General features: G+C 34.7%; 2 protein-coding genes across 2 annotated transcripts; one reads left to right on the forward strand and one right to left on the reverse strand.

Moving 5' to 3' along the window:
* Positions 1–28,359: 28,359 nt before the first annotated feature.
* On the forward strand, positions 28,360–33,430 carry LOC122585065. The gene is made up of 2 exons (XM_043757164.1): positions 28,360–28,833; positions 32,479–33,430. The coding sequence occupies exons 1-2, from the start codon at positions 28,510–28,512 to the stop codon at positions 33,301–33,303; spliced, it is 1,149 nt and encodes a 382-aa protein (XP_043613099.1). The 5' UTR covers positions 28,360–28,509; the 3' UTR covers positions 33,304–33,430.
* Positions 33,431–43,789: 10,359 nt separating this feature from the next.
* Positions 43,790–45,182, reverse strand: LOC122585479 (probable BOI-related E3 ubiquitin-protein ligase 2). The gene is made up of 2 exons (XM_043757607.1): positions 44,734–45,182; positions 43,790–44,290 (listed from the first exon to the last, which is right to left on the reverse strand). Exons 1-2 carry the CDS (start codon positions 45,031–45,033, stop codon positions 43,802–43,804), a joined length of 789 nt encoding a protein of 262 aa, XP_043613542.1. The 5' UTR covers positions 45,034–45,182; the 3' UTR covers positions 43,790–43,801.
* Positions 45,183–72,089: the final 26,907 nt, after the last annotated feature.

Raw genomic sequence — 72,089 nt, forward strand, 5'->3', positions numbered from 1 at the left:
TTATGAAGCTCTGAAGTGTCACATTCAGGCTTTAATCAGATATTATGAGTTTAATGATTTCCAGATTGGTCTAGAAAGGAGAACAAGAAGAATTAATCTCACGAGACCAGATCAGAGAGCAGGAGGTTATGAGTTGAATTCTTATCAGATTGGAGATCCAATAGAAGAATTGGATGGATTTGTTTTCATTAACAGCTTCAGAGGAAAAATCTTTGTCCGTGCATCTGATTTTCCCAAGTATTCAGATGGCACTTTGAAGTATTGCTTATTCTTCCTCAGAGCCATACATGATAATCCTGATCCTAGTGAAAATGAAAACATCCAGATTCAAAGAGAAAGACACATAAGAAGGATTCAAGAAACAATTGATATGCGTCAAAGAGTTAGAGATCTTATAGCTGCCAGAACTATTAGACCAAGAGAAGGAATCATTCATACTGAGACAGGTTCATAGGTTCTTTGGAATCCAAGTCATGAACGAGGTCCTCATAATATTCCTCCAGTTAACTTTCAAGATAATATCAGATTGCCCGATGAACGTCCAGAAGGTGCTAACTGGCATTTCATTCCCAAGAGGTATTGGAATGACTCTTGGAATAGTTACAAGAAAAGAGCTTTTTGGAATTCTATGAAAGATAAACCATCTACATCAAAAGCAGCTCAAGATTACAAAAAAAGAAAGAACAAGAAAAGACGAGCTGAGAAAAGAAGGAGGAGGAACAGGAGGAACAGATAAAAGACAACCAAGCACTAAGGGGGAGAATGTTAGAAATTCAAAATAGTGCTTAGTTGTATTTCTTTATCTTTGTTATTTTGTATATGTAATATAAGGTTGAGGGGGAGCTTATGTATTTACTTAGAGTATAAATACCCCTCAAGCCTTAACCTTTTAAAAACCTTTGATCATATTTTGATAATAATATTTTCAAGCTATCCACACACACTGCTCATCTCTCTCAATACACACACTAACACACACACATCCACCATTGTTATTCACCTTACTTCCGCACCCTAACACGAACGATTTCTGCAATATTACACACAAGTTTATCGACTCTCTTCCCCTTAAATGGCAGAATTTAAGACAAATCCTCCGTACCACTAAAAAGATTCAAGAACTGGATCTTGAGGAATTGTTTAGCACTCTTCAATTTGAAGAGAAAGCCTTGGCTCAAAATATTAGAGCCTCTGCAGAATCTAGGAGACATGCTGGCTCCTTTTCCGCAACTAGCACTTCTGCAAATCCTTTAACTGACCCTCTTGCTCTCATCTCTACTGAGCCCATCTACCCCAATGATGGTGCCAGCACCTCTACTCTTCCAGCATCCGTTCAAGCTCTTGTTGATGAGCTTGATGCTGAAGAGAAACAAGGAATGTTCAGTGATTTTGTGGAATTTGCCTTAATCGCTGGAAAGAAATACTCCAAAAAATGGAACAACCGTAAGTCGGTTGCTCCATATAAGCCTCCTGTGGATAAATCACAGGAAGAATGCTGGAAATGTGGCAGAAAAGGCCATTATCAAAAGGAGTGCAGGGTTTCTATCCCAACTCCTGCTGCTCCAAAAACTAATTCATCTAAATCTGCTGATGAATACAGGAACAAGTATTATCAGCTCAAAGCCAAAATGGCTGAAACTGAAGAAGCCAAAACACCAGGCAAAGGTCTGGTTGCTGAAGAGCATGATTGGGCAGATTCAGATGACTCTGATGACGAGGAGTATGTTGACACCATATGTCTCATGGCTCTGGCTGATAGTGATGCGCTGACAAAAGACCAAGTCTCAACAAGTCAGTGGGTCAACGTCACTGTCAAAAAGGTACATGCTCTTCTCTCATCTGCTGACGAGGACAAGACCAAAATTCTTGAATCCTTGTCATGTGATCTTCAGTCCGTAGAAACTCTGCGCGCTGAAGCTCACTCAAAACTCCTTTCAGTGAGTTCTGAATTGAGTGAAAAATCTGAAAAACTCAACAGACTAAAGAATGTTCATGTAGAACTTCAGTCACATGAGTTGCTGACACAAAAGCTTCAGCTTGAGAATGAAAAACTTAAGCTTGAAGTCCTCAATCTCAAGAAGATTGTGACCTCTTGGTCAAAAGCTTCTAAGTTTCACCATCAATGTCTCAGAGAACAAGTCCCTGCACAAGTTCAGGCAGTGATAGGTGGAGATTTTGAATCTGCTACCTGTCTCGCTGACATGTTTAAAGATGATGTGAAACCTGAAATCTCAATTCCCCCATCTGGTATTAATTCTCCTGAGGAAATGAATAAGTGGTATTTCGTTAAAGGAAATGATTATCACACTGAAATGGACGCTGGATCCTCCTCATCTCTATCCAGCGACCCTTCAAATTCTTCTGAAGCTAAAAGCGCTAGATCATCTTCATCCTCTAACAATATGTTTTCCCATCTACCTATTGTTGGCATGATGCCACATGAAGGTAAAATCCAATACTCTCCTAATGAAACATTTCATGGAGACATCTCAAGTGATGGGTACAAATCCATTGCTCCTCAGAAACTTACCTTGAAAAGGGCTGAGACTTTCAAGAGAAGTACCGTTGCTGTGCCTTATGATTATAGCACGCCTCAGCGAGCTGATCATCCTAAACAACAACCTCAGTCCATCTTGTCTGATCCTTTTCCTTCTAAAGTCTCAAATGCTGAGGAACCTCAGCATGAACGTCTTATGGTGAGACGTGTAAAGTTTGGAGATGCTAGGATTCAACATGGAAGCTCATCTCAAGCTAAACCTGTTATCCATCAGCAGGGTGCTCAATCATCTCCACCTCGATCAATTCTGAGACACTCAACTCCTCAAAGAGGTAAGATGCCTCAGTCAGTTAATAGACCAACCACTCCTCATCGAGGGTGCATTCCTCAGCAACAAATGAGGAATGTAACTCCTCAGCGAGGAAACATTCCTCAGCAACGAATGAGGAGTGTAACTCCTCAGCAAGGAAATGTTCCTCAGCAACAAATAAGGAGTGTGACTCCCCAAAAAGGACATTTGCCTCATCAGCAAGTAAGATCCTCCACTCCTAACAAAGGACAACTGTCCTCTCAACAAGTACAATCTTCTGTTCCTATTGGAGAATACCTCCCTCACAGACAAGGGAGGTCTGCTACTCCAAATCGTCAATCTAGGTCCACCACTCCCAGCAGAGTGCATCAACCTAGGACTTCCTCCTCTCAATCAAATTTGAAACAAGCCTGGAGTCTTTTAAGAGGATCACAAGTTGCTTCCTCTTCCACTCCTCGTCTAAATGACCCCACTGGACAATCTCTCTTGGGTCCTCCTCCACTTTCAAGGAATTTTCGCAAGCAGAAATCAAAGCAATCAACAAGTCCAAAGCAAAGACCAAGGCTTCAACCTCTTCAGACCCTAAAATTGTTGAACTTGCTCAACAAGTCAATGACTTGTCTTCTCAACTCAAGGAATTCCTTCTTAACAATCAACAAAACAACTCCTCAAATAGAAAATGCTATCTATGTGGCATTAGATGACATGTTGCAATTGACTGCAGTGGCTCAAGAGATGCTCCTGAAGTGGTTGTGCAAACAAGTGCTTCCACTTCAGCATGTGTCCCATCACCTGACCCTGTCAATGAAACCATCTCATCTACTAGGATAAGCGAAAGCCCTCCTGATGAATCTATCATCATTGACACTGGCTCTGTCACTGGCCCATATGGCACTCATCAAACTAACCTAGCTGATTATGTTGCCTCTCAACGTATTGAGATTCCTCATTCTCAGAGTGTAATCTCCAATTCTTGGGGATGACCAGCGATGCTGGTTGAATTTAGTGCTCCCAGTGTTGTCAGCAACTTTGTTGTTCTTCAAGAAAACGGGAATAACACTATGCCCACTGATGAGAATGATAGAACTCATATGCTTGCTGACTTGGGAAACCATCCCACTCTCGAGGAAGCTCTTTCAACTGAGCCAACCACTACCTCTGATGCACCCATCCTTAATCCTGCTGACATGCCAGTCAGCGAATTTGAAAGTGGACCAATCTAAAACCTTCTATTTTATCCTTGCAGGGTTCACTGGGAAAAGGAGTATGGTATTTGGACAGTGGATGTTCAAAACACATGACTGGCTCAAAGACCTTGCTGGATAACTACGTAGACCCTGCTGGCCCTACTGTAGTGTTTGGTGATAATTCCACCGGACAAACTGAAGGTTATGGTCTCCTCTCAAATGGGTTAATCAAATTCTCAAAAGTTACCTATGTAAACGGATTAAAACACAATCTTATAAGCATTAGTCAACTTTGTGACGCTGACTACAAAGTCATTCTTGATAAACATCAAGGGACTGTTGTAAATATTAACAAGGAAGTCGTATTGGTAGCTCCCAAAAAACGAGATGTATATCTCGTTGACTTCACTCCTATCAAAATTGATAGCGAGACTTGTTTCTTTGCCAAGTCAGCAGCTGAACTAAATTGGTTATGGCACAAGCGTATGTCGCATGTGAACTTCAAAACCATAAATTCACTAGCTAAGAAAAACTTGGTTCGTGGTCTTCCTCATCTATCCTTTGAAAAAGACAGACTTTGCAGCACCTGTGAAAAAGGTAAAGGCTATAGAGCTATCTTTAAAACTAAGCAAGCCAACTCTGTCAAAGGATGCTTTCATCTTCTTCTCATGGACTCTTTGGTCCTGTGAATGTCCAAAGCCTAAGAGGTAGCAAGTACACCCTACTTATTGTGGATGAATATTCACGATACACTTGGACTATCTTCCTTCACTCCAAGAGTGATGCTGCTGATGAGATCATAAATTTTATTAAAAAAATGGAAAATCTCAATGGCATAAGGGTTAAAGATCTCAGAAGCGATCATGGCACTGAGTTCAGAAACCACACTCTTAAATCCTTTTGTGATGATCAAGGGATCTCACAAAATTTCTCGTCTGTTAGAACTCCTGAGCAAAATGGTGTCGCTGAAAGAAGAAATAGAACACTTATCGAGACAGCGAGAACAATGCTCAGTAAGTCCTCCCTTCCAAACAAATTTTGGGCTGAAGCTGTCAACACAGCTTGTCACACCCAGAATCGCTGTCTAATTGTCAAGAGACATGATAAGACAGCATATGAAATTTTAAGAGGTAAGAAACCTCAAATTAAATACTTTCATGTGTTTGGATGCCCTGTATTCATTCTGAATAATAGGGATCACCTAGGCAAATTTGATCCCAAAGCTGATGATGGTTACTTTGTAGGATATTCATCTATAAGCAAAGCATTTAGGGTATTTAATATTCGCCTTCAAAAAGTAGATGAATCCATTCATGTCACTTTTGATGAAAGCTCATTTGCTTTAAAAGACATACAATCCTCTTCTTATGAAGAAGTATTTATTGAGTTCACTAATCCTTCAAATGAGGAAGCTGACACATTTTCTGATGCACCTTGTACCTTACTTGAATCAGGATACATCAGTAAGTACTGATGAGGAACAAGTTGTTGCTCATATTTACTCTATTGAGCCAGTTGAGCCTATTTTGAGATCAATCCAGGCTGCCTCAGCCAACAATAGATCGTTGACTAAGGATGTTCATGATCTCGCTGAGGATGAGTTTCATGATGCCTCAGTAAATGCTGAGGATATGGAGTCTGCTGATGACTCTAACATCAATGATAACTCAGTTCAGTCAAATGACTCAACTGATCATCCGGTGGCTGAACCCACTGTCATCATTGACTTCTCTCCATACAATCCTCTCCCTGCTGTCCCCATCACTCAATCCTCCGCTGATACTCAATTAGGCTCTCCAAGTGTTCCTGCACTTAGGTGGACAGCGAGTCACCCCGCTCACCAAGTCATTGGTGATCCTCAGCAGGGTATTGTCACTCGATCAGCGACAAGAAACACATGTCTTTATGTAAACTTCTTGTCAATGATCACTCCCAAAAATATTGGTGAAGCAATGGTTGATCCCTCTTGGGTTGCTGCCATGCAAGAGGAATTAATCCAATTTCAACGACAACATGTCTGGTTTTTGGTTCCTTTAACACCTGGTAAGGAACCTATTGGTACCAAATGGGTGTATAGAAATAAAATGGACGAAGACGGTGTTGTTATACGTAATAAGGCTAGGCTGGTTGCACAAGGTTATCTTCAAGAAGAAGGAGTCGACTTTGATGAAACCTTTGCTCCAGTGGCCAGATTAGAAGCTATACGCTTATTCTTGGCACATGTTGCCTATCGAGACTTCAAAGTCTATCAAATGGATGTTAAGAGTGCCTTCCTCGATGGAAAACTCGATGAAGAAGTCTATGTCGAACAGCCACCTGGTTTTGAAGATCCAGCCAAGCCACATCATGTCTATCGTCTTCATAAGGCTTTATATGGTCTTAAACAAGCTCCTAGAGTTTGGTACAACACCCTCTCTGAATTTCTCCTCTCTAACAACTTTCAGCGAGGATCTATTGACAGCACTCTTTTCATCTTTCGAAAAGGCGCTCATATACTATATGTCCAAATTTATGTTGATGACATTATCTTTGGATCCTCAAGCACTAAACTATGCAAAAAGTTTAGCTCCCTTATGTCATCTCACTTTGAAATGAGTATGATGGGAGAATTAACCTTCTTTCTTGGTTTGCAAATACGTCAGCTTGCTGATGGTATTTTCATCAATCAAGAAAAGTATATTCGAGACATGTTGGCTAAATTTGATATGTCTGATATTTCTCCCAAGCCAACTCCCATGTCTCCTCCCAATAATCTCCATGTTGATCCTGACGGTAAGCATGTGAACCCCACTCACTATCGTGGGATGATTGGCTCGCTAATGTATCTCACAGCGAGTCGTCCTGATATCATGTTTGCCACTTGCCTATGTGCAAGATATCAAGCGTCTCCAAGAGAATCTCATCTTCTCGCTGTCAAGCGAATCTTCAAATACCTGAAAGGTACTATGACCTTAGGTCTTTGGTATCCCAAGGAGTCCAACTTTGATCTTGTTGCTTACTCCGATTCTGACTATGCTGGCTGCATGTTAGATCGAAAGAGTACCAGTGGAGGATGTCAACTGTTGGGGGGAGGTTAACTAGTTGGTCTAGTAAGAAACAGCATACAGTGTCCATCTCCACTGCTAAAGCAGAATATGTGTCGGCAGCGAGTTGTTGTGCACAAGTCCTCTGGATGAAACACCAACTCGCTGACTATGACTTAGATTACACTAAGATTCCCATTATGTGTGACAATACAAGTGCAATTGCTATCACACATAATCCCGTTCAACATTCCAAGACCAAACACATAGACATTAGGTATCATTTCATACGTGACCATGTCATGAAAGGGGATGTTGAAATTTATTTCATTCCCACTGAGGATCAACTCGCTGACATTTTCACAAAACCCTTAGATGAAAAGAGATTTAAAGATCTTGTTAGTAGGTTGGGAATGTTGAATGGTGACTCAGCTACTTAACTTACATATCATTTGTAAGCTAAGATTTTGTCAGCAAGTTTAAGTATGTCTTGCTTGCTAAACAAAATAAAGGCAATGGAAAGCCAAAAGTTTCCATCTAGTCCAATAGCAAACGGTTATTGGTAAAGACTTCTAAAATCCGTTAATCCCTGTTGCTTTGGGAAAAAGCAAAATAAAGGCAATGGAAAGCCAAAAGTTTTCATCTAGTCCAATAGCAAACGGTTATTGGTAAAGACTTCTAAAATCCGTTGATCCCTATTGCTTTGGGAAAAAGCAAAATAAAGGCAATGGAAAGCTAAAAGTTTCCATCTAGTCCATCAGCAAACGGCTAATGGTAAAGACTTATAAAATCCGTTGATGGCTGACAATTTGCCAAAAATTGTATCTCAGCGACCATATGTGTGTCATATGCTCGCTAACATCTAATAGAAAACGTGGCCTTATCAATGTGTTTGTAGAGACATGATCTATTAAAATAATAGTTATTGGATTTTAACATATTAAATAAAACATAGGATTAGATCTGAAACTAATTATTTCGGATGTAACTATGTTGGCAACGTGGCAGTCTTTTGAGCCATATGATATATATTTTACAAAAAGTTACCCACTTGTTTACTTGAGTACGTCACATGTCCACTTGAGACTGTAACTGTGCCTCTGACGGTCTGGCCATGTCAGAGGCATACGGCGCACACTCAAGTATTTGTAAATATTCTTTTTAAAACGTTACTCACAAAGTTTATATATATATATATAGTTTAACAGTTGTTAAAAACAACTGTACATGTTGAAAATGAGGAGAAAGAGAGAGAAAAAACTTCTTTGTCTTTTCATTTGACCAATCATGTTCCATCAACATACCCTATATATACAAACTCATACTCATATTTTCATTTTCACGCTTTCTTTCAACTATTCATCTTCTCTCTAATCTCTAAAAATCTCTCAAACTGTTCATCTTTGTCTAATCTCTAAATCATCCTACCTATTTCCTTTGATCTTTACATCTTCTAATCTTCTTCCAAACTTCATAAATGGCATCATCATCTGAAACTCCATCCGCTTCCGCCGCCACTCAACAAACTAAAAAATCCTATCTAAATTCCTCTTCTTTCTCTCCATCCTCTAATATTGTCAAATCTTCTAAGATCTCCTTTACTGCTTCTGAGATGGCTGTTAAACCTAATAACCATCTCGGCTCGTCTGACGTACCTAAAGGTACAAAAGGATATAAGCCTATGTTGGATTTCATCCATGCTTCCCCTGCCAGTCATTGTATAATGGCAGATCCGGAGAAGATTTATGTTCATCTTCTTCGTGAGTTCTGGTGGACATGTAACTATGAGGAGTCCACCCAGTCGATCGTTGGCACTGTTCGAGAAGGAACAAAGTCCATCACCATCACTCCAGCATCATTACGCCATACTCTTCGCTTCCCACAAGAAAACAATGACAATACTTTTGTAGAAGCTGCTGGAGATGATGAATGGAAGGCATGGTTGCCTTCCATCGGGTATAATCACAACCTGAGGAACCCTCCGGTGATCCCAAGCAATCCCCTGAAATAAAATCTCCCCGGGATCTGGAGAGTTCTATTCACTCATGTGATCCAGTGTATAGGTGGTAACTCTGGATCTTATAATCAGGCATCTTCAACTTCGATGCCTATTATCCACGCTCTGGCTGAAGGAAGATTCGTGGACTTCGCCTTGATGATCTTCAATGATATGAAGAACAGGGTCTCTCTGAACAACAGATCTCACACAGTGCCTTTTGTGAGAATTTTCTCTCTTATCTTCAAAGAGGCGCTGGGTGATGAATATGATCTACCAAATGCTGCCACAATTCAAGTTGCAAGGGTCGGCAGCAATATCTATAAGCAACCTGCTAAACATTTGGTTGCTCGCCTCACTGCACATATGAAAGAGGTACTCTTCTCTCTAAACTCTTCTTTATACCCTAAAGACAGCGACTGGGAGGTAGCACTTCTTTCTGATGAAGTGGCTGATACAGTCGTTGTGGACGCCGAAATGCCTTCTGAGGCTGGTTCGTTGATAAACCCCCCAGCGACCTCCAAAGCCTCTAAAAAGACCAAAATTAATCCTAAGGCAGCGTCCCTAACACAAAATTTACAATTTTCACCCTCCGCTGTCGTCCCAAAACGAAAGTGGAGTGATTCAAAGGGCAAACCAAAGGTTAGGAAGTCCTCTACGCCCAAGGACACTAGTACCCAAGCCACCCCATCAGCAGCCTCCCAACAGGCTGTTGACGAGTTAAATGGGAACAGCAGGCAGCCACCTCAAATTTCTGTAGGAAAAGTTGGTAAAGAAACTGGGTCACCCCAACCCACTAGAGGTCAAAGTCCAACTCCGCCCCAAATAAATATTCCCCCTTCTTCTTCTCAAATACCTTCTGAGTCGTTGATAGCAGCCAGATCACAGGTGATGCTAGAGTCAACTCCCTCTACGGCCGATGATACCTTAGTGCAACAACACACTGAGGTTGAGGCACCAGGTTCCCTTTCCCCAAATTCTATAAATGTCTCGGAAAGTGTTTGTGCAGGGACCGAGACTAACATTTTTGCAGATCTTGAGATGGAAGATGACAATGGCAGCGAGTTTGATCCACAAGATTCACATGCTGAAGTTACACTCGCTGCCGCTGAAGAAAGTGAAAAAGAAGTGGTTGTTGGTGAGTTTTTGGAAGGTGACATGGGCTACATCATGGTTGCTGAACCACAAAATGATGAAGAAATGCCTGAGATGTTAGCTGACATGCCCCCTCCTCCTTCTTATTCTCCAAGGCCCACAGCAATTTTTGAACCTGTGGGACACTTTGGAAAGTTTCAAACTGAGCTTAATAAAGAAAAATTGCATAGAAGAAGAAGCTATGCAAAAATAAACGCATCAGGCCAGGAGTGTATTTTGAAGTTGAAGAACTGGATGATGAAGTGATAATGGAAGTGCCCCCTACGCATCATCCAGATTTCTTTGGCACTCCCTGCTCCAAGTACCCAGTTTCACTAAGAACTTTAAGGATGCCAGAGCTTGACGATGCTGAAAGAATGTACACCGCAGTTGATTTGCCTAGGCTTGATTATGTTGAAACATATCAATTGCAAGAACTGTTGAGAAGAATACAGGTGTGTCAAAGTCAAGGGAATAGGCATGGGTACTTATTTGCATGGTTGGTTGATCAGGTTGCCCAAGTACACTTAGAAGCTCATACAAACTTTCAATACTTGGTGCATAGCAGTGACAACCTTAATGATGTGCTAGCTGAGCAAAAAGATGTTATTATCAGAATGATTAAGGCTCAGCAGCAACAGACTACCTCAAATGAAAGACTCTTCAAGCAACATCAAACTCTTCTTAATGCAAGCATGAATCGGGTTAGTGTCTCAAACTACTCTATCTCTGCCTCGCTGAACAAACTCAAAGAACAAATAGCCAAGTCAGCGACGGCCACTGAAAGCACTACCCTCCTCTCTTCTCTTCAACAACTCTCCCAATCCAACATTCTCTTCACTGCTCATCTTAACCATCTTCAAAATTCTATAAACTCCTTCTCTCGAAGTCAGAACAATTTCCTCTCCACTCTCACCAACGAGATAGCTTCTCTTAAATCTTCTCTGAACTTCTCCTCTTCGGCTGCTGATAAGCTAAGGATAGATGAATCCATCAGCAGCCAACGCAAGCTTGAAAAGGAGGTCTATGACCTTAAAGAAATGATGAAGGAAATGATGGGTCTCCTCAAAAAGGAAAAAGTGGAAGTAGCAAGTACTCCAACTACTTCCAAGGGGGAGAAAACTGTTGTCAATGAGGAGACCCCAATTGCTGAAAGTGTCCCCCTCGCTGAGAAGGTCAATGAACCGGCAGCAAGTGTTGAGGGGGAGCAAGCTGAGAAGGTTGTTAAACCGGCAGCTGAAAAAGAAATAGAGAAGCCCGCTGAAAATGTGCCAGCGAGGCCGATAAATGTGTCCACTTTCAAGCCAACTGCTGAGTTTCATGCTGCCCTTGTAAAGAAATATGCTGATAAGGGAAAAGCAGCAGCAGTGAGTCAAAGCAAACCTCCTAAGGTTCCCATCTCAGCAACAGGACAGAAAGACAAGCTCATGTCTGGTGCTCTTCCCAAGTCTTCTTCAAAAGCATCTGCTGAACTCACTCCCACTGAGATAGTCATTCAAGAAGAGTTGAAGAAAAAGCAAATTCAAGAAGAACTGTCTCAGAAACTGATAAGTGAATTGATTGTAAATGAGGAACTTGAGGATGCTGATGATGAGACCAAGAGGTTAGCCGAGCAGTCTGGTGGCTTGGAAGCTTTAAAAAAGAAAGAACTTGAATTCTTTGCGAATAAGGAGAAGAAGCTTGAAGAAGCACGCCAAGCCTATCTTACTTCAAGAGATGTAAGGCAGAGAAAAGAAGAGATTATGTGGATCAAGCCTGCTCTTACTCAGCAAGGAATGAACCTTCAAGTTCAGAGGAAAGGTGTGCCCAGGATGTTCACTCTTAAGAATGTCAAATCTGACACTCTTGGGCCCACCGAGTGGATCGAGATCTATAAGCTCATCAAAGACAACAAAACACTGGTCTTTGATCCACTTCTTAAGATGGCTGGTGACTCAATCAAGAATACAAGGAGGATGGAGAAAAAGTACAATGTCGAGGATTCGTTGCTCAGCAAAGCAAGACATCCATATCTTCCTCCTCCACCTCAACAACCCAGAAGTGGTGTCAAGAGGACAGCTTCTGGTCAGGCTACTTCCTCCTTCCCTACTATGCTTAAAGATCTACCAAAATCTGACATTGGGGAGGAATCATCGCTGAATCTTCGCATGCCTTCAAGAATGTTGTTTGTGGAAGGATTTTACAGTGAAGATCTAGGAGGTTTTTGCTTCTCAAATGTTCATGGTCATGAACTCTTCTTCAGGACCAGTGAAATTTCCATCGCTCCCTCTGGATTTCTTGTTAAATTAAGAAAGTATTGTTCAAGGACTTCAAACAATCCAAGATTCATCAAGCTAATTGATAAAGAACTAATGAAGTCCGAAAGACAAAAGGATAAGGCATTCATAGAAGCAAAACAAGAATCTGTGTGGGAGTAGATTAATACTTGTAATTTTTACTTTGTTGTATTTGTAAATTGTTCGTCATATATAAAATCAGCATTGTACCAAAGACCTCTTGTCAAATATCTGTTAATGCAAACCTTCTACTCAGCTAAGTCTCCTCAGCGAATAGGGGGAGATTGTTGAGTCATGGATTCGCTGAGAGACTCAGCGAGTGACTCGTTCAGCGAGCTCTCAGCGAGCGCATGCATCTGCAAGCATGATCTATCTTTAAAGTCTAAAGGATATGTTCGATGACTCATCGCCCAGTATTTGTAAGTCAAATATGAGCGGGAATTTGAAGAATAAGAGGATGGTCCCAAGGACACGTGTTGCAAGATCAAGATGAAGCCATGTGACCTTGTATTATTTCTTTGCAATGGAGTTTCTCTTTCATACCATTTTTGGAAACAAACAAGATGAAGGAAAGAGACCTCTGCAGATCTGAATGATCCACCAATAGATAGTTGACAACCTTCATGTGTCAACATCTACTAAGGTTGTCATGTGATTCCTTATCTGCCTATAAAGGGAATCACTTGACCTAGCCACCATCTTGTTGGTGTGTTCCACAGCCTTTACTTTATTCTCTTTGCTTATTTGTTAAGTTTTTGTGTGTTCAAAAACTTAATGAATCTTTTCTGTTTATTGTTGTTGTAAAACAACCATCCATGTTTTCATCGCTTAGTTTGAAATGTATATAACTAAACAAATTCTTTACTTCTCGTCTCTATTCTTGTTATTTCATATTTACTTTATAAGTTAGTAAATCAAACACAAGTAGTGCATTCGTGGACCAATAACTTCCTTATCCAGACTGCTTCCATTGCGGCTTCTGAGGCGGCAATGTACACAGACTCTGTTGCAGATATGGCAACTGTGGTTTTTAGCTCATAGCATTCCACCGTGCCTTCATTTAAATAATGAAGACATATCCCAACTGATAATTTGAATCATATTTATCAGTCTGAAATCCAACATCATAAATTCTATTACCATTTGAATTTTTGATCGAGATTTCAACCATACACCAAGAATAATTCTTTAGTAGCACACATGTACTTAAGAATGTTCTTTACAACAATTCAATGATCCTATCTAGGATTTTGCTGATAGTGGCTAACTATATTTTGCACGAACGCAATATCAGGTCTAGTGCATCTTTCTGTATACATAATAGATCCTACAGCCGAAGCATAAGGGATTTTTCGCATACGCTCCACCTCATTAGGTGTAGAAGCACTGTTCTTGCTAGATAAGTTAAGTCCTTGCATGAGTGTAAACCCACACTTAGAATTCTCTATCTTGAAACGCTTCAAGATTCTTATCAATATAAGCACTTTGACTTAAACTAAACAACCGCTTTAATATATCTCGGTAAATCTTGATTCCAAGAATAAATGCTGCTTCACCTAAATCTTTCATGGCAAAACACTTTCCAAGATGGGATTTAACATCTTGCAACATTGGAACGTGTTTTCCTATGATCAATATGTCATCGACATATAAGACAAGGAAAGTAACATTACTCCTACTAGCTTTGCGATATACACATGGCTCATCGGGATTTTGATCAAAACTAAACTTTTTTATTTCTTCATCAAACCGTTTATTCCAACTTCTTGATGCTTGCCTTAGTCCATAAATGGACCTTTGAAGCTTGCACACTTTTTTGGGATGTTTTGGATCAATAAAACCTTCTGGTTGATCCATATAGACTTCTTCATCCAAGTAACCATTTAAGAAGGCAGTCTTAACATCTATTTGCCATATCTCAAAGTCATAGTACGCTGCTATAGCTAAGAGAATCCTAATAGCTCTAATGTCCGCAATCGGAGAAAAGGTTTCATCAACACCGAAATGTTGAGTATAACCTTTCGCCACGAGACGAGCTTTATAGGTGTGTACATTTCCATCCATGTCCGTCTTCTTTTTGAAGATCCACTTACACCCAACAGTTTGAGCATTTTGTGGAAGATCAACCAAGCTCCAGGCTTGATTGTCTTTCATGGATTTCATTTCCACCTTTGTAGCTTCAAGCCATTTGTCAGATTCTGGATCTGATAATACAGCTTTGAAATTCGGAGGCTCATCGAGATCTCCAACAACGTCTTCTTCTACCATCAGACATAGTCTTTCGGTAGGACGTCTTGTCCTTTCGGACCTACGAAGTGGAATCGCTTCATTATCATTGACTTGAGGTTCATCACTTTGAACATTTTCCCCCCTAAGTTGATGATTGCTGGGAGTTTCAGAAGGTGACACATCTTCCTCTTGAGTCTCATCAAGTTCTACAACCCTCCCACTGTTCTCTTGAATTAATTTCTTTTCAAAGAATTCAGCATATCGAGCAACACGAACAGTGTTTTTGGCAGGATCATAGAAGTCAAATTACGGACATCACCATGCCATAATTCGTACGGCGTCTTGTCAACCTTCTTGGTTGGAACCATATTGAGAATGCGTACAGCAGTCTCTAGAGCATAATCCCAAAACGAAAATGGGAGAGTTGTACGGGTCATCATTGATCTTACCATGTCTAGCAAGCTTCGATTTCTCCTTTCAGACACTCCATTATGCTGAGGAGTATATGGAGGAGTAAGCTGTTGGACAATTCCACATACTTTAAGATAATCCTTAAACTCTTTGCTTAAGTATTCACCACCTCGATCCGAACGAAGAATCTTGATGGTTTTACCGAGTTGATTCTCTATTTCATTTTTAAACTCTTTGAATGTTTCAAAGACTTCATGTTTATGTTTAAGCAAGTAAACATAACTATAACGACTAAAATTACTCATAGAATAATAAAGTAACTAGCATTTTTCCTTGACATATGTCTAAAAGGGCTACATACATCAATATGTATTAGTCCAAGTAGTTCCTTAGCCCTCTCCGGTTTTATGCGGAAAGGGTATTCTTGTCATCTTGCAGAAAACACAAGACATGCATTTGTCAAATGATTAATCATAATCATTTGATTGTAAGATCCCCTTAAGTTGAAGTTTTTCAATGCTTTTCTTGCTAACGGTAATTCGAAAGACACACATTTATCAAACGATTCATCATTTGATTTGTAAGATCTCTTCACATTGAAGACTTTTAATGCGTTTCTTGCTAATGATAATGCCGAAGACACGCATTTATCAAATGATTAATCATTTGATTTGTATAATATCTTCACATGGAAGTCTTTAAATGCATTTCTTGACAAAAATTAAATAAGATGACAATGTCAAAGATAGAGTCCAAGTTAACCTGACTCTTTTGCTATTGAATTATCATTTGAATCTCATCAACACTTATAATTCAGTTAAGAAGATACTTGAAGAACTAGTTAAACTAACTTGCTTCTTCTTCTTGTTCAACTCAGCTAGATACTTAGGACAATTCCTCTTCCAGTGTCTCACCTTAGCATAGTGATGACAAGACTGGTCTTTAGCCGTATGCTTCTTTTTCCAAAGGGTCTTTTAAGGTTTTGAGACTAAACACTTTGTTTTCTCTTACCTAAGTTCTTGCCTTTAGCTTTACGGTTGTTTTGTTTTCTAAACCATTCCCCCCTTGATCATAAGAACTTGGGGTATCTCATATTTCTTGAAAGGTTTTCTTCATACTCAATCAACTTGATATGAAGTCCAACTATGCTATGCAAATTTGTAATTGTCTCTTATGTCCATAAGAATCGGCAGAAGAAATGCATAGTTTTAACCTTTCCATAATTGCTCAAAGTGACTCTTCATCTTGAGTACATGAGCACTTACCGATTTCCCATACTCGTCTTCAAGTTATGGAGTGACTCAATTAACTCAAGTAATTCAACTCCAACTTGTTTTCCGTACATAGACTTGAGTTATTTGATCATATCACACGGATTTTGCAATCCGAATTGCTTTTTGAAGCTCATGAGACATGCTTCTAGCATCAAATAAGCAACCTCAATATGTCTATTGTACCGAGTATTTTATGCTTCTAACTACAAAGCAGTGGCATTCGCATCAGGAATAGCGGTATCTAAGTTTCAATGACATCGGTTTTCTTTTCAACTCTTAGAACAATTCTTTATTGACAAAACAGTCATTGAAATTGGTTTCAGAAAGTTTTCTCTTTCTAGCATCGACCTGAAAGCCGATTGGTGTATGTTTTGTGAAGGATTTGTTGCCATTTACAAAACAGATTTAAGTTCAATTATCGGTATTTTCGATAATAAATCCTTAAGAAATTAATTACCCAATGTTTATAAAATAAACAATTAATTTCATTAAGGCTAGGATCCAATTGACATGCAACCATTTCATCAGTTGATCTGCTAGAAATGATTGAACTCAAAAGATAAATGACGATCAGTAATTGCATTACAAGTGCAATTCCTAGTAAATATGGGACCTACGTAAGACACTCGATTCATCAAGTGTTCTTTTGTAGTCATGTTTTGTCCCATCTTTTGCCACGGGTCAAGGTTTCACCGCTTAACTCGCTTTAAGTCGTCCAACTAAGAACGCGCAAAATTGACCTCCACTGTGTACCAGTGAATGGGTTTCGCCATGCAATCGCCATTTCACCACTGTGTACCAATGAGTTAAACAACGACCCCATGTGTCCTTAACAAATTGGATGGCAAATGACTTAAATTTATTGGGTCTTTCAATTTGATATGTGATCAAAAAGTTATATTTGAAGATTCATGCATATCTTCTAAACATAACATTTAATAAAATCATTTTTATAGTCTTAGCAACACAAGAGAGCTCGGTAGCTCCATTTGAACGCACAAAGAAGCGCAAGGGCAAAGGTTTGCGATAGACGCAATTAAAAACCCGCCCTTTTAGAAGGCTAGCGCACTCTCACTTATACCACTCTTAGAGTTTGTTCAAATGGGTGAGCCGGTGTATCTCAAGGTTGTAAGACTCCAATTTTATTAAAAAATCTTTTTATCGATATTGCTTAGTCAAGTTTATATTTTCTCAAAAACTTACATCACAATTTATATCACAATAAATATGCAAAATCATAAACTATTAACTATTGAGCATGCAACGAGTTATGGTAGGCCACCTAAACATGTCACTATGGTTTAATTATGTCTAAATCAGCTCCCCATTCAAAGAAGAGGACCACATACATCAAGTTGCCTTGATTGCGTAAGCCTTAAACATATACAAAACAATCAATTATCATATAAGCACATAGTTGTTTACTGGAAATTTCCAGTAGCTTCACGACCTGTTTAGACCTGTTTCTGGTCTGATTTAGACTTCGACCAGAACTACAAAGTTTTAGCCCTATGTGTTGAGCATCTACAGTTCAAAGCACGACCTCTAACTCATTACGGATTAAAAGATATGAATTTTTTAGTGAACTGTCGCAAAGCAGAAAAATCACACGAAAAATTCACATAGTCACAAATTTATTATCCAATTATCTAGCATAATTAACCCTAATGATCAAGATTTCATATCAATATATCTAAGTAATAATCATGAATGATTTGCATGAAAAATTCATGATTTTTACTTCTTTTTAACCATTTAAAATAAAGGTACACATATAAATACATGCAATTAATCAAAACTTGGATTAGGAACCCTAAAAAAAACTTTTTTTTTATATTTTCTGGAAAAATCGAACCACATATATATATATATTAAATAAAACATTTTTCTTATTTAAATAATGTAATTAAATTACAAAATCAATTTAAATATATATATAGCCGAAAATTTTGAAGATCAAGAACCCTAACCCCCCTTCAAGTTTTGATTTATTGGTAATGAAAAACATACATAGTAGGCTCGTGATATCACTGTTGGGTTATATAACTATTATCAAATCAAATCACAAAGCACGCAGCGGAATATAAAATTTATGTAGTTTATTAATTAACCAAGAGAGAATACGTGCACCTTAAATTAGGGAGAATAAAGCAAGAAACCTTTATAATAAGGTTTAAATTAAACCTCTCTACGATTGCACACTCAACATTGGAATGTATGTATGCTAGTACTTGATCACGAACCCACAAACCCGTTATGTATTTCCCTTAATTTGAAAACCCATGAACCAAAGCATATGTAGTCGACAAACTAGATCCATAATTAATGTGAACGCTAATTAATATATATATATATATATATATATATATATGTTGTTATGTGGTTTCGAACGGCACAAAACCAAGGGTTTTGGTCGAACCAAAATTAAGGAGAAGAGAGAGGAGAGAATTTTTTGTGTGTTGGAATGAAAAACCCTTGAATTAACCCTTCTATATATAGGGAATAATTAAGGTTTAATTACCTTGGAAAACAAGTCAAATCAAGGCTTAAAAGGCCCTTGATAGAACCGGCGCCCGATAGAAAAATTAGGGTCCAACACTAATTTCCTATTTTTACAATTAATCCTTCTCTTTAATTAATTAAATACAATTAACCCTTTAAGTTATTTAAATTAATCATTTAGTGATCAAACTAATTAATATATTACTTTAATATATTAATTAATAATATAAATTACATTCATATTGAGGTATGACCCCGTAGACTTAAATACTTCCCGGACATATGTTCATTTTACGTGATCATATTCTAACATATACAACGCATGAGTGTTGAAAGACGATAACTCAAGCTGCAGAACAATCCATCCATGCAAATACAGTCGGCCTAAATAATGCGTCCACACCTTTATTTTATCACCAGGAGGTTCCATTACACCACAACGTTATGCTTTTGGGTTTTGATATTGTTATCCTGCATGCTTGAATATGTTTCCAGGCGCTTGTACCCTTCTTTTGAAACTTGAAACTCTTTCAAATTACGTTGTGGTTTCCTTTGCTTTGAATTTCGTGACACTCCAGTTAAATTTAAGGGTTTAGTGCGTCGAAATGAAACAAACTATGCCTAAAAAGTTATAGCGTGCATGAACTAACATTTTTGTTTATTATATGCATAAACTTAGTAAAAATGTTTAAATTATGCAATGTACGTGAATACGTGGCAGCCGATATGAGCTGTCACGTGTAAAATTATTTTTTTTAAACCGGCCACGTGTAAAGTTTTGATTGGTCGGTCACAAAAAGTTACATAATATAAACATTTTTACTAAGTTTATGCATACAATAAACAAAAACGTTAGTTGTGCACACTATAACTTTTTGGGCATAGTTAATTGCATTCCGTGACACTAAACCCTAAATTTAAAGTTATAGGCATTGTGCTTCGGTAATTTGAGAACTTTTTAACCCCAACTCATGGTATCATATTTAAAACCCATACTACATGACCATTAATGTTTAACAACGCTTCATACTTTTTGCCTTAGAACTTCATAGTTTGAAATTGTAAAAGTTCTCTTTTATTTGAGTTTTCTGCAACTTTCAATCTTTCATAATCAAGATAGTTAAGTAATATTATCTAATATTATTGTATAGCTAAAAAACATTGCCAAATAAAGGATGGTTGATTCAATTTATTCACAAACACACCAATATTCAAGATATGCATAATTATTTGCTAGTAATTTTAATTAACTTATTTATATAGGTCATCTCCATATTCTTTATTCAAGTTATGTTTACCGTTGATTAGTTGAATTAAGCTAAATTTAACAAGTGGTTAATTTTTTGTTGTTTTATTCTATTTTTGTTATTGTTTGTGTATTTATCAAATTCTTCGTCAACACGCATTAGGTTAAAAACCCATTGCTCTACCACCTATATATATATATATATATATATTGGGGACTGAATTATTTTTGTGTTCATTTGTACATTTTTGATGTAGTGGCGTAGAGGTGGTGGATACCGGGCTGTTAATAATACAGGTTTGACCAAAGCTTGAGGCTATTTGACAACTCTTGAAATAGGGTCGCGAGAAGAAAAGAACATGAGGTGGCTCCCGTTTAACGCTATGAAACATTTTTCTCATTGATCTCAAGTGATCGTCACTATATTACGCCTCATTACTAAACAGGTGGTAGCGTTGAGAAACGAAAGAAAAATCATTAATGTCGAAACCAAAATTGTTTGAGCTTTACTTATACGGGTGACAAATGCAGAGAGCGTCTCTTGCCTAAACGGAACTTTAGGTGTGACGCCATGCAAACCGCCCCAAAATAATAATTATTATTTATTATAATAATTTTTTTAAATTTAATTATTATTTATTATTTTTAAAAAGATTAGAAAAAATATAAAAAAATCCAAAAACAAAAATAATAAAAACACATTCATGTCTCCGTCGGTCCGTCTATATATAGACCCAAACACTATTTTACCTTAACACAAACCCCGCCCTTTTCAGAATCAAATTTTAAAAAAACCCAATTGTCTGAAAAAACCCTAATTAATTGTTGTTGTTGTAGTTGTGGTGTCCAGAAATGGTTAAAGGGGTGCCTGGTTAAGGGTATTAGGGGGTAAGGAATGGTAAAAGAATGAAAAAAAGTGCTTGATTTTGTCAAGCAAAGGTAATCAATGTTTAGTACTGGGTAATGGGGAATTACCCAACAAATTAGGGACTAAGATAATCAATTCTCCAAAATATTACTCTTCCTTTCTTCTTCTCCTTTCCCTGTCAAGGATCATTAGAATTCAACACCGACATCCGAACATCACCTCTCACAGCGACCATCGGACATTACCTCAAACAACCACCACCGGACATCACCTCTAACAACCACCACCGGACATCACCTCCAACAACCACCACCGGACATCACCTCTAATAAGCACCACTGGACATCACCTCCAACGACAGCCATCCACCGCTACCACCAAGAACCACCATCCGACATCCTTCGGAAACAAGAACCACCGCTGCTCTTGGGGCGTGATTTATATATAATATATTCTACTATATATATATATACTAAAGAGACTGATAAAGAAAGGATGGAGATACAGTATAGTTGAGAGGATGGAGATAAAAATATGGGGGATAGTTATGTATTGTTGTCATTGAAGATGTCAGGATGAATTATTAAAGGAGGAATCATCGGTAGTTGTGTTTTTTTTATTATTTATTATTATATAATAATATTTTATAATGATAGTATTCCCTACCATTTCCCTTTCATTTACCCTTTCCCTTTCCCCTTTGTGAACCAAGCACCCCCTAAGATTGAATTGATAGACGACGGTGATACTTCTCCGGTTAGCTCCCTATTCACGAATCCAAGGAGTTCAATGTTGTCGCCGATTTTATCTGGCTTGGGTTCTGGTTTTCACAGATCTTCCACTTTCTCATTTCAGACTTCTTCAATGGTCTCAAGTTCATACCCACTATCTTCTAGTATCTCTAGTTGTACACCACGTGAGAGGGATTTTTATGTATCAGTGGAGATGGTTTCGTTCCCTTCTTCTGGCTCATTGGCGTATTCCGAAAATTCAGGAACTAATGGTGCTCCTGCTGCTGCTCAACAGTACACACACACACACATATATATATATTATAATTAGTAATATTATTATATTAATTAATTTTCCCTTTTCTTTTTTTCCCTTTTTTTTCCTTCCTATTTTTAGGGTGGCTAGTGTGCTAAAGTATGTTAGGTTGCATGCTTACTACTCCCCCTACGCTAACAGACATGTATTTTCTCCTTTGCTATCGTCAGCCGTCAGGTTCAGGTATGATAACTAAACTCTTTTCACTTTTCGACTTTCACCTTTTTGTGGTCGAAGGTCCTTATGGAAGCAGCCTCTCTACCTTTGGGTAGAGGTAAGATTGTCTATTGCTCACATCCCCCATTTAGGGATTGGGCCGTTGTTGTTTTATATTATATTAATTAATTAAGTATATTTTTTTTATTGATTAAGTAATTAATATGCTGCTGTACGTGATTATATTAATTATATGATGATTACTTGTACATTTTATATATTTTTTATTTTTATTTATATATTATTTAATAATTAATACATATTTAATTTGAGTTAATTAATTTTTTATTTTTTTGAAAATTAATTTGAGTTAATTAGTTACTTTTATATATCAATCCAAAACCTAGGATTTGAGAATGTATCAACCTGCTTGAATAGATATAATTCCTGAGTTTGTACACTAATATATAGAATGTTATAGACTTATAGGGAAATATCCAAACCAAATCAAATAAAATCAGATCAGATTATTCATAGCTAATAATTAGGTTTAAGTGTAACCTGGTGGTCTTCTTGTTTTTATTTAACTTGAGTTGATTAATTACTTGTACATTTTATATATTTTAATAAAAAACCCTAGAAGTTGATTATTTCCTTTAAAACAGTGCTAGATTGCCTCCCACTTATTACGCGATAGCAGGAAGTGTAGTAGTCATTGATTCCGTGCTGTGTGGAATCGGGGCATTGATTAAGTTTAAGAAGAATATTAATGACCTAATTCAGCTTTTTGGTTATCTTGGCGTCGCTGTCTCCCTGATCACTTTGCTATGCCGTCGCATGGCTGCTACATCTGCTCAGACCCCCACATCGCTTGGTCAAACTGTTGTTTTACTTTATGGGGACCAGTTCTGTTGTGCATCCGGCTCTTTGTGAGTGGAAATATTTCCCAAGTTGAAGCATATCTCATTACCTCTGCGATCCTGTTCATTGCGCTGCTATCGTGTTCTTGCTGCAAGATCACTAAAAGGAATTGAAGTGTTGCAAACCTAGAGGATTTCAAGATTTCTGCTTTTAGACACTTCTGATTATAACTGATAACATCTGTTTAGAATTTGTGTTAATAGTACGTGAAAATTTCTGTTTCGGTAGTGTGTTAATACTAGTGATGACGTACCATCCTATAGGCTCCGGACTCTCCGGCAATGACAGTTCGGAGACTGAAACGAGACTAGCAACAGGCTCCGAACCCTACGACAGCCTAGCCGACAAACAGTACGATGAATCACGTGCACTGGTACGCACGACTTGTGCTCGTGTCTCCAAGCCAACGATTTCCACACAGCTGTCTAACGATAACGACCTCCTATCGGAGGCTGCCGTTAAGTCGACTGTTAGGCCCAACTTCTTGACATTTCGGCCCATCTCATGAAACCCTTCGTGGGAGGCTTATAAATACCCCCTCACAACAACTTTAAGAGGGCAATGCATTCACACCCACACTTAGCATATTTACTCCAACACTTGGTGGCGTGAGGCTAATCCTTCACACCATTAGGGAACCGCCAGCAAGTACAAAACCCTCTATTTTCACCCTCCAACCACTTATTATCATTCTCTCACACAAGATTAACCCCTTATTAACTTAAGAGTAACATTACCCTTAAACAACTAGTATCGAGCCTTTGGTGATTGCTTTAAAACTTGTTGTTTTTCGTATTCATCTTCATTAGTTGAGAACTTGTTTAGACATTTGCAGCATCTCTTTATTTTGTCAAACTGTGTGTGTCTGTGTCTTGACCTTTTAGCTGAAAAGTTTGTAGTTGCAATGTTCACATTATGGGGAAATGATTTTGGTGGTTTGGTTTTAGCTTGTATAGTGGTTTTAATGAGTATTCCATATTTGCTTCCTCAATCTCATTTTAAGCATTCGTAATTAAGTGCTTCTCGCGCTTCTTTTGAGATAAGGGTATGTGTGGCAGCCTCTTCTCTGCTACAGATAAGGACACTTTGATGAAGTCTATGGAGAATCGTCATCTGAGGTATGCCTCTCTACATTCATGATGCACCAGTGTTATTAGTCTATTTCATGGTAGCTGTGGATAATTTTTCTTTGCCTTGCCGTGTATTTTTCCTTTTTTTTTGGCTATAAGATCCGGTAGATCACCATCCAGTTAAAGATAAATTATCATTTTAAACCACTTGACAACACCCTTGGGTGAGTTATGTGATCAATATACTATAACGTTTGTGGTTCAACTTACCAAAGTTCAAGACAATTACGTATTTTTTGTTGCACCAACTTCATAGTAGTTTTTAGTTTAGTATTAGTGCATTAATATATATTTAATTTCCCTACTGATGTTTCTATTGGTGTCATTGTTAATTCACATTGACTATTTCAGCCCTAGATTTAGATTATTATCTCAAAACAACTTTTTCTTTAATGATAAATTTCGCTAGAAATTTCGTATCGTCGACAACAGAAGGTCTAGCATATACGTTGTCTTAACCGGTCCGGACTAGAGAGCTCTCTTAAAGTAGAATTGTCTATTTCAAAAACCTAATAGGAAAAACCTCTTATTAATCTGTCCAAATACATGACAATTACATAGAGATGCAATACATATACACTCTATCCAACATTCTAAAACAAGTATATACATTTATACATTACTTTATATATTGTCGGCAATATATATTTTTTTTGGATTTGTACATTGTTAACGTTGTCGTAGTGATAAGATGTAGGAAAGGGTCAAGAAAATTCGAAGTTGTAAAGGTAGGAAAGTGACGTGGAAGATAGTTGTTCACAAATCACACCACGCACGATTAATAACATACTTGTGTTTTTAGAATTCAAAGTACTAAGTCACTACTAACTATAACAAGGTTGCGTTGAATAATGATGATGTAGCCATCATATTTGAAAATCCTTAATTGAAAGACAGACGGCTATGGATTTCAGTGTCTGGCTCGTTGATTGCCGGTTTATAATTATTGTGATGATATAAATACTGATTTGTTGGTAATGGACTAATGGTTTTGTTTCAATTATTCAATAAATAATGGTTGTTTTTTTTTTTTCTTGATAAGAATTTACCAAAATGATCAACCTTTCTATATATATCACAATGATGAAATTTTTTTATAGAGTTAAATTACACTTTTCGTCCTTAAAGTTGGCACGTTTTTCACTTTTGATCCCTAAACTTAAAAAATACAATTTTGACCCTAAAGTTGGCCAATTTTTTCAATAATCGTCTTTTGGCCTTACGGCGTTAAAAAATGGTCGTTAACGTATGCACGTGCTAGACACGTGAGGGCACCAATGTCATTTTACCTTACACCGAGGGACGAAAAGTGAAAAAATAGCTACATGAGGGACGAAAAGTGAAAAAATAGCTACTTGAGGGACGAAAAATGAAAATCATACAAATAAATTTATTCTTCCATTCTTTCTTTTCCGATCAACTTTTCAATCATCTTTTCCGATGAAATTTTCCGACTAGACATTTATTTCCCCTTTACCCCCCAAGCCTCTCTAATCACCATCACCTAATAACCACCAACAACAGCCGCCGCTACCAACCACCGCCATCTATAACCAACACCAGCCACCGTCGTCTATACCCACCACGAGCCACTGCCACCCACCGCCTCCTTCGGCCACCGCCACCTATAATTACCACCAGCCACCGCCACTACAATCAACACCGACCACCACCGCCTACAATCACCACCAGCCACGCTGCCTACAATTACCATCAAACACCGTCGTCTACAGTCATCTCCAACCACCGTTGTCTACATTCACCACCAACCAATCTACCGTCAGCGACTAGAATCACCACCACCCAACTGCCGCCACCTAGAATCACCACCATCCACCGTCCTCCTTTCAATTAAATTCAAAATTTAGAAAAGAAAAAAAAATGACTGACAATTTTGACCTATAATTTGTTTGATTGGTTGTGTTTTGAATTTCATGAATTTGAGTAAATGATTTTGTTTGTGGTTTAAATTTGGATTCAAAGTCGAGTTTTTATTAGGTATCATCGAAAAATAAAAGTCTAGTTGGAAAATTCCATTGGTAAAAATGATCGGAGAAGATGATCGGAAAAGAAAGAATGGAGAAATAAATTTATTTGTATGATTTTCATTTTTCGTCCCTCAAGTATCTATTTTTTCACTTTTCGTCCCTCAGTGTAAGGTGAAATGACATTAGTGTCCTCACGTGTCTAGCACATGTGTACGTTAACGGCCATTTTTTAACGCCGTAAGGCCAAAGGACAATTATTGAAAAAAAATTGACCAACTTTAGGGTCAAAATTGTAATATTTAAAGTTTAGGGATTAAAAGTGAAAAACGTGTCAACTTTATGGACGAAAAGTGTAATTTACTCTTTTCTATATTTGTAGAAGATATAATAGATTGGTCATATTTGAAATTGAAGTCAAATTAAGTTATAAGACGGCAGAGACTATGTGTATTGAAAACTTACGTGATCGGTAACAAAAAACCTTGGTAATCGTTAGTTACTGACTGAAGATATTTACTCCGTAAAAAATTTCCCAAATTGGCGGCCTTCTTGGTCTCTTTCGTAATAAGTTTAATTAAATCAATTGGAAACATCAAAGTAGACAGCCACCCAACCAATCACTTGATTTTGATATATAACTCGACTCGTGTATCACACAAAGAGCTTAAAAATAAGAACCGAATTTTGATCTTTGCTTTTATTATTAAAGATTTTTCAACCGAACTTAAGCTTGTTTGTTTTTGCTATAACAAGATTTATTTAGATTAGCAGTTTTGTTATAATTCTTGATAATACGATATATTATGTTCCATGAATTGAAAAGACGTTTCACAATAACATAGTTTATCACACATTATGTTTTATATTTGTATGCGTAAGAAAATGGAAACATATATATAAGTTTGAATGTATACAAGAAGCAAATTTGATATTTTTGTTGAAAAGTCGATACCGTACCAATGGCAAACAAAATGAAATATATAGCCATTTCGTTTGTTTGAAATCAAACCAGTTTTCTTAACATGGCCACATGATCATATCAAGCATGTTTTTTCTTTCATTGAAACCATGTCTTTCGCTTGTTAAGGAGATATATCGATGGTTTTGTCGTTGAAACAAACAAATAAATCATGCGGGAATAATTAAAGTAAGCATAAGCTCAATATTTAAATTAACAAACAAATACATCATTGTAACTGTAAGCTAGAGCAATTAGTCGTACACATTAAGCACAAACCCATTTAGCTATTAAACTCTGACATACACTTAGGGGATATACTAAGAATGGCTGGACAAAACCATTGTGGAAGTGGATTTGAGAGAGAAAATTGTAAGAAAACTAGTCGCATTTGTTTCACAGAATATGATGGAATTGGATGAAAAAAATGAATTTCGTTTCGTGAAGCAAATGCTGGAAGTAAAAATAATCGTGAATGAAAAACTTAATTGATGCATTTAATATGTTTGAAATAAGATGACTTATGAGAGATACAGAAAAAACAATCGTAAATCCGTAATAGAGCAATTAAAAAAATGATTCATGAAAATACAATGAAAAGTTTGAGGTTGCCGTGAACTAGATTTAATATTGTCGTGAATAATTATGAAATTGTTCAACTACTAAGCACAAATATTGCTATGAGCAATTTTTTCAAATCTCAATCTGGTTTTAATATCTTTATCAAAAAATAATATTTAATTTCAAGTAAGACCATAATCACTATCTATTTTTGATCATTTTTAACACCGTTATCGGTATGGTATCTGAAAAATACCGAAACAACATGAAATATTGATAGTGGCTCGTGTTAGTACCGGTTCATATGAAACCGAGATCGATACCAGAAGGACCGGTAACAACCCCCCCCCCCCCCCTCCTTCTAAAATTAGTGTGTTACCTTGAAATCGAATCCTGATATTGCCTTAAAGGGTTTATTTTCTCATGTTTTGCATTTGTATAACTTTATTGATGCATACTCTTTCAAATGTTTTTGATAAGATTTAAACCCCCGGATTTATAAAGTTTAATCAGTTTATAGTATAGATATGGTTAAAAAAAAATTAACCAAGTAAAGGTAGTGTAATGCAATCCACGTTGAGATAATTGATGGGGGACTAAAGTAGTTTAAGATTTATATTTCTATCAAAATCTATCCATCTATCCAATCCCCATAAACAAAAACAAAAAAAATCCACCCAACCCACTTCCCTCTGTTCCCACCCACCCCGGTGTCACATTTTGTATCTCTCACACAAACCCACCACCGAGGCGTCCGTCACCACCGGCAGCAGACACGACGGCGCCACCACCACCATGGATAAGCTTATCTACAATCCCACCAACCACCATCTCCACCTAAAACCACGCCCATTTCTCCCTCAACTCGTTCCACGATTCCAACCCACCACCTCCACCAAACTCATTAATCTAACTCACTTCAAAACCCTCCGAGTTAACTCATCCAAACAAAACCCCCCATCTTCTTTTCATAATTCTAATTATCCTGTTATCTTATCTTCTTCATCCACAGATTTAAATTTTAATAATAATAATAATGATAATAATTCTCCGGAAAACAAGGATTCTGTTACACCTAAAAATTCCAATTTTATCCATCAATTTTCTCACCAGCAAAAGGTAATTTAAATTCAAATTAATGAATTTTGAATCTGCTTTTTATAACTGTATATATATTTGTGCTTTTAGATTCAAATTCTGATTCCTTTTAATTATTTGTTTATTATTATTATTATGTTTTGTGGCTGAGGCAGTTAACTTTGTACGGAATTAATACATAAAAGTAGTATTAGAAATATAGAGTTTTATTGACATTGGGAGTATATTTACATCTGACTTTTGCAGTGTCAAATGAGTGATTTTTTTTTTACATATCAAGATATTATAAAAACAAAAAAGAAAATAAATATCAGTTTACTCGTTCTTTAAACGAAGAATGAAAAGTATTCGGGTGATTACTAATTAGTTTGAAAAGTATTCGGGTGATTACCAATTAGTTTGAAAAGTAGAAGCATATGCTCACAGTAATGTGAAGCATGAATGTGTGCTAAAATATTAACGATTACGCCAATTCTGATTGTCTTATGTATAGATTATTTGATGGTTTTAATTAAGAGCGACTCACACGATTCATGTGCCATTATCTCTTTTTCCCTCATTTGAATCTAGGTTGCGTAAAAAACTACAAATTCGATAAAATTAGTTAGGAAGCTTTTATGCGCGCGCACACACACACATATGTATGTAGGTATATCCGGATATATGTATATATATATCAGGCTTATACATGATATAACTAGAAATTTGGTTGTGGGTGCTAATTAATGACTGAATTATATGAATGAAAATAGTTTTGTTTATATGCTTTAGCAGATGTATTCCCAATTCTGTTAATAGGCTGCTATTAATTTGAGCAATTAAATATCTTGTTTTTTCTTATAAGGGTTATTTTTTATATCTTGTTTGGCGTCTGTACGTGTTGATATTTGTAAGTTTCTTTTATCTTTGAGGTATTGTTGTAACAAACATTTGTGTCATATTAGGGTCTATTCCTTCAAAGAGCTGACATTCACAACTGTTGCAGCTTTTAGTAATCAGCTACCAAATACGTTACAAACCCTGAGAGTTTTCTTTCCATCCGTTTCTTGTCTCATTTACTTCCGATGACATGCTATCGGTTTATCATGACTGATGTTGCAAACCTGGAATATCATTTGAAGTTTTTACTTGGCACATAGTATTAGTAAAAGATTCGACTGTATATGCTACATAGATGAAAATAACCATGGCTAACGGCAAAATTAGGGAATCTTATGTACCTAAAAAAAGTCAGCATCATTTTTTTCTATGATAAATTTCCAAAAAGGGGGACCAAAAATGGAGAAGATTATAATGTTACAAGGCTATTGTGGTTCAGTATCATCCCTACTGGATCATATGTTAGAATAATGCTACTATGTCAATCTATGTGTAGCACCCTCCTTATTTAATGATTTGGAATGTTTAATGAACAGAAGGTAGCTGGTATAACTGTAACGTTGACCTTGAACCTTTGCTTAGCTACATCAAACATTGCTTATCTCTGCTGAATCCTCATATTAGGTCCTTATGGGTGTAGTTAATTTTGTTATGGTTTTCTATGTAGTTGCCTAGTTGGACCGTATATCTAAATTGTTGACCTTTATGGAGGAGTAGTTTGATTATTTAATTAAAACTTGTGAATTATATTGATATTCAAACTTTGTACAATAAAATATAAAAAGACTTGGCCATAATCAAGTCTTATACAAACAGACATGCACCTTCCATCAAGTAATATTAAAACTAAACTGAGCAATCCTTCTCCAATGCAAAACATTCCTATATGCAGACCAAATACTCCAACTCAAGATACACAACAAACTCAAAATATGCTAGAAAAGGACCAAGTAGCTTCATCTTTCACAGCTCATTCCAATTCGCATGCATACTCAAAATTGCAATTGACCCATTTCATCGTCCACTGAGCACCTATAGTGATTATATTGCTGGTCTTCCTTACTCTTATTGAAAGAAGTTTGGTTCTTACACTATCTTTAATGATATTACAATAACCTCCTCATTCCTTTCCTTCTTTCTGAACACTCTCATATTTCTTTCTTGCCATATGTAATAGACTGCAGCAGCAAGAATGAGTTTATTCACCACATTTGCAATATTATTCTTTCCTTATCTCTAGCAATCTCCTGCAATATCTCTTGTAAAGACATTTCTGCTCCCATTCTCCATCTAACATTCCTTAATCTGTTCCAAATTTCCTCAGTATACTTGCATTTAAAAAATAAGTGTTCATGACTATCTCTTCTAGTTTTGCAAAAAACACAGTGTAAAGAATCATTATATGTCCACTTAGCAATCCTATTCTGTGTCATCAATTTACCCTGCACTGCAAGCCATCAAAAAAAAGGCATGCCTTGGGTTAAACTGCTTGAACCAGACCACATCTTTCCACCCAACTTTTGGCCATTCAGTCCTCATATCCTGCCAAGCTTGTTTAGTAGAAAAATCCACTTTCTGGTTATTTCTTGTAACCCATACTATTTTATCTTCCATATTCAACTGCAAAACAGGAGTATTAATACTTCCCAAAATATTAAATCTCTCCTCCCAGTCTTCAAGCCACATCCACTTTCTATCCTTAATCATACTATTCAATCTTGTGTCCACATCCATTCTGGCATCATATAATACTCTCTTAGTAATGAAATTGCTAAGTGGTCCTTCATGACACCATTTATCATACCACATAGAGATTTTCCTGCCATCACCAATCTGGTAGCTCACATTTTGTTTCACCATGTCTCTAATATTCAGCATAACTTTCCAACACCAGCTATCATTTTTATCTTATCCTTCTTCTTCACCTTTCCAAAAAACATAACACTCTTTCCTAGATTAGGTGCAAGACCAGAGACTTTAGCAAACTCTTCGAAAGTATCCTTTATCACTCTAATAGACCCCACATTCCCTTTACAAAACACCAATAATTCATCAGCAAAACACATATGTGAGAGCTTAAGTTCCTTGCACCCAAAATGATACCCATAATCTCTGGAGTTCTGAATATTCTTGCACACAATGAGTAGTTTGATTATTTCTTTTTACAGTTTCGAAGAATCTGTTATATTTCCATGTTGTACAACTTTGACCATCAATGTCAAATTTGTGCTTACAGTTTCGAAGAAGCTGTCATATTTCAATGCTGTACAAGTACAACTTTGACCGTCAATGTCAAATTTGTACTTCAAAAGTTATAAGTTTAATTTATATTATGTAGTCTGTCAATATTATTGCTTTTTTTTGTTGAGTCTTTAATTTTTTTCTAGAAACTAAATTTGCTGACAAAAGTTTTAAGTCAAAACTAGTTGGATGAACTTTTAAAGTGAAAATAAAACCAATCAAATGATCAATAGACTACAAAAGAGTTATATACAATGTTTTGTCCTTTGCTAACCGTGCAATGTAACTTGACGGTATAACATGGTTCCCAATGATGCAGGGATCAGATTTCATTATACTTTCTCTCATTTTAATATAGTTGATATGTTCATTTTCTCATCTCAGTTGTAGCGTTTGATAAATAACTTCTCTTGTTTGTGCTATTCACAATATTGGAGCACGTTTAAGTTTTGGCTCTATAAAATTTGTATATACTTGTTTATCAATTTTCTGTTTATATTGCTTGTGGCATTGAACGGTATCATATTGACATTGATAAATCTTCAGGCAGCTGCTGCTGGAACAGTAGTTCTTCTTTCAGCACTCCTTGTTTTTGTGCTCCAGCCAGTTTTCGTCGCACCAGCATTTGCTTCATTTCAAACCGCTACCAAAACAGGTTCAGCACCATTTGTCCGAAGTGAGCTGCTAAGTAGTGCATGGACGGGTTTCTTCGCTGGTTGCTTGCACACATTATCCGGACCTGACCACCTTGCTGCCTTGGCCCCGCTCTCAATTGGACGGTCTCGAGTAGAAAGTGCTCTCGTTGGAGCACTATGGGGATGTGGTCACGATGCCGGGCAGGTAATTTTTGGTTTACTTTTTTTACTTTTGAAAGACCGGCTCCATATCGAGATTATAAGGACATGGGGCACGCGAGTTGTTGGCTTTACACTCCTTGTAATTGGAGCCATGGGAATTCGTGAAGCCTCTGAAGTCCCAACTCCTTGTGTTGCGCTAGAGAACGGGGAGTGTGATGTCAGTGTTTATGAGGCTTCGTTAGCAGACCCTACTGTAGGAAAGAAGAAGAAAATTGGGTTCGCAACGTTTGCCACAGGTATAATCCATGGGTTACAGCCCGATGCACTTATGATGGTCCTGCCTGCACTTGCACTACCATCTCGCTTGGCTGGTGCAGCATTTTTAGGTATGTTTTTGGTTGGGACGGTTATTGCAATGGGGAGCTATACAGTTTTTATTGGCTCATGTAGCCAGGCATTGAAAGACCGGATCCCAAGAATTACTGAGAAGCTCACTTGGATCTCGTCAATGGTCGCAATCGCACTAGGGCTCGGGATTATCATTAGTCAGTTTTTTGGGTTTAGTTTGTATTGATTTTAAATTTTTTTTGAGCTTAGGGGGGGATTATATACCTATTTTATCAGCAGCAGAAAGTTATTGGAGTGTATTATTTGATATATTGCAATAGTACCTCGTGCATTGAAGTTTTTTACTTTGTTCATATGTGATTGTACATCGTGTAGCAACTATACTACTGCTTATTTGGTCATGTCTCTTTACGCCGTATTTGATCAACTATGGTTGGTACCTGGCTTCAACCTGTGGAACCCTTGGACTCCTGGAGAGTTGTGAAATGAAAGATTGTAATAAGGTACAGTTTTCAGAACTTGAGTCATGGTGTCCTTTTGGGCTAAATCAGATCGAATGACAACCTAACAGTAGCTAGAACCACAATCTAACAGAAACTAGAACCACAACCTTTTGGACATGCCAAATCCCGGCCCAATAGCCGATCATGATCCAAGTACATCTCATCTGATGAGTTAGGGATTGTATGAATAATGTGAATAAAAACATGTCCTTTTAATCTGACTGGTATGATTTAGATTCTGGACAGGACTAAACCAACTTATTAGCAACTTCTGAAAGAACTAACGGTATAACTGAATTCCACTTTTATTTTTTCTTTCTTGCTTTGTTGATCTGTCAAGGTAGACTTTTCACATCTTTTAGGTTCCTGCAACTGAAATTGGTTGCACAATGACATGTAATGTTTCATGTGTAGACATCGCAGCTAAAGGTCCATATGCGACTCGAGCGTTAACCAAGTCTTGGTAAATAGAGTATAGACTAGATTGTGATACTGGGAGAGATATCTTTTCTCTTGAAAGATCATTCATGTATCACTAGGGTGTTCAAGCCCGCAAAGGGTGTGCTAAACCAGGAATAGAGATGATTAGATTAGCACAAGGAAAGCCAACAATCTTTGGTTGTGGGATGGCACTAGAGCCATCCCCCCCAATCCTTAAAGTGTGTATCCAGTAAGCCTGTGGCTGCAACAATTTTCTGAGATTGATAAGAACTTTTTACAACTTTGTAACGAGAGTTTTATTTATTTATTTATTGTTTTAAATATACTAATACTAAATACTACTATACTGATAAATATAAGGGGAAGGGGAGTGTGTGATATATGTGTGTAGTATGTGCATATATTCTTAGGGGAAAAAAAAAGATTCATACCTTGAATTTTTTGTGGGGAATGATTAATTTTTTTTTTTCATAAGACGAAATTTTTTTTTCTCTATATAACTAAGACAGAATAATAAATTGATTATGTGTTTATGTTAATCTTGTGTCACATAAGCTTTTTCCTTAAGTTTTTCATGTATTTGTGTGATATATATCGCCATGTAGACGTAGTAACATGATTATCATTAAACCTCATGAACTAACATTTAGGAAATATAAAATATAATATATTCCAGTATGTTTTGAATGTTTCGATTTTTAAGGAATATATTTCATTTAATATAACGAAACAAAGTATTCGCGCATTGTGGCAGTTAGATGGTGGGGTGATAGGTCATATAGTGTGATAATCAAATGCCTTAGCTGTTTAGGCTCCGCCCTCGGATTTAAAAATTTGTTAAAAGTATATTGAATGACATTTCTAATGAAAAAATATAAAATGCTAAGAACACTCATATAATTATAATTTATCGATGTACGGTTTTTGAGATAAAATATTTTGAATGAATTAGAGGAATAAAGTGATTTATGCAAGAGAGAAAAAAAATAAGTGGTTGAGATTTGAATAGAGAAAAAAAAATAGTTGAGATTTAATATTAATGCTAAATGTTGAAAGTTCAAAAGTGGATTTAGTTTAGAATATAGTATAGAAATTTTGAATCAACGTAGTCATTTTGTTAATATTTATTAGGTCTTTCACTAAGCTAAACTCATCAACACCTCTTCTACACTGCCACATCAGCTTTTCACTCAATCCATCCACCTCTTCCACACTCATTTTCTATAACACCTCTTCCACAACTTTTATTTATTTTATTTTATATTTACATAAAAAATAAACTAAACTTAATTTAATTTATAATAAAACATTACAACTAAATTAAAAAAAAAACATTATAATTAAACAGTAACTAAAAAAGCACACACATAATACACTTAAAAATAAAACAGTACAATGAAAAATAAACATTACGATTATTAAAAAAAAATGTTGGGATGAGTTAATTTGATTGTAATAAGGTTGAGAAAATGGGTTAACGAGGCAAGAGGGCGAAGGACCCATTGGGGGCGGGTTGGATGAGGTTGAAGCGTGGCTTGTTTGGCCTTGTTAGTTGACGACATAGCCGACATTGGGTTTTCAAGAAAGGCATTCCAAATATCGTTAATTTGATTTTGGTTTTCGTTGTTTGACATGATTTAGAGATGGAGTTTGTGGAAGAAAATGGAATTAGTTGTGAAAAAAATGGAACGAATTATGAAGAAAATAGAATGAGTTGTGAAGAATGAAATGTGAAAGGTAGTATATATAGATGGAAAGTTAGAAAAAGTTAAATATATATATATATAGCCGTTTGTTTTAAAAAGATTTGAAAAAAAAGTTTTTTTTTTGGTTTACGTTGAAACTAGCCCCACACACGCTCCTTCTGCCTCGTCTTTACTCTTCGATGGACTGAAGCCAGTGGACGAATAACATGGTCAACGAGATGCTCCCTATTGCTTCTTCATCAATGAGTGGTCGAAGGATGGTCGACGAACTCCTTAATGACCGGCCTTACTCATTCTATGTTTTTCTTCATTTTCATTATTTCAAATTGCAAAAGAGGTTACAAAATAATTACATCTCGTCATAAGGAATAATTTTAAGCTTATACGATATATTTTTTATCTTTTGTCAAAAAAAGGTTTTTTTTCTCAGCTAAGAAAATAAAAGTCTTTACTAGTGCTTATGGAGTTATGTTTAGTGGTTGTTTTACATGTAAATGGAAGGGTTAGACAATGAAGTCTGTGTTTATTATTATTACCGCCCAACAGACGGGTTTAATCTAGTAATTTATAAAATGATAACATATGAAAATTTAACGATAAGATTAGGAAAGAGATTGAATGAAATCTTGTCATATTGAACTTTGAATTTTTTTATAAGCAGAATAATTAATCCTTTTAATTCATAAGACTAAAAATCCTTCTGATTTATAGAATGACAGAATATGGAAATTTAATGGGTAAAATTAACTAAGAGATTGAGTGGAATCTTGTCACATTATATATAACAATTCAAAAGGGGCGGTCATGTGAGGAGAGCTACAGTAACAGCTCCCCCAATCATGGCCAGCGACCCTCTGCTTTCTTAATATTTAGTTACATTTATCCTTCGGGTGCTACAGTAGCGGGTCGGGTCACCGGTACTGTAGCAACTCGCTACTGTTTCAACTCAAAGCTGGCTTTCTAGCAACTCGACCCGGTACTGTATCAACTCAATCCGGTACTCTAGCAACTCGACCCGGTACAGTGCGAGTCGCTACTGTTTCAACTCAAAGTTGGCACTGTAGCAAGTCGAATTTGTAGCAACAAACAAATATGCAGGATGAACAACAAGATATGTACTTACAAAAACAATACTTCCGTAACCACCACCGGTAAGAAAGGGAAAAAAAAAGGGATTCCGTGAAGCCTCCAATGTCCCAACTCCTTGTGTTGCTCTAGAGAACGGGGAGTGTCATGTCCGCGTTTATGAGGCTTCGTTAGCAGACCCTACTGTAGGAAAGAAGAAAATTGTGTTTGCAACTTTTGCCCAGGTATAATCCATGGGTTACAGCCCGATGCACTTATGATGGTCTTGCCTGCACTTGCATTACCATCTCGCTTGGCTGGTGCAGCATTTTTAGGTATGTTTTTGGTTGGAACTGTTATTGCAATGGGGAACTATACAGTTTTTATTGGCTGATGTAGCCATGCATTGAAAGACCGGATTCCAAGAATTACTGAGAAGCTCACTTGGATCACGTCAATGGTGGCAATCGCAGTAGGGCCCGGGATTATTATTAGGGTGGGATTATATACCTATTATCAGCAGCAGCAGAAAGTTATTGGAGTGTGATATCGGGATATATCTTTTCTCTCTCGTGGTCATTTAAATATGACCTGAGGGTTGAAGCCCACAGAGGGGTTACTAAACCAGGTATAGAGAGAGGTGATTAGATTAGCATGAGGAAGGGAAGATTTTTGTTTGTGGGATTAGCATGAGGAAGGGGTTACTAAGCTAGGTATATAGCCATAACCTCAAGTCTGTAACCACTAACCAGTAAGCCTGAGGCTGCAACAATTTTTTTGAGATTGATCAAGCCTTTCACAATTTACTTGGCTTTGTAACAAGAGGATTTTGTAAAATAATACATGTTTAGGCCTATCAATTTTACTAATATCCATTTTTAATCCATAGGCCAATCAATTTTACCAATATGGACCATCTTTAATCCATAATAGGTGTTGCAAAGAATTAAATTCACTATAGTGTTATATGACACTTCTCTTGTAACAAAGACCCAATCTCTCACCATTTTTATCGTTGACTCCAACTCTTTGCCAAAGGGCTCCCAAATGAGCCTAGAAATCGTCACTAGCTCTTGGTTTTGAATTTTGTCCCCCCTTCATTCTCCAACCACTTCCCTCATATGTGGGTTTGATTTTCTCTGTAAGAACCAAAAGATTGGCAGCCAAACCTGTTTTGTCCTCGCAGTTCCTCCCTTGAGGTCTTTCTCGTAGACTAATATCTTGTTCGTAGTTTTTTAATTTCTGGTTTGTGATTTGTTGTTCAAGGTTTGTACTTCTTTCTTCATAGTGCTTCAATTGGATTCTTGGTGCGTGGTTTTCGTTAACCCCATTTTAACACTTTGTCGAGGATGTTTTGGTGTAATTTGGTTGATTGGTTCTTCTTCATAGGCTTCTTCCCTCTATTCAAAGCTGGTTTGAGTGGAAAAATTGACATAAACAAGATTAGTTTGTGGTTCAGGTAGTCATGATGATACAGCCTATGGGTGGTTTGTGGTTCAGGTGATTCATGTTAGTTGGTTGTTAGTGGGTCGTTGGATTGTATTTCGTTCAGTCATGGAGCATATTTTTCATATTGATAAAGAATCAAGATGTGTGTTTTCTAATATGATGTATTGATGTCGAAGTATATCAACCAGAGTTTTTTTATTTAATTTTGTCATTATCACCTGAAAACTAAATAGCTTGTGCAGAGTAAAAATAAAGAACACTTCGAAATTTCGTGTTTCCACTGAAACATCAAATACCTGTTTTCAAGTGTTTTGTTTCATTAACTGTTAAATGATATTGTCAATGGAGATTAATTTTTGCGTACCTTGATACATTATGTTAGATCATGAAGTGGATCATGATCTTTAAGTTGGATCACTAATTGATGAAATCATGATCGAATCCCTCAACTGTTCAAATTATTTTAAATCTTTCGAACTCTTTGTAATTTTATGATCAACAATATCAACTTTTCGGTGAATTTAATCTCATCTGTTCACTAGTTTCAACATTTAAGTTGTATATATTCAATAAACAGTAATAATAAATATAATATATGTTTAGTTAGAGTATTAGATTTACCTTAAATTTTTAATCACACATCAAATCGGCACTTGTAACTTGTAAGCATAGTAGATGACGGCAAATAGCTTTGTAATTTCAGATCATAAACTTAAATTTTGAAGTCTTCATGTTAATAACTTATTATAAGTAATATAAGTAACAGAAGTTGAAGAATTGAGGGGGAAAAATGACAATTTATTAATGAGAAAACGATTAATCAAATAATGTTATAATGTCTGTTGTATTGACGAGCAATAGTATCCGCGCAATGCGGCGGTGAGATGGTGGGGGTAATGTGATAAGTCATATAGTGTGATAGCCAAATGCCTTAGTCGTACGGGCTACGTATTCGGATTTAAAAATTCGTCGAAAGTATATATCGAATGACATCTCTAATGAAAGAGCATGAAATTTTAAGAACACCCATACAATTTTTATAATTTACCGATATACGATTTTTGAGATAAAAGATTTTGAATAAATTAGATGAATAAAATGATTTATGGATGAGAGAAAAAAAAATGAGTGGTTGAGATTTGAGAATAGAGAAAAAAAATTAGTGGTTGGGATTCAAGGGTATTATAGGTATATTAGGTAGAGATGTTTAAATTAGTGAATAAAGGAGGATGGTAAAAAGGTAGTTCAAATCATCTTTTGAGATTTTAAAAATGAGCAAAATGCTTTATAAGATAGTATAAATAAGTCAAGAGTTAGAGTTTAATTTTTAATCTAATAAGAAAATTGAATCTATATACAATTAAAAATGTTAATTTAAAAAAATAAACTAGATTATTGTCCCGCGTAATATGCTAGAAAATATATTTTTATATTTATATATACAAAATACAAGTTTTCTAACTAATTATTAACTAATTAAAATATTCAATTTAATATTTACTTATGTCGTTAATTTTATTAAATTAAAAACGTATAACTTGACTTTTTTAATTGAATAATTTATTAACTATATGCTTTTTTATTAATAAATCTACATGTTGATATTTATATATTTTATGAAAAGATAAAATGTGCTATCTATCGTCAATAAGCTACGCATATAGTCTTAAAAATAATTTATGGTCTTGAAAGTTTATTCACATTAAAAGTTACTAACTGAGGAGTACAAGATAACTGATATCTAAATTTAAGTTTAAAAATTAATTAATTTAAATTTAATAATAAAAGACACATTAGAAAAAAATATTTAAAAATTAATTAATTCAAAAGTATTAGAAAAGTATTTAAAATTAATTTTTAATTAATTAATTTAACCTTAAAAAAATAATCTAAACTTAACGTTAAAAGTTAGTTAATTTAAATTAAATTTATTAATAAAAAACACATTAGAAATTTTCTAACCGAGATAGCTTTTAATTTAAAAATATCTTTTTCTCTTTAAACAAATAGTAAAAACACAGTAACAATATGATCCAAACCTAAGTCAAATATGGTTGGTGGGCATTGTTAAGGTCTTTGACCTTGTAGGATCCACTTCGGTATGAGTCTCAATACCCACAGTTATGGGGTAGATTAATAAGGTTTTTCAAAAGCCATGAATTTATCTCAAGAATTCGTGTAACTGTAATAGTAGAATAATATGCCGCTTAAAAATAAATAAATATATAATAATAATAGTAATAATAATAATAATAATAATAATACATATTTTAAAAATGTAAGCAAGTTATTATTATTGAAAATGTAGATATATTAAAAGGGTCAGAAATTGGAATTGTGTACGTAAGCAAGTTATTATTTTTTTCAAACTTCCTTTAACATATTTCTTAAAATCAACTATTTTCAAACTTATATGTAATTCTATTAAATACATATTGTTGTATTTGACTAATTATATAAAACAAAAGGACTAATGTTATATAAATTTAATAATACATTTAATAATGATATAATTATTTTAATCTAAAGGTTATAATTAAAAGTTGGTTAATAATAATATTAGATAAAATATAACTTGATTTTTATAAATAGTATTGATACATAATAATAAAAATATTAATAAAAAATAAAAGATATCACTTTGGTTAACATAATAAACCTAAGAAAACTAAAATTTAAAATATACAAATGGTAAAGCCAAAGACAATATTAATTCACGTAAGAAGTATCAAGATTATTTATGGTTTGTAATAAAAAGGGTTTTTTTTTTTTTTGTTTAATCATATAAAGTAAAAAATTTAATATTAATATTGTCATTTAACAAAGATAAAATAATTAAATTTGATCTAATGGTTTTAAATCATAGATGGAATTCATCCAAGGGTTCCTATTTATTTAAGAATGAATTCAGGACCTTGTTATATATATTGGTAGATAAATTAAAAGGACATGTGTCGATCAAGGATTACGTCACATATCGTTTCAATAATATCTCAATCCCGTTTTAGTTTATTGGTAGATTTATTGAAGGTTTGTATTTGTGAAAGTTTAACTAATCTTGTTGGTAGTGGTATTTTATCATATATGTTCTTTTAGTGTTTCTGATGGTAAGTAGTTCCTACCAAATTTTGTTCTTAAAATAATAATTCAAGGGAAGGTCAAATGCTTACGTGAATAAAAGTCAACTTTTAAAAAGAAAAAAGAAGAAAAAAAAAGTAGCTATGCATAATGTGTACATAAACTATATGGATAATCAGCTCATTGTTCATTGTTGGTCTTGGCAAGTGCGTTCGTATTAAGATCATTCTCAACAAGACAGCAACAAAATCCTTAATTACCAATCCCATCTCTTAAATCAATCATAATTCATATCTATATTCTAAAACTTATATTGTTGCCGAAAATATATACCCTATTATTACTTCACCGTCGAAATTCTACCCAAACAGATTATATCATGAATAATAATTAAAAGACAAGTTCTTGATGGTTCAACCTTGGACATTGTAGGTAATGGATATTTTGGATTGCAAACACACCATGAAAAAAGACAAATATTTGCATGGGCTAATTATAAATTGAGCCCCAACAACAATTGAACAAATCATCATAGATTTGGTCACAAGTGACCCGTGAATGTACAGAAACCCAGTTTACTATAAATATTTATTATATCCATTGTAAAGACTCTCCAACTTTAGCAACTAATTACAGTATTTGTAAGGAGATATGTCACATGAGTGTTGTCCATAAAACAATTTGTTTATTGTGTTGTAGTATAATACATATGAAATTTCTTTTTGGTAAGTAAACCCGAAAGTATATTTTGAAATTTCTTTTTGGGAAGTAAACCCGAAAGTATATTTTGAAATTTCTTTTTGGTAAGTAAACCCGAAAGTATATTTAATGGGAACAAAGGAAACAAAGGAAACAAAAGGAAAATTAGATCAAACCCATAAAAAAAATATCAAACAACTTTGGGCAAGTCCAAAATCATAAGCTCTTTTATTGGGTTTGCCCAGACATAATTCCATTGCTGGTCAGGCCCAAAATTATGAGTCCGTTACAATTCTTTGCATTCCTGGCTAGTCATAAAAACATGGATAAAGATCTTCTAAAGTTACTTCTAACTTTATAGGTAAAGTTAGAAGCATCTTGACTCTTGAATTAAAATCAAGGGTCAAGATCCAAAGATGCTCTTTGAATATTGACCCTTGATTTTAATTTAAGGTTAAGATTACTAACTTTACCAATATAGCATGTTACTATTCTTTAAATGCACAACGAGACCTTTGTTTTTATTATTTATACTAATTTCTCAATACTGTACACACCATGTTATTGTATTGCTAGTTGCTACTAAGCTTTTATTTAAGATAAAAATTGAATTTAATAAAATACATATTAGACAGAACATATGAGGAGAAAAAACAAAAAAAAATCATCACATATAAAAGCTTTATTTTGATGAAATTATTTTATTTTGTAACAAAAATATATAAATTAAACGCTAGTCTAGTTCTAAAACTTGTAAGAACTTTTAACATTAAAAATTACACAAGTATCCCTTTCCTAATGAAGTATAGGTTAAAAAGAAAGTTGTACACGAAGATACGCATCATGATTTATTTTGTACATATATTTTTTTTAATAAAAAGGTTAGCTAGATGTTTTTGGAAACTTATATTAAAGGAAATTACATTTTGGTAACAAATCAAATATGCTTAAAGATACTCCGTACTTGCACGATAATTCCTTGAAAATCTCACAATTATTTAGCGACAATATAAAAGGAAAAAGTGCAAATACCCCGTATATTTAATATTGTTACTATTTTATTGATACATACCCCGTTTATTTATCTCTTTTGAATGCATTTATTTGCTTGCTTCCCAAGGAAAAGAAAACCATATACTTTGGTAAATGTATAATTGAATCAAGACACTAAAAACGGCCACCAAGTTATGATCCACAATTTCAAACAAATTTAAACGTCTAATTGACTAATTTCTCGTAACACAGGAAGCCATAAATTAAATCAAAAGTTACACATGGAAATTTATATGTTTCATTTTGAAAGCCTACAACAATATTAATAGTCGTGGACCAAGAACCATTCTCCTTTCATAAACTTATCATCAAGAATATGTTAGTATAACTTTGATTTTCAGTAATTCATGTACATTTTAGCTAGTTTTTCCCTAATCTTTCTAACGAGATTTTGCCGTTTAAAATAATAGTATAAAAATCCTCTAATGTTATAGGTAAAATGAGAGTACCTTAACAATTGTATTAAAACTTAAAACTAATAGTCAAGATTCAAATTTAAATTTTTAATTTATAACCATTGATTTAATCCAATAAGTATCTTAATCAATCTGAAATAATATCAATAACCACAAAACATGAACTTTCATGCATCAAAATCAATATAATAAACAAATAATTTCCCAAAACTAAAAGAGTACGAATAAAAAATTTCATTTATTCTCATATATCCCAAAAATATAAATAAAAGAATGAATATTCCAAAAGGAAATATACTTGCAAAAATTAAAAATCAAGAAAAAGAAAGTTGTATGGTAGATTTTTTTACCATATTGCAGACTGGACATGTATTAAGAAAAGCATCACATGATTTACATGAACAAAGATGTCTACATGGAAGCATTACCACACATGAATCTTTTCTATAGCAGCTTTTGCATATATTTTTCTTCTTGTTTTCACCACCATTACTATTTGCATTGTTAGCATTTTCATTGCAACATGAACCTTCATCTTCAACTTGATCTCTAGTCAATTCTTCAATTTTGTTGTTTAAATTTATCACCATTGCTTCGGTTTGGTTTGCAACCATTTGCCATTGTTGTCGCTCTATATCGGTTTTTCTAAGAATTTCTTCTAGCTGGATTCTTCTGTTTGTTGCTTGTTTGATCTCTTCGTCTTTTTGTCTTAACAATAGCTCGGATTTTGATTCACAATTCTTCAAGATTGTTAAGAATTGTTGCTTTCTATGTGCTTGCAAAGCTAATTTTAATCTTTCATGCTGTAAAAAAATTATACACAGAAATTAGCTTAGATAACAATGCTAATTATCAACATATAAATTAGATAAAGATTTCAAGTCCAACGTTTTTTAACAAATAAAGATGTGTTTATCATAACTTGGCAATCTAGTTTCGGGTAGAGCTATGACTGTCTACATCTGACCTCTAGCATTCAGTATTGTTGTTATTTTTGTTTCTCATGACAAATTTTTTTCAAGTTAACTCACTAAATAATGTGTACACACAAACTTTTTTTATATATTTTGGATTACAAATCTTAGGTACAAACATGTGCATGCATATACTCTATAAAAACTTATACAATGTTGCTAGCTAAAAAAAAACTAGGAAAACAATTAGGGCTATTAACTACACGTTATTAAAAGATATGTAACGAAAATTAGAAATTGTAATGGTGACATGAGATGGATTAATTAATTACCTGTAAACTAATGAACCTTTCAGTTTCTTGATTTTCTTTTTGAATTTGAGCTGCAACAGATCGAGAATGTGTCAAACTTGGTTTGTTAAGCCCATTATCATCTAAACAAAAAACTTGATTCTTGACGAATGGTTGTGACGACTGTTGATCATATTGAAGATTGTATAGATATATATCATTGACGCCAAAACCATTTCCCATCAAATCATGTGACGAATTTTCACCAACAATACCATCTTGATCACCAGCGAACGGATACACAAGATTATTCTCCGAATATAATCGGGCTTGAATCGCCATTAAAAAACAATTAGCACTTTCTTTGGTGAATAAACAAGAACTAAATTTGTTTTTGTAACGAAAGAGAGATTGTTTTGTTATGTAAGGTGGTGTGTTTTTGGTTTTGTATATAGAAGAGGGTGACCTCTAGTTATCACCAAAACAAAAAAAAAAAAACAAACAAACAAATAATGGGAAGGAGAGGTGGTAGGGTTGTTATATATATACATGACACAATTGAATTTATATTTATATCAATTTATATAGGAAAAGAAAAATTTATGTTTGGATATATCAATATGCTTTTGCCAAGTTTCTTAATTCCTTGAACGATTTTCCAAATATTTTGTTCTTCTATAGAGATTGATTTATTTTTGGTTTATTCTTTCATATTAAGTCTCAAAATAATTGTAATTGTAGTTCTATACATATGGATATATATACATTGTGTATCATATATATCTTTCGACAAAAGTAGAATCAATAATTAAGGAGAGAAAAATGGAAATATAGTGGAATTGTTTGTTAAACTTGAAATGTATAAGGAAATGGTAAACTTGTTGAATAAGAAAATCCGAATCATAAAACATATAAAGTTACTTGTTTGTTTTAACAATAATAAATAATAATATTAATAACAATATTCCAAAAATATATAATGCATTAAATTTAGATAAAATTAAATATGTAACGTGGCCGGTGTGGGGACGTGTGTTGATTTTAAGCAAATGAAGTGGACGTGTACATGCAGATTTCGTGATGGCGTCTATAATTTTCAGGGAGTTGTTTTGAATGGAATAAATAAATTCAAATTTGGTGATTAATGTGTCATGTAATGGTCTCCTTTTTATTATTATTTTTCGTATTTTTTTATATATTTTTTTTCTTGAAATAAGTAGAAGAATTGGAAAAATACAAAAGTGTCATTTTCTTTGTCTTTTTCAAAGATTGGTGAGATTAATAGGTGGACGGTTTGATATCCTATTTATAATTCATGATTATATAATTACTTATCGATATTGATATTCATATTAAAACGTGTTAATGATAGTTAATTTACGATCTTATAACTTATCATGGTATGAAGTATATTGAATATCCGATATCATTATAATCAAATAGTTTTATTTACATCTCATATATTATATCCATTTATTTTTGATAGCTAGATGATTGTCCCCTTATTTTATTTTATTTTATTATTTTTTTTTTTTGCCGCCTTAAAGTTCCTTAATTCATGGATTATGCACGGTCATTATATATGTGTCCTATTTAATAGAAAAACAGCTAAGATTGACGTGTTTTGACCTAAAATAATGGGTCAAAATCCTTTGGTTTTGAAGACTGTGATCTCTTTATATGATGATAAAATAAATAAAATTGTGGCGCAAACTTTTTGGCTCCATAGTGGAATCTATCTATAGTTTACGGGAATGTAAATTTTCTAATCACATTATCTCTGGTTTAAGTTTTCGCTGATCCTTTTTTCTTTTATCTTGATGCAACACTTTGATGTACCTAGGATGGAGCCAGTAATTTTATCGTAGGGACAAATTTAAAATATTATATAGGTAAATTTTTTTTTGAATATAACGTTCAAATTCCGATAGATTCATATACCAGCAAAATAATAACCATCCAACTACAACCAAAATGCAAGCCCAAAAGACGACATAACGAACCAACTACAACTTAGTCGTATAATCAAAAGCACAAACTATTCACTAAACTTAACGACCCATATAGTGCTATATTATTTCTACTCATCTTGATAATACATAAATACAAGATAACAAATAATATGTTGTCTAATGATATGTGTGAGATTCTCCAAAACAAAACCCCGCTTCGGCCTTTTCAATCTTTCATCTTTCAATTCAAGCCAAAAGAAAATAAAACAACCCTAATAATTAGAGAATGTATATATAGATAATTTTATTTAGATCAATAAATGAAAGTATTACCTATTGAAAAAGAAAATATATATGGAGAAGGAGAATGGAGATTATCTGCTTATAGCTACTAATCATTTAAAATTTGAGATTTGAAAGTTGGGATTGAAATTGTATGTCACTAATTGCATACTTATTTTTCTTTTTATTTTTTTGGTGTGGGCAAATTTCCAAATATACTATTAAATAAATAAAAAATTACATTGTGAAAAAATTAGGGTGGGGGCAATTGCCCCCATGTTGGAGTCATGCCTGATGTACCCTTTCATGTCACTATACGATAATCATCTAATACAAAACATTCTTATAAAAGGCTAAAATCCGGAGGTGCTTAATTAATTAAATCCCTAAAAAGGTTAACATAAATCCATTTCAAAGATAAATGGATATTCATCAAATATTTATACCAATCCGATTCCATTCAAACTTATCGTTTAAGGAAAGAGAATCGGATAAAAATGGAAAGAGTATATTGAATCTAACAAGGAAGAAAAAACCATAACCTTCTACTCCAAGAAACCCTCTTTTTCTCCTAAGACACGATCGCCAATCGGCCAAACTTTAATAAATATATCTTGGCGTCAAACAACCTTTAGAGAATCGCCGATAAACCATAAACCCTTTTCCAACCATCTTCCAAGATCAAGAAGTCTCCATCGTTCACGAAATATTAGGCATGATTTGGAACACAATCATTATGTTAATCGACTTTCATCAATCTACTAGAGCTTTGAGTATTCTTCATATGTAAAATATAATTCTAGAAATTAGTAGTTAACAAAGTTGGTTTGGGTAAAGATAAATTATTTACCAAAATACAAACTTTGACCATAATTTCATACTATGATTTTACGAGGGACGTTGTAAAAAGAGTAAATAGGTAACACCTCACGTATATTTTAATGAGTACCTTATGTTTTGACGGTATATGAACAACGTTACAACCTTATCTCTATTCAGATAAAATGACTATTTCCAGTTATATCTAAATATTAGCTTAAGCACCCGGGTAATATTAAGATAACTTATTATATATAGTTATAGATATAATGATGTAATTATTAAATATGAAAGCTTGACATAAAATATAAATAGAAAAGTTAAAAAAAAATATATTGATAATAAATTCAAAATATGGGAAAGTTTTTGACATTGGACGTATAATTTTTTTAAGACATAATAATTTATTTGAAAATGTTAAATACATCCCTAAGACTTTAATTAACGTTTATAAAAAACTAAATCTTTCATACCAAAAGCACATCCTAAATTTTATGTTAAGTGACTATTTTATACACCTTATCTTAATACCCGAATAATATTTAAATAATATTTAGACAACATATTGTAGTAATCGATATTGTGATAGATGTAAATGTTTAATATGAAAACTTGACAATATGGTTAAAATTACTCATAGTTTACCATTCTATTAAACAGTTAATGACCAAATTTCTTACCCTTTAGGTTTTTTTTATTAATAAGTTAGCATGTATTAGTAATTTTTTTTTCTTAATATGTCTTGAATATGACATCAATTTAATAAATTGCGGTTTCTTTAGATTAATCTTCTTTTTTTTAGTTCTTAATAATTTAAAATTTTGTGTATACATATACCTCTATAGGGTTGTATTAACATATAAATGTGTGTAGTTTAACAAAGTGTAATAGTCCTTGAGCTTTATCTCAATGGTTGAATGACCATCCCTTTGCATGAGATTTTGTGTTCAAGCCTTGGGGTGGACATAAGAATTAAGTCCCTTTATGAGGGCTTGACTTGGGTATACCCAGGTACAAGTCTGAGGGGACAAGGTATACCCCTATTTATCTTCGTGTCTTCGGGCGAATTAGTAGGGTTTTGTCTCCTATCGGGTATTTGAAATATACATTTCTACTTCGAGAAAGCTCTCTAGCGGACCCGGTTAAGACAACATATGCTAAACCTCTTGTTGTCGAATCGCGACACAAAGTTTTCAACGAAATTCACCTTTCAAATAAGACAAAGTGCTACGGTATAACTATTGACCATTGGATGCAATAGAATAGGTTTTTAGAAGATCACGTATTTACTGCTATGAGTTTCTAAGGCTAAATTGTAAATTCAATAAATAATAATTGTAACTGTCGAAGTGCAACTGTGCAAGAATCACTCCAAAATTGTTTTTCAAAATTTGATTGTGGAATCCGGTAATTCACGACATTTCGATGTAGACAATGCATATTTGTTACTGCATTATTTTATTAAGGGAAATGCATGCATTGCATCAACAAAAACATTTTAGTTTATAATGTATATAGATAATTAATAAATATGATATGATATAATGTTGGAGTAAAGAAGGCACTATAGTCGGCGGAAAGTAACAAACCTCTAGTTAGTTGGTTACTTAGTTTTAGTTAATATATCTAAATATTTGTTTATGACATCATAATTAATAATTTTAAAAATTAATTAGAGAATGTAGAGATTTTAGATGTGCCACCTAAGCTTTTTTTTTACTAAATTTTAGGATTGGACTTTAGCTTTATATATATAGAAGAGATTGAAAAATGACTTTTATTTAGGGAAACCCTTTAAGGCGTAATCAAGATTCAATTTTGAGGTAGGCTCACCAAAATTGAAGGATTTAACCATTCATCATTTGTGTTTTTTGAAAATAAAAATTAAATTAGAAAAGTTGTGGGAATAGAAGATTAACACATATTTAATACTAGTTGAATTAATAGATGAAAAAATAATGCTAGTACTCCTTATTTCTTCACGCTGACTTAGGACCTGTTCTTTTTTTCAATCATTAAGTGCTGAAAGTATTAAATCGTTGAATGTATAAATAATGTCTAAATGTATTAAGTAAAAAATAGGTAATTGACAGTTATTTTTGTTTATTAAATAAAAAAAAACATAAAATTTGACTGAATGCATTAAGTTCTTAATTATTAAGTCTATTAAGCAAAAAAAAGAACGGGGCCTTAGTTGAGGTACATGAGTATGCGGGAGAGTAGAAAAGGGAAAAAGGAAAGAAAAGAATATCGTAACCATGTGGCTTCTTGGTATATTTAAAAATCGAGAAACAATATCAAGCAGAGCCGGCTAAATAGCTTTACGGGTTTAGGCATGGGCCTAAGGCACACCAATAACAAAGACCCCTAAATTTTCAAGTACAACTAGATTTTTCATAAAGGTTAATAATTTTTATAGTGAGGGCTTGAAAACGTCTCCTTTGTCTATGAACAACCATCAACACTTTTCTTGGAAATCAAAGTTCTATTACTATCCTAGAAAAATTTGAATATAGATATGTTGATTATTGCATTCAAGTTTATAAAAGGCTCTCAAAATTGATCTCGCTTAAGGCCCTCAAAAACCTTAAGCCGACACTGATATCAAGTAGTAAGTTAGTTAGTATATGATCCATTATTCATAATGTTAACTCATGGGATTTTTTGAATACAAAAGTGAAGGTAAAATTTTTTTTGACTTCCGACTTATTGAAAAGACTTCAAGTTTTTATGTAATAAACCGTATGTAATTTGTTCTCGTCCCATCACCACAGGTCGGAGTTGTGAATAATAAGACCGTCTTTAACGGTCAGGGTGTTTCTGGCGTATTTAGTCTAAAACACCGATTTTTCGGCGCAGAGGGCCAACGCCTCCAACATATTTGTCAGCGTATTCCCCAAAGTGTTGGTCACCGCGCCGTCACTTTGGGTGTATTGGTGTTGATTTATTTTAATTTTTTAAAATCAAATTGTGCGTATGTCTGGTTTTTTCATTTAGAGCATCCCCAATGGTAATAATCTATTAATAGCTTTTTTTCTCTATCACACCATTATTAAAACAATATAATTTTCAAAACTCTTTCCCTCCACTTTCCTTAATTACATTGTGTAGGAAAAAAAGTTTTTGCTTTAATAGGTTGAAGATTGTCAACCTTTTGAAGAAAATAGTCATTACTCCCCGGTGATAAAAACCTTATAAAAAAAAGGCATCCATTAACCTACCATTTTGGATGCCTTTATAAACAAAAAAAAACTATTATTTTCAAAAAGATAAAATTCTATTACTATCCTAGAAAAATTTGAATATAGATTTGTTGATTATTGCATTCAAGTTTATAAAAGGCTCTCAAAAATAATTTCGATTAAGGCCCTCAAAAACCTTAAGCCGGCACTGATATCAAGTAGTAAGTTAGTTAGTATATGATCCATTATTCATAAAGTTAACTCATGGGATTTTTTGAATACAAAAGTGAGGGTAAAATTTTTTTTGACTTCCAACTTTTTGAAAAGACTTCAAGTTTTTATGTAATGAACCGTATGTAATTTGTTCTCGTCCCATCACCACAGGTCGGAGTTGTGAATAATAAGACCGTCTTTAACGGTCAGGGTGTTTCTGGCGTATTTAGTCTAAAACGCCGATTTTTCGGCGCAGAGGGTCAACGCCTCCAACATATTTGTTAGCGTATTCCCCAAAGTGTTGGTCACCGCGCCGTCACTTTGGGTGTATTGGTGTTGATTTATTTTAATTTTTTAAAATCAAATTGTGCGTATGTCTGGTTTTTTCATTTAGAGCATCCCCAATGGTAATAATCTATTAATAGCTTTTTTTCTTTATCACCCCATTATTAAAACAATATAATTTTCAAAACCTCTTTCCCTCCGCTTTCCTTAATTACATTGAGTGTGTAAGAAAAAAAGTTTTTATTTCAATAGGTTGAAGAATGTTAACCTTTTGAAGAAAATAGTCATTACTCCCCGGTGATAAAAACCTTATAAAAAAAGTCATCTATTAACCTATCATTGTGGATGCTTTATAAACTAAAAAAAACTATTATTTTCAAAAAGATAAAGTGAGCAGTCCAGTAGAACACTATATTTTACAGGTGTGGATGCACACCAAAAATATTGCCGTCCCATTCTGAGTTTGGTTCCCAATTAATTTTCCAGTCTCTAATAATATTATTTCCTTTTTGCCTTTTTCCCCGTTAGACATCATTATCGATTTTTTCAAAACTACAAAGGAACATCTTCATTAAATCCAAATCCAAAAGTAAATAGTCTCGATCAGGTCCCTACACCAGTCCCACGTCTCTTTTCAATAAACAATAAGTTATAAAGATAATTATAGTGAAATTGATATAGATATATTGATATGTATCCATACATATGATAATGATTAATGAGCTTGCAACAGGACCACACTAAACCAACTTATTGTGCTTAGGGCTCACACCGGCGAGACGAATTATTTTTGTAAAGCTTGGTATCTTATGAGTTCGTTGTCACTTGATTTAGATGGCCAAGTGATTACAGAAAACGGGCAATCCAAATTAGATATCGACCATGAAACGTTAAACGGTCTAAAAATTGCCAACAAGTTTGTATGTCGACACTTCAATGCGTTCAATGTTTGACGAAATACGCATGTATAGTGAGATTTTACTAAGCGTGAACGGTGTTTTAAATGTTACAATTGACTAGCCGTTTATGTCAAAATAATCTTTTATCATAAGGTACATTGCATAGTATATGAGACTATCTAGTCATTTAGCGCATACATTGATTGACCGGAAATATTTGATAAGAAAGATATTTCAACATTATTAGATCAATTATATTTCTATTAAGAGGAATGAAATCATAAACACGGAAACAAACGAGCAGGTAGCTGCGTAGCTGCCTGCTAGCTTGCTTATTTATTTTTTTGTTTATTTATTTTTTTTAAAACGTATATATTTATTATGTCAAACCTTTTAGCATGTTTATCATAATGTTTTTATTTAAGGTTTTCTTTAATTTTGTCTCTCTTTATTTTAAAAAAAAATAAATAAACATTTAATATGATGGTTTTATTTGTTTTGTTTTTAAATTCCTTTAAAATATATAGGGTAAGGTTCAATTAAGAATCATTTAAATTGGAAGAACCATGAGAACCACTATATTATAACTTGATGTTCATATGTGATAGGTATATGTGAAGATATTCGTTCACATAGGTTCATTTGAAAACCATTCATATATGAACATAAGTAATATTAGTTATAACTTGACATGTTCAAATGTGCATGAATTTGTTCACATAGACTATTCACATATGAACCCTAAGTTATAATTAAAAGGTTCTCATGATTATTCCAATTCAAATAGTTCTCATTTGAACATTTACCTATATATATATATATAGGGTGACTATCAAATGAGAATGAAATTAAAATGAGAACAAATGAGAACACTTAAAAACTACATTTTGATGCATTAAAAGTCCATAAAACTAACATAGTGTTTAACTAATTATCATTATTTAAGTGTTTAACAACACATTGATCCGTCAAAATCGAAAAAAATCACGTTTTTTGTTGGATGCATCATTTTGATGAATATGCATCCAAGATGGATGCACAAAACAAAAAACGTGATTTTTTTCAATTTTGACGGATCAATATGTTGTTAAACACTTGAATAATGATAATTAGTTAAGCACTATGTTAGTTTTATGGACTTTTAATGTATCAAAATGATGTTTTTAAGTGTTCTCACCGTTCTTATTTTAAAAGTGTTCTCACCGTAGTGCTACTCTATATATATATATATATATATATGTATTTTATATGACAAAGTTTTAAGCGGGGTTATCTTAGTGTCTTTTATGGGTTTTTTTTTACATTTCATTTTTTACGTCTCAACTTGTATTACCTTTCGGATTTTACCACGTTGCAAAACTTATTGTTTTTTCTTGCGCAACTGCCTGTCTGTTTGCCTTTTTTTAACTAAATAAAACATATGTGTTTATGCAAACTTTTAACCAGGTTTATTATATTTATTTACGTTTGATATAACAAACGTAAACATAGATTTATGTTCTTTTTTATATTTTTAGTTGTATGTTAACATGTTTGGTTTTTGTATGGTATATCGCAAACATTTGAACGTAATTGTGCACGTAAATACGATCGTTGAAGCCGGCCCGTGACTCAGGCTTATAGACCCACTAGTTTAGATTTAAAGGGATAATCGAACCATAGAGGGATCGGAAGCCACCTAAAAATGTACTCCGTAATTCTTTTCCTTTAGGCCAGTCAATTATCAAAAGAGATTTTAAAGCCATCTAAATTTATTTATGCTTTCAAATATATATTTTTTTTTGAACGGTTACACCAATTAATACTAAACTATCTCATTGTCAATAATTGAATCTTGGTTTTTACCTTAAAATGCAAGAGCCTTTACCAAGAAGCTAGGCTGACACCACATAGGCAAAAACCAATTCATGATAACTACTTTATGTGAGACCTCAGATCAGATGTTTGATGTTGTGATTAGTCTTCTATTTTTAGTTTTTTACAAGTTACTGTCTTTGTTGTAAACTGAATTATATTGTAAGGTTTAATATTAGATTATTTTGATTTAAAAAAGATTTGTAATTGTTTTATAAACATAAAATTTTTACTTGTGTAGTGTTTTTGCCGGAAAGTTGACCAAAAATATGTCAGAGAATACAACCGGAAGTTGACCGGAGAATATGACATGAATTTGCCCGGAAAAGAGGAGCAGTGGATGGAAGTAGGTTAATTTGCAACTAGAATGGATCATTCAGGGTGTTGGTCATCAGTTTTTAGTCGTTTTCTATATAATTAACATATTTTAATATATTGTACTCTATAATAATGTATGGCATAAGTGACATCCTATGTAACTCTTACGAGGATGATGAATACATATTAATACGAGAAGGCTACTCGTGCAATGCGGCAGCGGTGGTTGTTAAGGCGGTTTAATGGTGTCGGTGATAGTATTATTATTGGTGGTGACGGTGTCAAGTGATGTAGGTTAATATAATTGTGATAGTGGAAATTTTTATAAGATAAGAGCTTAAAGTGTTAATTATTAAAATAAAGGTTTAGAGTGTAAATTAAATAATTAATGGCAAATTTGGTATTTTATAAAAAACTCTTTCCATAGTGAGTGTTTATTAAGATTAATTTAGTAATTTTTTATGTAACTATTGTCTAACTAGCTTTTAATTAATTATCACTAATAACGATATGATGACAAAAAATTATCTTGAGCTTGAAGCTAAGCTTGAGCTTCGAACATGTATCAAAGAATGTTATATTGTTGGGTTATATAACTATTATCAAATCAAATTACAAAGCACACAACGGAAGACAAAATCTATATAGTTTAATTAATTAACCAAGATAGAAAATGTGTACCTTAAATTGAAGAAAATAAGCAAGAAACCTTTATGATAAGTTTTGAATTAAACCTCTCTACGATTGCACATACAACGTTGGAATGTATGTATGCTAGTACTTGATCACGAACCGAACAACCCTTTGCTTAAACCCGAAAACCCTTTTTCCTAGCTAAGAACCAAAAATCAAAACCCTTTGGGGTTTGAGATTCGGCCGAGAGAGAGAGAAAGCAAGAGAGGAGAGAAAACCCTATTCTATTCAATTGTATATCAAACAACTAAGAATAGGTTTATATTTATAGGATTAGGAAACTTAATGACCAAGCAAAGGGTTTGTGAAACCCTTCACACGACCGGCCCCTCTAGGAACATTCTAGAGGGCCTCCTAATTGTTTCCTAATTCCAACTCTCCTTCGTTAAGTCCGTTAAGTACCATTAACTATTAACTCTTTTAACGGACCTCCGTTAGTTTTTCGTGATCAAATTAATTAATAAATTACATTTAGTATATTAATTAATTTATAGTTACATTCACGTTGAGGTGTGACCCCGTAGGCTTAAATACTTTTCGGACATACATTCTGTTAGAATATTAACACCTAAACAAACATAATCACGAGTATGCGCAACGGAAGAAATCGAAACATATATGCAATCAAATTAATTAACAAAGACTAGAATTGAGTCGTGTACCTTATGCAAGCTCCAATAAAAATAATAATAACAAGATTATTAATAATGCTTAGGGTTTAAAGCAAAACCCCTCTACGATCGCACACTAGACACCCTGAATAAAGTATGCTAGTACACGATCACAAACCAAACAACCTTTTGCTTGAACCTTAAACTTCAAAGTCGAAACCCCTCAAGAAGAAGGAATTTCGGCCACTTCAAAGCAAGGAAGAAAAAGGAGAGAATTTGCTTATGTGAAAAAGTATATAAAAAACCAAGAATTAAGCCTCTATTTATAGGGCTTAATTAGGGTTAACATATCTTGGAAAATAAGCAACATAAAAGCTTAAAAAGGCCTCCATATTGCCGTCCCCCTACATGGACTTTAGGTCCAAGTCCATTTTTCGATTTTCACATTTTAATCCTCCTCTTTAATCAATTAAATATAACTAACCCTTTAATTATGTTTAATTAATCATTTCGTGATCAAACTAATCAATATATTACTTTAATATATCAATTAATATTATCGAGTTACCGTGTCATTTCGTGTGACCCCGTAGGCTCAAATTATTTCAGGACATGCGATTTATAATAAAATGATCACACTCCAACAGCTCCCACTTGAGCATGTTATTATAAAGGCAATAACATTGGTTGGCGTCTAGCAACACTCCAATGCTCCCGGAAATATTTAAGAATAGATTCTTAAATCGCCAAGTTGAAATGATTTAATCTTTAATATCCCTTTGTTCAGATACCCTTGTTAATTATGAATATGGATCAATGTCATTTCATAATTTAACGATTTTGTTTCTCATTTCTATAATTAATTAAGATTGCCAAATTAGTCAAGACAACTTCTTGAGTTCATTTGGGTGTGGCCACACAAACATCTTCAATTAATTAATGAGGGCGCCAAATGGTATCATACTTCAGTTGCAAATTGAAGGAACAAATCCTGTATTGACTACAAGTGTCTGGCCATGTCGTTTCTTAACATTTCTGAAAATAGCCCTTTATTACTACCTTGTTCTAGACAGTTAGGAACTATATCAAGAAATGCAATCCACACATGCATAACTCACTTGTATCTCAAGTCAAAGGATAAATAAAGTAACCATTTCACGAATTTCATTTAATGACGCCGATCCATAAAATGATAATTCGTTATGTGGGGTAAGTCCAATATTCACCTTTTGAATATCATGTGAGTTTGGTACGATCCACCATCTTCAAAATATTCCCTTAAATATTTTCACCAATCTCTCACAATTGTCTTACTTTAATTATATTCCCATATAATTAATCGACAATAGACATTTAGAATATTCAACTAATATTCATGGATTTAAACATGCAAATATAGGACAATTATTATAAAAATGAAACCACTTATACCGCGTTTAAAAATTCATTTATTGAAAATAACAATTGTTTAACATCCCATTATCCAAATACCAATCACAGATTTACATGATATAACTTAGCAATATCTAAGACCTAAGCCTTCTGCATGCTTGTTGAGCTTTCCCTTTGACAATGCCTTTGTAAAAGAATCCGCCAAGTTATAATCTGTGTGAACTTTGAGTAAATTGATTTCACGTGATTCAATTTGCTCTCAAACATAGTGATATCTTCTTTGGTAATGTCTGGCACCCTTTTGAACCCCAGGTTCATTAGCAATGACAATTGCTCCAGAATTGTCACAGTACAAATCCATAGGTGTATTATTTGATGTCATCACATCAAGCCCAGAATTAAACTTTCTGATCCAGACAGCTTCCATTGCTGCATCCGAAGCAGCTATATACTCAGACTCCGTAGCAGACATAGCAACAGTAGATTGCTTCTTGCTCTTCCAATCTACTGCTCCTCCATTCAAAATGAAGACATACCCTGACTGAGACTTGGTATCATCCTTATCAGTCTGAAATCCAGCATCACAGTATCCAGTGACTTTAAGCTCTTGATCTGGATTTTCTCCATACACCAAAAACAATTCTTTAGTAGCACGCATGTACTTAAGAATGTTTTTCACGGCAGTCCAATGATTCTCTCCGGGATTTTGCTGATATCGGCTTACTATATTTTGCGCGAACGCAACATCAGGTCTAGTGCATCTAACCGCATACATGATAGATCCCACCGCCAAAGCATAAGGGACTCTCTTCATACACTCCACCTCTTCAGGTGTAGAAGCACCATTCTTGTTGGATAAATTAAGTCCTTCTTGCATAGGCAAGTTCCCGCGCTTAGAATTTTCCATCTTGAATCTCTTCAAGATCTTATCTATATACGCACTTTGACTTAATCCGATCAACCGTTTACTTCTATCTCTATAGATTTTGATTCCAAGTATGAATGTTGCTTCACCCAAGTCTTTCATAGCGAAACACTTTCCAAGATAAGATTTAACGTCCTTCAACATTGGAATGTGCTTTCCTATTATCAATATGTCATCGACATACAAGACAAGGAAAGTAACATTACTCCCACTAGCTTTGCGATATACACATGGCTCATCAGGATTCTGAACAAAATCAAACTTTTTGATCTCTTCATCAAACCTTTTATTCGAACTCCTTGATGCTTGCTTTAGTCCATAAATGGACCTTTGAAGCTTGCATACTTTGTTGGGATATTTAGGATCGACAAAACCTTCTGGTTGTACCATATAGACTTCATCGTCTTTAAAACCATTCAAGAAATCGGTTTTGACATCCATTTGCCATATCTCAAAGTCATAGTACGCTGCTATGGCTAAGATGATCCTAATAGCTCTAATGTCCGCAACCGGAGAAAAGGTTTCCTCATAATTAACTCCAAAGAGTTGAGTATAACCTTTCGCCACAAGACGAGCTTTATAGGTGTGTATATTTCCATCCATGTCCGTCTTCTTCTTGAAGATCCACTTGCACCCAACGGTTCTACCATTTGGTGGAAGGTCAACCAAGCTCCAGACTTGATTGTTTTTCATGGATTTCATTTCCACATTCGCAGCTTGAAGCCATTTGTTAGATTCCGGATCTGATAATGCAGCATTGAAATTAGGAGGTTCATTCAAATCTCCTACTACGTGTTCTTCAGACTCAATCATAAGATTTAATCTATCACGAGCACGTATTGTCCTTGAGGACCTACGAAATGGAATCGCTTCATCTTCAACTTGAAGTTCATCTTGAGATTCATCTCTTTGAACATTTTCCCCCCCAAGTTGAAGATTGCTAGTATCTTTAGAAGTTGACACATCTTCTTGATGCTCATCAAGTTCAACAATCCTCCCACTGTCTTCTTGTAATATGAGTTTCTCCTCAAAGAACTCAGCATATCGATGGACCTTGACAGTGTTTTCCGTAGGAAAGTAGAAGTAGTAACCCATCGTTTCCTTTGGGTATCCTACAAAGATGCACTTGACAAATCTAGGTGCAAGCTTGTCAGGCGTATCTCGTTTCACAAGTGCCTCACATCCCCAGACCTTTAAGTAAGACAAATGAGGAACACTTCCATGCCACAATTCATGCGGTGTCTTATCAACTTTCTTAGTTGGAACCAGATTGAGAATGCGAACAGCAGTCTCAAGGGCATAATCCCAAAACGAAAAAGGAAGAGTCGTATGATTCATCATTGATCGAACCATTTCCAACAAGGTTCGATTCCTCCTCTCCGAAACACCATTGTGTTGAGGAGTATATGGAGAAGTAAGTTGTTGAACTATTTCACAAGCTTTAAGATAACTTTTAAACTCTTGACTTAAGTATTCACCACCTCGATCCGAACGAAGGATCTTGATGGTTCTACCGAGTTGATTCTCCACTTCACTTTTAAATTCCTTGAATGTTTCAAGGACTTCATGTTTATGCTTAATCAAGTAAACATAACCATAACGACTGAAATCATCCGTAAAAGTGACAAAATAGCTAGCACCTTTCCTTGACACATGTCTAAATGGGCCACATACATCTGAATGTATTAGTCCAAGTAGCTCTTTAGCCCTTTCTGGTTTATTTTGAAAAGGTTTCCTTGTCATTTTGCTAGAAACACAAGATACACATTTTTCAAATGATTCATCATTTGTTTGCAAGACACCATCCCTTTGAAGTCTTTCAATGCGTTTCTTGCCAACATGAGCAAGTCGACAATGCCAAAGATAAGTCGAGTCCGAATTGGGCTTGACTCGTTTGCTAACATTATACATTGAATTATCCTTTGAATCACAACCACGCATATCAATTTCATAAATACCATCACAAGCAATAGCATCAAAATAATGAACATTATTTCGAGAAACTGAAATACCAATATCATTAAAGATATTAACGAATCCGTTGTTTTTCAACAAAGAAGCTGAAATAACACCTCTAGTAATAGAAGGTGCATAATGACAATCGTTCAAAACAATTATTAAACCACTAGGTAAAACCAAATGATAATCTCTGATTTCTTCTACAACTGCTGGTAGGCCATTTCCTACGAACAGTTGCAAAGATCCTGGTTTCAGTTTCTTTCCCCTTCTAAGCCCCTGTAATGAATTACAGATATGAGTACCACACCCAGTGTCGTAAACCCATGAATTCCGCTTAGAAAATGAATATAATTCAATGGTGAAGAATATACCTGAACTCCCGGACGTACCGGGCTGCTTCTTCTTCAACTCAGCAAGATACTTGGGACAATTCCACTTCCAATGACCCACTCCATTACAATGGTAACAAGGTAGGTTCTTAGCGGGATGTTCCTTCTTCGCCGGAGGGGTCTTCTTAGGTTTAGGAGCAGCAGCAATTTGCTTTCCTTTACCTTCAGCCTTGCCCTTTCCCTTCAGTTGTTTGCCTTTTTGGACCTTTCCCCCCTTGATCATGAGAACATTGGGAGTAGCAGTTTTCTTTGGCAACTTCTTTTCAAACTCATTAGCCATGGCAATAAGTTCCATAACGGTTTTATCCATGCTATGCATAGTATAATTGCGTCCAAACTCTTCAAAATCCTTAGATAAGGACTAGAGAATCAGACCAATTTGTACTTGCTTTGCATAAGCATAATTCAACCTATCCAACTGCTCAAAATATCCTTTCATCTTAAGGATATGAGCGCTCACCGGTGTTCCTTGTTCATGTCGCAAGTCATGAAGTACATCGATAAGATCGAATAACTCCACGCCAGCTTGCTTCTCGAACATAGACTTGAGTTCAGTAAGCATATCACATGAAAATGAATGCTCAAATTGCTTTTGTAGGTCAGCATTCATGCTTCCCAACATCAGACAAGCGACCTTATTATGTCTATCACATGTAGTAGCATAATCTGCTAATGCTTCATTAGAAGCATTGGCAGCAGGAGCAGCGGGTCTTGGCTCTTCAAGGACTTGGTATTTCCTTTCAGCTCTCAAAACGATCCTGAGCTGACGATACCAATCATTGAAATTCGGCCCAGAAAGCTTTTCCCTTTCCAACATCGACCTAAATGCCGATTGATGTATGTTTTGAGTGGTATTGTTTGTTGCCATCTACAAAACAAACAAAAGTTCAATTATCAGTATTCCGATAATTATCCTTAAGAAATGTAATTTTACCCTTGTTAAATTCATCTAAAAAATTACTTTCACTAAGGCTAGGATCCAACTTGAGATACAATCATTTCATCAGTTGATCTGCTAGAAATGACGGTATTCAAAAGGTAATCGAGAATCGATAATTGCATTCATGCAACTCCTAGAATTATGGGACTTACAACAACACTGTAAAGGGGTATTAAGTGTTTTGTAAACATGTTTCGTCCCATCTTATGCCACGGGTTAAAGTCTCACCTCTTAACTCGTTTTAACAATTAAGAACATGTAGATAGTCCACCGCCGTCTCACAACGAGTGGTAATCCACCTTGAAGAGATACAATTCACCTACGTCCCACGTAGAGCAAAAAGCACTGGCAAGTGTTCTTAGGAAACTGGGTTGCATTGACTTAACTTTAAATGGGTAATGCATTTGATGTGAATCAAAAGTTTATGTTTGAAGACTCATGCATAATCTTCGAAACATAATATTTTAATAAAATTATTTGTATAGTGTTACAACACAATAGAGCTCGGTAGCTCCATTTGAACGCACAAAGAAGCGCAATGGCAAAGGTTTGCGATGAACGCAATTAAAAACCCGCCCTTTTAGAAGGCTAGCGCACTCCGACTTATACCTCTCTTAAAGTTTGTTCAAATGGGTGAGCCGGTGTATTTCAAGGTTGCAAGACTTCAATTTTATTAATGAAATCTCCATTTCGATAGTTGTTAGTCAAGTTTATTTTCAAAACCAATTTTTGCATCACCTTTATACTACTTATAAACAATACAAAAATTAATAAACTTTACTAATTCCGAACTACTTAATCAAGTAACAAGTTAAGATAGGCCACCTAAACATGGTCACTATGGTTCATGCATATGTTTAAACCCGGCTCCCCCTTCCGGAAAAGAGAACCACATGTATCAAGTTACCTTGATTGCGTAAGCCTTTAAACAAAATAACTAACAATTAGCACATAAACACATAAAACATGCTGACTTAAATTTTCAGTAGCTTCACGACCAGTTTAAGCCTGTTTCTGGTCTGATTCAGATTTCGACCAGAACTACAAATTTGAGGCCCTATGAGTCAAAAATCTACAGTCCGAATTTGGGCTTCTAACTCATTACCGATTAATTGATATGAATTTTTTAGTAAACTGTCGCATATCAGGAAATTTACACGAAAAATTCACGTTGTCACATAATTATCTAATAATCAACCCTAATTATTGGATATCATGCTTTGCAAAATATATCTCTATATATCCAGTAAAATCACAATAAATTTTGCATGAATTTCTTGTGATTTTACTATTATTTAACAACTTTAAATAATCAAGATACACATATTCATGCAATTCATCACATAAATCATGTCAATTCACAATTCAAAACTTGCTTGAGGGTTTCAATCTCTATTGAATAAGGTTGAAAATTTAATTAAACAAAAACCCTAATTTTTATTTAATCAAGATCCGATTTAATTAATTTAAAAATAAGAAAAACAACCTTTTAATTATTTAACAATTAATTAAAATCAACTAACCCTTAAACCACCCTTCAAGTTTTGATCTTTGTAATTAATAGATCACATATGTGGCTCGTGATACCACTGTTAGAATATTAGCACGTACACAAACATAATCCCGAGTATGTGCAACTTGAGAAATCGAAACATATATGCAATCAAATTAATTAACAAAGACTAGAATTGAGTCGTGTACCTTATGCAAGCTCCAATAAAAATAATAATAACAAGATTATTATTAATGCTTAGGGTTTAAAGCAAAACCCCTCTACGATCGCACACTAGACACCCCGAATAACATATGCTAGTACTCGATCACAAACCAAACAACCTTTTGCTTGAACCTTAAACTTCAAAGTCGAAACCCCTCAAGAAGAAGGAATTTCGGCCACTTCAAAGCAAGGAAGAAAAAGGAGAGAATTTGCTTATGTGAAAAAGTATATGAAAACCAAGAATTAAGCCTCTATTTATAGGGCTTAATTAGGGTTAACATATCTTGGAAAATAAGCAACATAAAGGCTTAAAAAGGCCTCCATATTGCCGTCCCCCTACATGGACTTTAGGTCCAAGTCCATTTTTCGATTTTCACATTTTAATCTTCCTCTTTAATCAATTAAATATAACTAACACTTTAATTATGTTTAATTAATCATTTCGTGATCAAAGTAATCAATATATTACTTTAATATATCAATTAATATTATCGAGTTACCGTGTCATTTCGTGTGACCCCGTAGGCTTAAATTATTACAGGACATGCGATTTATAATAAAATGATCACACTCCAACACATTCATATTACGTGATCATATTCTAACATATATATCCTCCCACCTGTTAGAATACTTTCTGTATAAACCCAAGAGGTTTCACTAAGCTCTACTAAAACTTGCATAGAAAAGTCACAATGAAAGAATAAATTCATGGGAATCCGGTCCTCGTTTGCAAAGAGAACAACACATGAGGTTGAGATGTGTAGAGTCGCTACTCGCTAACTTGTCATGTCATGGCATAGCTTAGCCTGTCTTGCTTCGTAAGTTAAGAACCAAATTATATATATGGACCCATAGAATTTGTGGTTGGTGATGTCGAATAGTATCCGAAGTGTTGTTCGACGAGTATGTCACCTCTTTTCTTGTTAAGCTAATAAAAATCGATGTCATAACTCATAATACATATTATTATTGTTTTGAAATAAAAACTTGAACATATATTTTCCCATATGAAAAATGATAATACGTATAAAAAAAAAAAGTTAACAAAACAATTTAAGTAGATATATTCGAGATATACCACACTCTAAATTTGGACCACTTTGTTTATTGTAACATGGCTCTAAAAAAATACTCGTAATTAATACTCTTGCCACAGTGCCACCCAATTTAATTAATTTTCTTTCCCTCACACTAATTGTATGTTTGTATGTATTGTGTGCTTTGTTTCTTGTTTGTTTCTCTTTATGGAAACACCCATGACCCATCACAATTACATAATACGGAGTATGTGATTCACTTGGGTCCAAAATGGCTCATGATGGTATCATATAGAGATATGTGGACCATTATTAATAGTGAACCATCTTGGCTATAGTCTGGACCCAGATACAGGCATGTGTCCGGCACTCAAGTACAACTTGTAAGCCAAAAAGGCGTCCAAAATGTCCATTTGGTTTGGCATCAATCCAAAATGCAATTATATTCTTGGTGATTTAGCTATAGAGTTAACTTCATGGATGGCCATTGTGGCTATAATAAATATTAAATAGAGGGGAAGGGGATAATTCCCAAAGAGTCCATCCAATTATTTGATTTTTTTCCTTTTAAGCCATCTCTTATTCCATTTCAGTGTAGGTTACTTATTCCATTTCAGTGTAGGTTACTTCATGTCAAAATTACATCAAAACATATTAAATTAACAAAGATACCTTTGGGGCTACACTTAGGGCAGGCCAAACTCTTATTCCATTTAGTATAAGTAATAAGTAATAATTCTCAAGGAAAAGCTTATATTGATTCCGTCCATTATACGCATGCATCTTCAAAATCATAATTTTTTGATAAGGATAAGTCTCTAACTTTATTTTTCATATGTGTTGTGTGATGCACAATATAAAGTTAATGATTTCATCTTAGAAAATTTTAAAGCTTTAAAAACCAACTAGGTTGGATTAGTGGTTAAAGCCCTAACCTCTAGAGACAAAGATCATAGGTTCGATCCTCATGCTCATGCCCAATAAGGCTGGAAGTCCTTTTCTACAGTTGGTAGAATCTAGAAGCACCCTCTCTATCTTTGGTAGGGTAAGGCTGTCTACATCTCAACCTTCCCCATACACCGTCGAAGACGATATTTGAGACTCAAAACCCGCGAAAGACGGCACTGAGCAGTTTTTTTTTTTTTAAATTTTTACGTCGTTATGTTGAGTTGCACATTTATAATTCCGTTTGTTATAATGGATTATTTCAGGGTACATATAAATAATGTAAACATGTTTGTCTCATTCGCCTAAAGCTTTAAAATTTTAAAAAGTAACTCACAATATCTCGATGGAGTATGAGGAGGTGATGATGTAGGAGACCTCACTTCTACGGTTCTACCAAAGTAAAAAGACTGATTTCATTTTCTACCTAAATGGTAAAAAAAAAAGTCCTCCAATAATTTTTGTATAAGATGAGGACCGAATCCATGACCCATAAATGTCTTCAGATACCAGGGTGTTTACTACTGATTCAACCATTAAGATATATAACAACCTATCATTCGTGCAATTTTCCAATCGAGGATCCCGGATATGTGAGTTTCAAAACTTATATTCGGAATTTATATAAGATATTGCATGACATATATGTTATTATAAAGAATAAGAGACTCTAAAATATAATAAGATGGTTATCCTTAAGAAAAACCGTTCATGAAGAGACCAATCAAGAATATGAAAATTGAAAAGTATGATCAGATTCGCATCGTAATTTCAATTCTAATGGCAAGAAACAAAACCCAATTTGACTACATGCCCTCGATTCAAGGCTCCACGAATTCTCTATTGACCAGCAAAATAATCCCCATCAAATAATGAAATTGCTAAAAAATCTCTCTTTATTGCTTAACAACCTGATTTTAATTTGCATATTAAGAAATAGCTAACAAGATATAGGGTATGTTTGGCACAAAAACTTAGAGCTAAGGCTGTAGTCAAAGGCTTGGGGCTGGAGCTTGACGTTGGGGCTAGGGGCTGGGGCTTTTTTTTCAAGTCTCTTCCTATAAGCTTTTATTTTAAAGATCTTTTGAGGCTTTTAGGAGTTTTTCGGGGCTGGGGCTTTTGATTTCTTATGTATTGCCAAACAGGGCTATAATTTTCAAATGAGTTTACTTTTAAAAGCTAAGGGCTTTTAACCCTTAAAAGCCCTAAAAAATCCTTTTCAAACAGTCCCATAAAATAGATATTTGTTTGTTAATGTAAGGTTAGTTCATTTGACAAGGGCATGATATTTGCACAGACGTTTTTTTTATGAATTCACTGAAACCTTATGTAAATCGTCAAAAATGTCTTTTGCTTTAACTTAACATAAACCAACTACAAAAGTTTATCGAAAAAACGAGGTTTCTTCCCCTTCACTTTTGCCTCCTGGATGCTTATATATCTCCAACCAATAACAACCCACTACCCACATAAATCTGATCGTAAAAACGAAAATCGTTGCAACTTGCAATGTAAATCCTCAATATACATTGAGTTATTATATGAGTTCGAGATAATTGAAGCTATTGGTTTTCCTTTGTGAATGTCTAGTTTTTGATACTGGTGGGACTTGAATCTTGCATTTGGGAGTATTGTTGGTAGATGGATTGATGTGTCTGCATGAAGGTTTGTTTCAATTAGTAGTGTCATATGCAGGTATGGTGACTAAAGTTGGAACTGAGTGATATAGATTATAGATGACAAGAATAGAGAATGTCCAATTTTTTGTTTTGTATTCTTATATGGACATATCATAGGAACTTGAAAATTTATTTTGGAGGTCAATTTATATTAGCTTTATAAACTAAAAAAATACACGTATATTGATGTCACACCAAAGCTGCTCTTCTATTGTGTAAAGTAATAAAAATCTACATCAATAAATCAAATGAATGAAGGAAGGATGCAACGAACTACATAGATATAGTAATTCATTTGGACAAAAATAAATCACATATATGAAAAAATTATTAGAAACCGTAAACCAAAAGAATCAAATCTCAAATCCAAATAAAACGATAAACAAATTTGCTTTTCAATTGAGATATATAAATAAAAAAAAATAACAATAGTAATAACAATCAAAATAAATACCAGTACTATAAGTAAAAAAGGAGGATAAGTATGAACCCTTATAATGCTTACATGATTTGAAGACAAATGGATGCAGGTGATGTATTAAATTTTAGTGATAACAATTAGAGTAGATTGTTATTTCCGCAGCTAGTTACTCTGCTCAATTTCTTTCTTTGAGTTTTGGAGAAATGCAAGGGTCATTTGTAAACATTTTGTTTTATACCCACAATATTTACATTAATGGCTCAAAGTTTTGGAGGGGTCAGAACCCCCCTTGTCCCTTAATAGTTCCGCCTATGATATTGATAATGTATTGAAATATACCTATATTGACCGGCTCCACTTAAGTGGGTTGGACGGGACTATTTTATAAATTCATTATCTGGGCCTCGGAGATGATCGAGTTTTTCTCAAGGTTTCAGGTTCGAGTCTTGGGTTTCTCATCGCGAGATATTTTCCATGAGGAAGGGGTTGGAGGTCCAGCAAATCGCTGGTTAAAATTGACTCTAGCATGTCTGAATCGAAACTAACTTTACAAAAAAATATTTTGAGAAGAAAAAATAACATTAAGATCAATGAGCTCGTTCTTCAAAAAGGGTATTGTGATGTTCTGGCGCATCAATGTTGACCATGGTCAAACATCCTATTAGACTGTGAGGAACAAGGCTTTTTTCACCCTGAGACGCCAACAAAAAAAATACCCCCCCGCCTAAAATCTGCGGGGTCATTCTTTTTTTTTTCCTTTGACTAATGCACACTTCATTTGTCTTTTAGTATGGAATAATAAAGTTGTAAGCTTTTTGAGGGGTTCAAGAGGAGGTCTTGCATTAAGGATTGGAAGGGGTATCCCTTCTGATGACATGGCGGGAAGTGACATCTTTTAAAGAAGGTCTTGCTCCCACTAGTCTTAATGTCTCCCAAACCGAACAAAATGGTAGAAGAAAAATGTTTTGAATTAGTAAAATTTTTTTTCTTTTTTGGTCAACTACACATTGTTAGCTTAATTTAGTCCAAGGATATTATTGTCCAATTATATAAGATTTCCGTGTATTAATTAAAAGGTTCAGTGTAAAGTTCACTACTCATTTGATAAAGACTTTTGTATCTTAGGTTGATGTCCAAGTTCCGACATGTATATTTCAAACTCATTTGTGGTAACTTCAGGTTTCTTAGAATAGATTTCTCGTTATAAAAAAAAAGACAGATGTTTGTTAGATTGAAGTAAGGAATAAAAAAACCCCTTGCGATCACCAAGTATGTTGACTTCTGGACAGGTGAACAAGTAACAACTAAATGATAACTATGGGCTTAGAGATATACCAAATGGGCCACAATTTAGGCATAGTCAATTAGTCATAATCAGGGCCGTCCCGTTGATTTTTTAGGCCTTGCTCAATAAAAAACAACAGGCCTTTTGTATAATTAGTTTTTGCATATATTAATAATTAGTTCAAATAAAAAAAAAATTAATAAAATTATTGTGAAACCTGCTAATAATCAAAAAATAGATTATAAAATTTTTATCAAATAAGTATACAAAAGTTTATCCTCATAAAGATTATGGCCTGATAAAAATATTTTTTAAATTTTCCTAATTAATATTTAAAGTATATGAAGTAAATTAAATAAACTAAAGTTTAAGTAAGGGAGGCCTATAAAAGACATGTTGGCACTTGGTCCTCTACCCACATCCTTAATGTCAAAAGAATCTTGAGATGCTTCGACCTTGTCTCTGGCCTAAAAGTTAATCATCATAAATCAAGTTTCTTCGGTATCAATCTCAGCCCAGAATCATGCAATCTGGCGTGTGACTCACTCATGTGTAAACCTGGCCAATTCCCTATCTCATACCTCGGTTTAATGGTTGGCGCCAATATGAACCATATCAATAATTGGGTCGTGTGATTGACACTTTCGAAACCAGACTCTCCCTTTGGAAAGCTTCTACTCTTTCCTTAGGTGGGCGTTTAACCCTCATTCGCTCGGTGCTGGACAGCCTTCCAACCCACTACTTTTCCTTGTATAGGGCCCCGGTAAGTGTTCTCTCTAAACTTGAATCCATTCGTAGGAAATTCTTTTGGGGGAGTTCTTCCTCCTCAAAGAAGTTACATTGGGTTTCTTGGGATAGAGTCATTGCTCCTTTAGATTCGGGCGGATTAGGGTTGGGTTCTCTTCAAGATAAAAATCTTTCATTATTATCTAAATGGTGGTGGAGGTTCAAAACTGAACCTAGGAGTCTCTGGTGTCAAGTAATTGTTGCCATTCATTCGTCTCCCAGATCATGTTCCCCTTTACCTGTCCGTAGTCGTTTCGTGGGAGTTTGGAAGTCCATTACGGACTTAAACTCCCACCTGAGTCAATTTGACATTGCGTTGGAAAGATGTATCACAGGTACACTCGGTGATGGCAACACGCTACGATTTTGGATTGACACTTGGTTAGGCGATGCTCCTTTATGCTCAACATTCCCGGATTTGTATAAACTTGAAAAGAGAAAAGGTTGCTTAATAAAAGAGCGCTGCACAGGAGGTCGTCGGTTTTCACAGTGGGAATGGTCTTGGACTAAACTCCCATCCACAGCTGCTGAACTATTCCAACTTCAATCGATGTGCTTCCAAATCAAGGAGACCTCTCTTTCCAGCAATGAAGATACGTGGCACTGGAGCTTAGACCCGTCGCGAACATTCTCTGTCAAGTCCCTCAAAACCAGAATTCAAAACTACACAACGGGACCAAAGCAATGGTGTTTCCCATGGAACAAACTCGCTCCAATCAAAGCCAATGTCCTCGCATGGAGAATAGAAATGGAACGCATCCCCACTATTGATCAGCTTATCTCCAGGAATATCGCAATAACCTCCCAGACCTGCCCACTTTGTAACACTTTTCTTGAGACGGCGGAACACCTCTTCATTCACTGCCAATTTGCGAGATCCCTCTGGTGCTACTTGCAAACATGGTGCCGCACCCCAAACTCCAAGCCTAACAATCTTAAGGAACTCATGGAATATCAGAAAACTGTAAGCTCGTCCCCGAAAAATCAGAAACTAATCCAACTGGCTACACTCTCTTTTTGTTGGACGATTTGGAAGTCTCGGAATCAAGCTATCTTCTCCAACAAGCAGCCGTCAATTCGCTTTGCTTTCAAAGAACTCAAAGGAACAAGCTTCTTATGGCTCTCCAGCAGATCACATACCCACAACCCCGGATGGGAAAACTGGAAGAAATTTATAATTTAATCTCATGTACCCGGAACATTTAGCGTTCTCTATTTTTTCCCTGGTCTCTTTTCCACATATTTGTATGATCAACCTAGCTCCTTGCTAGAAGTTCATATCAATAAAATCCTTTTTGAATGTTAAAAAAAAAGACATGTTGGAACGTTGGATCATAAATGCTGGAGAGTCACACTCACGTGAATAAAAAAGCAAATGTTCTGCACAGCCACAGGTTATATACATACATATACTGAGTAATTTGTTTGAAATGGGCCCTTATAAGGATATGGGTCCTATTCCCTTGAACAGGTTGAACAACCCAATATCCGGCCCTGGTCATAATGGACCTAGGTGGGCCTTAATCCATCCAAAAACTTCAAAAGCTCTGCAAGTTACAAACTTACAAGCTACTTCCATATGTGACTACGTTCAAGAAATTTGGCACATCCAAAGCATTTTGGTTCACCCAAATGATACATCCTGGGTATCTCATGTCTCACCCAAAGTCCAAACGAGAAAACTGACTAGACATATATGTCATTGAGATTTGAGTATATCTCGTTGTCAACCCTCGATGGTCAGGCGTACCATAATAGAGGAATTTCTCTACCTATATACCGAACTTACAAAGTCCCAACTTCTACAAAAAAATTTTTTTTTTTCTAACATGCTACAAATTTGTGTTATTTTACAAAAATTAAAGAAAATGAAAAGAAAGAATTATATATTTTTAGATCATTTCCCACTAATCACCCCATGACATTCACATTGAAGTTCTGAATCATGCACCAACTCATTTAATTAGTGGCGGCCTTAAGAATCAAAGTGTCAAAGTCGAGTCAGTGAAAAATGTGCCCTAGTTCTTAAGGAATTCAAATATATAAGCAATTATGTTTATATATAAATGAGATTTTATAACACTAACAAAATCATATTATTTATAGTTCAGTCATTAACTAGTTATTGAAATCAAATATATATATATATAACACATTATACTTATACAATATACGTTAAAAAAAATTAAACAATTTTGTGCTCTTTTCAAACATGTGCCCTGGCCTTAGGTCGGGTTTGCCCCCTTAGGACATTCCCTGCATTTAATTACATTACATTCTACTTCCGTCCAAAAAAAAAAACGTATATTGACATAAATTAAACTAACAAATATAAGTAATAATTAACGGGTCATCATACTGTGTTTTTTCGGCTGGAGGAGAACTTACACACATAATTGTGTTTTTTCGGTAGGAGGAGAACTTACACACTAGCTGTTTCTCTCTGTTGGGCTAGGGATATAAAAAAATTCTATATTAACGGTATAATATGGTTTAGAAAATATAAAAGATGTTTGAGAAACAAAAACGCCCCTTCCAGTGTGTTTATCAATACGAAATTCTCATCGTGCCGACAACACAACCCATCACGCCAATGAGCTCGGTGTGATGGCGTCATCATGAGTCGGAATGAGCTTAGATATGACCTGTTCTGGCCTTTTACTACATAATATGTCAATGATGTTATCAGCTACCGAATTAAATTTATTCATATTATAGTTATGGATATGTTAATAGTATCTACTAATAGTGCAAGGAACATCAATTCAATGATACAATAGCTTTTCATTATTATTGGCCACATGTAAGTATT

This window comes from Erigeron canadensis, chromosome 1, assembly GCF_010389155.1.
Source record: "Erigeron canadensis isolate Cc75 chromosome 1, C_canadensis_v1, whole genome shotgun sequence".
Taxonomy (NCBI): domain Eukaryota; kingdom Viridiplantae; phylum Streptophyta; class Magnoliopsida; order Asterales; family Asteraceae; genus Erigeron; species Erigeron canadensis.

Excerpts from the sequence above, each read along its gene's own strand:
- LOC122585065 (XM_043757164.1), top strand. The coding sequence starts at position 28,510 with ATGGATAAGCTTATCTACAATCCCACCAACCACCATCTCCACCTAAAA. Across the intron at positions 28,834-32,478 it reads AATTTTCTCACCAGCAAAAG|GCAGCTGCTGCTGGAACAGT; the intron begins GTAATTTAAATT and ends ATAAATCTTCAG.
- LOC122585479 (XM_043757607.1), bottom strand. The coding sequence starts at position 45,033 with ATGGCGATTCAAGCCCGATTATATTCGGAGAATAATCTTGTGTATCCG. Across the intron at positions 44,291-44,733 it reads AAAGGTTCATTAGTTTACAG|CATGAAAGATTAAAATTAGC; the intron begins GTAATTAATTAA and ends ATTTTTTTACAG.